This window comes from Miscanthus floridulus, chromosome 4 (assembly GCF_019320115.1).
Source record: "Miscanthus floridulus cultivar M001 chromosome 4, ASM1932011v1, whole genome shotgun sequence".
Classification (NCBI taxonomy): Eukaryota; Viridiplantae; Streptophyta; class Magnoliopsida; order Poales; family Poaceae; genus Miscanthus; species Miscanthus floridulus.
Window position 1 is genome coordinate 117,936,483 of NC_089583.1, and position 50,569 is coordinate 117,987,051.

A 50,569-nucleotide genomic window follows, 5' to 3' on the forward strand; every position below is an offset into this window, starting at 1 on the left:
ATCGCTGGACAACCCCATGGTGAAGAACTTGGGCGGATGAAACCCTTGTCCATCAACTCCTCCAGTTGCTTCTTCATTTCTGCCAGTTCTCTTGGAGCCATGTGGTACGGACGCCTAGAGATAGGAGCAGTACCAGGCTCAAGCTCAATGGAGAATTCTACCTCACGGTCCGGTGGCAATCCAGGAAGATCTTCAGGGAAAACATCTGGAAACTCACATACTACTGGAATGGAGGTAAGATCAGGAACGGCTTCAGCATGGGCAGCAACAGGTAAGACCAGTTCTGAGGGTATGATGAGAGACATCCTATCCTCAGAAAATGGAAGCCGTAACTCTACACTTCTTCTCTTCATATCCAATACTACCCCATACACCCGCAACCAGTTCATTCCAAGAATAACATCAATGCCTTGCCCAGGCATTATCATGAACTGTAGACGGTAAGTGTGGGTGGCTAATACCAAACTTACTGTATCCATGCGGGTATTGATGAACATCTGAGAACCCGCAGTACGGATCTTATAGGCATACGGTATAGCCAATAGTGATAAGTTGTGCCGCTCTACAAACCCCATGCTCATAAAGGAATGCGATGCGCTAGAATCAAACAATACCAAAGCTGGATGGGATTCGATGGTAAACATACCAGCCATAACTGTCTCTTGCTGCACAGCTTGCTGAGCATCCGTGAAGTGCACCTGACCAGATCTGCTGGGCACCTTCCTCTTGTTGAAAGTCCTCTTAATCAGCCTGGAATTTGTAGACGGCTGAGATGGCTGAGCTGTCTGCTGCTGAGGACACTCCCTGGCATAGTGGCTATCCTTGCCACACTTGAAACAAGCACCAGGCTTGTTCCTAAATCCCTGACGAGGTGGGACCTACTATCCCTGAGTCTGCTAGAGCTGTACCTACTGCTGAGGTGCCTTGTACTGGGTAGCAGAAGTCTGTGATGTCTGCTGGGGTGACTAGTACGGAGGCCCGCCGGATGGTTGATAGGGCCTCCGCCTAACAATCTGCACCTTCTGAGTATGGGGATGGCTTGAGGATCCAGCTACCACCTGCTTCCGCTTCCAATCCGCCTAGGATGCCCGCTAAAAACCCTCAAGAGCAATGGCGGCGTTCATCAGAGCCCCAAAGGTCAGATAGTTCCCTAGGTATAGTTTCTCCTGAAGACCAGGAGTGAGACTACGAAAGAAGCGATCCCTCTTCTTGTCATCCGTGTCCACCTGACTACCAGCATACTGAGCCAAGTGGTTAAACTGGGTCATATACTCCATTACCGTCCTGCTCCCCTAACGCAGCTCCATGAACTCAGTCACCTTCTAGTGGATAACACCAGCAGGTATGAAGAACTCGCGGAAGGCGGTGGAGAACTCCTGCCATGTCGCTGGGTGATCCGGTAGCTCCGCGGCCTGGAAAGTCTCCCACTAGGCACCTGTGGACCCCAAAAGCTGCTGGGACGCAAAGTGCATCTTCTGCTCGTTGGCCACTCCGAGCAGCCGAAACTTCTGCTCCAGCTTGCGAAGCTAGTGCTCCGCCTCCAACGGATCATCCGACGGTGTGAACATGGGCGGGTGGGTCTTGAGGAAGTCCTGGTAAGAGGATTGTCCCTTAGGATGACGAGCACCACCCCATTCACACCGTTGCCTCTAGGGCCCTCACGGGCGAGACCCGCGACAGCCTGTGCCATAATCTCCATGGCACGAGCTGTCTCTTGACGAGCAGTAGCTGACTCCTAATGAGCAGCCAACAACTCCACCATGACCTCCATGGCGGACAGCGGCGGAGGAGGTGGCGGCGGCGGGAAAGGATGAGGAACCAAAGGTGGAACCTCCCGAGCTCCTTCATTGTCATGCTCAAAGGCCCGAGCACTATCACCATGGCCCTCGTTGGCGGCTCCCAAACTGGTGCTCCCACGTCTGGACCTTAGATTCATCTATAAGAGAGACGAACCATCCATTAGGACACCTTCCCGATCAAGATCCAGGGATTAAAGAAATGGTAGCACATTTATTAAGGCATTCATTAAGTTAGTCCTACCAATTTACTACTTTCATTATACGTGAAGGGGGATTCCTAGTTCAAGTAAGATGCTATTATATGATGCATGCTTCGACCTATACGTTCACTCAAGCCAGAATATAGCGGCGTTCGTAAAATTTTCGGCACATCGCACACTCACTTTCCGTATACTAAGCGATTTCTTACGTCATGTAAGTCAGTGTACCTACAGAAACTGATTAGATAAAACCAGTGCCGCTATCCTAGATATACCATATAGCTAGGGCTTATACTTAACTTAATCGCATCCTACTTTTCGCAAAACTTTTGTTGGTCCACTTTTAGTTTTGTAAAAGAGTGAGGAACTCGTGACCATTATTGGCTCTGATACCAACTATGGCAGAACCACCTGAAATAGCGTACTTACGAAGGCGCTCATCTTCCATCAGACACTAAGCACCCCGAAAGTAACTACAGCGAGCGGTGTCCGTCGGGCACACCCCAAGGGAGAACCCGAAAGATCCACATTTTTCCCAAGGATCCAATAATCAAAATGAGTTGCAACACAAGTCTATCTCATACATTAGAGTTTTTTGAAAAGTACATTATTACAATACCAAATACAGAGTGCGGAATGATAAACATCGGAATATTAAAAGATAACATCTAGCGATAAGATAACGAGGATTCCGTCTGAGCCCACCAGATGGATCCTCCACACAAGGAACTCCTCAAGCGTCACCTGCAACAGGGGTAAATAAACCCTGAGTACACAATGTACTCGCAAGACTTATCCGATAGTGGGAATACTTTTCCGACTCCAAGGAATATGCTAGGCTTTATGGTTTGCTGGTTCTCTTTTAGCAAAAAGCAAAACTAATAGTGAGTCCTTATTGATACATTATTATCATCAGCCGTATTAAGTTTTCATCTAGTTAATCTATATAAGCACCTGTTCTACTTTCAAACAAGAGTTGAGCAATCGATATTGTTCCTTCTCTTTTTCCACTTCCAGTTCTTACTACGGTGCTAAACCGCAGACAAGCCGTACCGGATAACCCGGCGATTCGCGAATCAATGTGCCCAGCTGGGTGCCCCGAAGACACACGCCCCGCTTGTACCCTAGGCACAAGTAGGACTAACTCACCACTCTCCTGTCCTGGGTGTCCAGGTCCCCGTCCAAACTTGGACTCCAAGCCCCCGCCTCTGAGTCCCAGACTCAGTGTGGTGCAAGGACCTCCACCACCTCCTCTTCCCATCAGTCGGTCCGGAAAGAGCCAGATCCGCGACAAGAGAGCAGCAAGCCTTCCCTACGCCCATACCCAAGTATGTGCTCTGGACAATAATCTGTGACTTGCCTAGAGTCATATACAACGACCGGTCCTTAATCGACACAGACAGGGAAAAAGTGTAACCAGGCTATGCCCTGTTGGCCGCAGGACATAACCCCTCACACCCACCAGTACCAAATCCACATCCCTGTCCGGTCACCATTTTCCTTTCCATTATTTCATCATGATATCATAGTTTAATCACCTATTTGCGAGTAACGACAGGTTACTCACGCTACCGACATCCTGAGCATAGCAGCTACTCGACCTGTACTAGTAGGACTCATGGTGGATATATTTATGCATGTAGCTTCCATAAAAATGCCTGTAACGTAAATGCATATCATATAAATATATTCAGTGATCATTTAAAAATAGGGGTTATGCACCGGGGCTTGCCTTGGGTAGGCGCGGTGTCAGCAAAGTTAGTAACGGGTGGCTCCAGAATGTCCTCCTGCATGAGGATCTCCTCGTACTCTTCGACGACTTTGTCGTACTCCTGCTTGCCAAAGGTCACGATCTCCAGTGGCTCGTCCTCTATATGCATGCAGTGATGATGATGCAATAATTAATATATAGGCAACCGCAACTCTTAAAATAAGAATACATCTACCAAGCTACTAAGCTAACTCTAATGACTAATACGCAAAGTTACCTATTATTCCCACTAAACAGGTATGAAACATTTCATGTATTATCTTAGCAACTAAAGGCATCCTTATTGTTAATATCAATTTACTATATATATAATAAAACAAGGTGCACTAGCTACCATGCATCACAAAAATTCATTCTCTAAATAACCATAATAAGCATTTCAAAATTATAAAGTAACCCTAAAGGTATCACTGAACTATACGAACTAATTACACTAACAGATAGATCATGAATTTAGGAATCTAACAAAATTTATTTCACAATCAATAAATAAATTCAAATGAGCTCTAGAGATGAAGAAAATGATGTTATTGGAGAAGGATAATCATGCTATTGGACTTGTTGACTTGCACATGACTGTGGGTCTAGAAATACTAGATGAGACCGCGGGTCAAGAAAATAATAGAGAAGAAGGATGAAGGAATTCTTGTAGGCTAACTACCTCGGAATTGAATGAAGTGCCTCCTACGGTGATCGATGTGCGGAGGCAATGCAAGATGAGAGACACCAGGGAGCTTAGCAATTGCTTGCCCTGCGTGGAGCGGAGCAGAACTCAGCCTGGGCGTTCGGTTTTAATCGACAGTTCGGTTCGGTTTTTTTTGGTTTTTCGAAATTTTGGTTTCCAGAAAATGACTCCCGATCGGTTTGCTAAAATTTCAAAAACCGACCAAGTTCGGTTCGGTTTTTTAATTCGGTTTTTCGGTTAAAACCGAATAAACCGAATATCAGACAGGACTTAGAACTGACAGCACAACACAGTACAAACTTGCATAGCACAGTATATTATTTGAAGACTCAAGACAGTTACAAACTTAACAATTCAATGCTCAAATAAAATATTACAAATTTACAGTTCATTCTTGATAATAAACCACAATACTCCATCAGTTTTGATAAACAACAGGGAAAAAAACAGGTTTCTCGGTATTTCGGTTTTTCGGTTCAGTATGGCATAGAAACCGAAACCGAACCGAAAAACCGAACTTCACAGAACTGGAAACCGAAACCGAACCGAAAAACTGAACTACCGACTATTCGGTTCGGTTTCGGTTCGGTTCGGTTTGGTGTTCGGTCTTTGGTGAAAAAGTGCCCAGGCTGAAGCAGAACCATATATAGCACTGGTTGTGGGTGGTCATGACAAGCTAGGTTGTCTGGAAGCACGAAACGAGTTGGCAGGGTTGTCCTCTGGCTCCGTGCCGTGTGCGGTGGTGTGGTCTTTGGTCATGAGAGAATTAATTCAAGGATGAACTTTGAGTGGTCTTGGACTTATGAGCACGTCAGGAATGGAGTGGGCTTTGGGCTAAACGTGCTTGGCGGTAGGATGCTGGTTCATTTATGCAGGTCAAGGAATTAATGGAGGAGGAGACCACAGGTCAAGGAAACATTAGAGAATAAGAAGATCAATTGTAAACTAGCTACCTCAGTTGATTATAGCTCGAGGAGAAATCGATAGACGCAGTTCTCTCGGGCAAGAACAGAAGAACTTGATTTGAGAGGAAGAAACAAGTGAGCAGCGGAGCGAGATGGCTCGGTGGCTCGGCGTGTCCCTTTTAAAGACAGGAGACGCAGGAAATGGAGAAGCAAAGGCGCGACAGCGACGCGTCGTAAGATTAGTGGCTAACTAGCTTGCTTAAAGGTAATAAACGACGCGGGAACGACGTGTTTGCTCGGGTGAACAGTGTTTCCACGGGGCTACAGTGTTTTCTTCGGAGCTACAGTGTTTTCCACGCGTGAACATTGCTTCTGCGCGTCTGTATTTCTGTCGTGTTGAAAATCTGCTCTGGTACAGTTCTGACATGTTGAAACTCCTGCTGCTACAGTGCGCGTGAGGAAAGGGGGCGTGCACCGTGTTTGCAGAGTAGTGAGCGAGCGGCATGCTCACCGGTCGAACTTGTGAGTGGGATTAATGAGTAGCATGTGCGATACACTATGGCAGTGGCAGCGCGTCGTGCACTGATAATTTTGTAAGGTTATTAGCAAGCGAAGTAAAGGCAGGATAATTAGAACAACGAGAGATGACAGCGGCGCGTCATGAGATTGATGGAGATATAAATCTTGCCAAGTGGTATGCTAATAATTAGTGAATGATAATAATTTATCATTTGACTTTGTGGCTATGGAGCTCTCACGTGGAGAGAGATGACGTGCTGGAAGGACAACTTGGACAAGGAATAAATTAGAGCTCAATTTGAGAATTAGTGCAATAAAATTTAATTTCTCATTTACCACATGCAATAATACATAAACATGATGCTCATGACATGGTTTAGTATTTTGATTAAGGCGTAACACTGAAGGTGTTACATGAGGGCATCTGGGAGGCTCTGTCTGTCCATAGCATACCTCATGTAGCTGGATGGGCTGCTCCTGAAGCCTGAGTATCTCTCTGACCCTAAAGCTCATCAGCCTGTAGTCTCTGCCTCTGAAAGCAAAATGTATAGATCTGTGCTGCGGGTCAATCCAAAGTGTAGCATAGAACTCACGGACCCAAGATGGAACATAGAAGCCCGTCCATCTGAGTAAGTCTGTCAGCCCTGGCAAGTATGATAGGTAAGGGCGAATATGCTCTCTAGCTGCTGCTACAATAGACTTAATATTGCACACCCTCTGTGATCTGTATATAGCCCCACTGTTAAGATATGCATGATAAAAATCCTCCTATAGTGGTGTGTAGAAGCCCTCTGATGCACGCTCATCCCGCCTCGGCGGAAACCACTCCTCAAATTGAACAAACCTGAGTTGCCGTACCTGCTTAGCCGTGGCGGCCCTCAAATCCAAGTGAGTCACTGGAGTCGGACCCTGTGGTCTAGGTGGTGGACGAGAACCCCTCCGCTGTGTCTCTGCCCTCGATGTCACCTGGGTACGAGTATGACCAGAGCGGCGTAACTGTGGCTAAGGTGTTGGCTCTATCTCCTCGGACCGCACTCCCTCCTGAGTCTCCTCTACTGGCTGTGGCTCCTGCTGTGACTCCCCCTGAGGCTGACTCTCATCAATAGTGACACACCATCCTCCAACCATGGTTGTCCCAGCTAGACTACCATGACGACGCTCAACCTCCTAGACAGCGACCCTCTGAGCTAGTGAAAGTTGATCTGCAATGACTACACCACTCCTATCACCTCCTGCCTCTACACGCTCTATGGTGGCTACAACTACAACTGCTCTCGCTGTATCAGCATCTGGATACTTGCGCTTCTTTATTGCAAGCTTCTTCGTCGCCTTACCTTTTAACTTAGAAGGCAGGTGAGGCGGGGGCCTCAGATCCTCATCACCGAGACCACCATCGGCATTCTTGACATGGGCCATCCGAAATGAACTGCTGCCTCTGACAAAGATCAACAGCCAACTGTCACTTCTGAGGCTTGGCCTCGATTCGTACTCACGAGCTTGGCCCCGAGTTGACTGACAACTGCCAAGATGACCTCAGAGACACCGACTCGCTGCACGTTAGAATAGATCGGATATATGAATAATTACAATATATCTAGATATACGAAACCCTAAGAAGCAAGTAATAGATACGAAATTAGAAACGAGGGCTTGCTACCTGACGAACCGGTGATCCAAAAAGAAGAGGAACGACAATCGGGGAACCACCAGGATACTATGAAGCTAGGGTTCACAATGCATAGTGAATCATCGGCTAGGGTTCAGGCAGGGCTCCGGTGGCGGCGCTGGTGAAGCTGGCGGCGCGGAGGTGCTGGAGCAGGGCACAGGCACGATGGTGCTAGAGCACTGCGTGGGCGAGTGTAACACCCCGGTGTTATGCAAGCATTTAGGCACTGCAAATCATGCATATTATGCATCATCAAGCATCCTAAGCATACATGCCTAATCATGTAAATAATAACTGAAACAATGCTTCGAAACATATGAAACATGCTCGTGAAACATGAATGTGGCATACACTTGTTTAGAGTTATTTTTGCCCTAATTATGCTTGCTAGGCTAATAAAACATGTTTGGCTATAATTGTAAATCATCTAAAATTATTTAGCACAATTTTTGGAGCAAAGTTTGTATTCAAACTTTTGACAAAATATGCTTTTGAAATTTTTATTGAAAATGGTCAAAAATCCTCTCTATTTAGCTTTTACTCCCCAATTCAAAATCTATGCAAAATTTTTAATTGGTCCCTAAAGCAAAGTTGTAGAGAATTAAATTCTAAGCAACTTTTATTTTTGGGCCATTTTCAAAAGAAGTCATTTTCTTGCTCAAAATGGTACTTGAAAACTGATATTTGAAAATTCCTTAAAAATTTGAATTTGGAAAATGTTTATCTCATTTAACGGGCCGCCGCCTCACTTCTGGCCCATCAGCCGAAGCCGGCCCAGCGCTCCTCGCCGCGCCCACGCCTTCGCCTCAGGCCCAGCCCGCTCGCCCGGCCTGCCTCAGCGCCGAGCCGCGCCCGTTCCCAGCGCCGCGCCCGACGCCGCGCACTCACCCGACCACGCCAGGGCGCGCACGCCGCGTGGCCGCCATGCGCCGGCGAAGCTCGCCGCAGTCGCAGCCGGCCTGCCCCGCCCTCCATGGCTCGCCTTCACCTACCGACCGCGCTGCGCTCCTCCTCACTCCTCCATTTCCCTCTTCACTTTGCCAGCCGCAACGCAGCAGTAGCAGCAACAACTTCCGTGCTGCCTCTCTCCCTCGCCACCGCAGCTCTGCCGGTGAAATTGGCCGCCGGTGGTCCACCGTTGCTCGCAATCGCGCACACGTCACTCCGCCTCGCTCTCCGACACCCGGTGCTCGCTGGCAGGGTCACCGTTTGAGCAAGGTAAAGCTACCTTGCGCGTTTTTCGCCGCCGTCGGTCATGGTGCCGCCGCACTTGACCTCGCTGTGGAAAGGGCTTCCCTCGTCCATTCTCTATCCCCTTGAGTAACCTGCTCATGTTCACCATCCTCTTGCAGACCCAGCGCGCGCGCCTGCTTGCCCGGTCATGGCCGGCAACGGCCGTCGGCCCGCTGGCAGCGGCCGCACCGCCATAGCGCCTGGCAACACCGGCGTGGCGTGGCCGTCTCGCCTCGGCCCTTGCTGGGCCAGGTCGGCCTTGGGCCGGAGCCCTGAGCCAGAGCCATCGCCCTTCCCTCCGCTCGGTTACTCAGGCCGAAAGCGGCCGTGGGCCAGTCGTTCTCATGGGCCGGCCCAGTAGTAATAGGAAAAATGTTTTCGGTTTTTCTTTTATTATTTGGGAAGAGAAATACTTTGGAAAATGTTTGTGTACTCATTTTGGCTCCAAATTTGTTGAAACAAATTTTGTTGTGTTCCTTGTCATCAGATCTACATGATAAAAATATTGCATGTCATTTTTGAGATACTTTAATGTAGAGCTTTATTTAATTCTTGATATTGCTGATATCTTGTAAAATGTGTAGTAAAACCTATATGTATCAGAAAAATATGCTTCCAAGTTTGTTACTCTTCTTGTGTAATGTACTTCCTAGGAAAAATATATGCCATGCATGTCCTGTAGAAAAATTGTGAGGTGTAGTTCAAGTGCCTTTAATGGCTGATTTTTGTTATTTTTGCTAGAGAGCAAAATTTGTATAAAACATGCATGTGATAATTTTTGTGCAGTGATTATTTACTGTGTAGAACATAGGAAAAATATTACATCTGTTGTTTGACACTTTTCACAGTACAAAGTATTTTCATGATCATAATTATGCCATAGCTTGCCATTTTTGTGTAGGCTATTCTACTTATCCAAATGCCATAAAAATCTGATGGTAGACTACTTAGGGTAGTACTGTGCTATGGTAATTTTCTAAGATTTTTCTAAGCTATAAAAATAGATGTTGCTATTCAAACCTATCATTAATTAGGGTTTAATCAACTGTTGCTTTGTGTATGGTTAAGAAATTAGTGAAGCTTTGGTGTATCTTTGAAGCATTTAATGAGATGTGTTGACTTAGCATATTAGTAGTAGAAGAGAATGCAGTAGATGACATGTGCTTGTAGTACATGTTCTTGGATGATGTTGACTACCTTGCATTCAAGCATATTCATTGTGTTCATTTCATCCGATGTACCTTTTGCATAAGCACTTACGCATCTGCATCATACAGGATCGCAAACCGAGAGCCCAGTCGTCATACCCGAGGAGCCCGAGGAGCAGCTCAAGGTGCAGCCGCAGGAAGTGACCGAAGCAGGACGAGGAGGATGTTGAGGAACTTCTGGAGTGCCCCGATCACCGCCCGAGCTCCTTCGAGAGAGGCAAGCCCCGGAGCATTTTTCGCCCCAGTTTGCGATTATTAATTAAATGCTTTACTTTAATTGATGTATTACGTTCAGGAGTTATTTGCAACCGTTGCTGCATTATACCTTGTTACCTTTGTTATACTATATCCTTGTTACCCTGGTATACGCAGTCGAGTCAATGCTTAGCTGGCTTAGACTGGTAGAAGTCGGGTGATTTCCTGTCACCTGCGAGCTATATGTGGTTACCTGGATCTGCTTGGATAACTATGTAGTCATGGTATAACTAAGTGTTAATTTGAAGTTGAGACCGGACGGAGACTTATAGAGTTTTGGACTATAGTGCTTTCCGTCTGTGTCGATTAAGGACCGACCGTTGTTGGGCCTCAGGTCATGTTGAACGCATGCCTTACATTTAGCTAGCCGAATAAAGTACCTTTCGACCGTGAAGCTGGGAGATTATTCGGGCCGAGTAGATTGCCCGCAGCGCACTGTACCGGAGCAGGTGTGGTAGGACACGGGGGCGCGATGATAAGACCAAAGGGCAGTCGGTCGGCCCCCTGGGTACATGTGGTTCCTGGCAAACTCGAGATTTTCCTAGATAGTTGACTCGGTGACCGATACCTCACTTTAGCGGGTGAGTGAGGTTTGTGTAAGGAATAAATCACCAGCTGGTTAGGAATCGATTCGAATCGCCATCGCTCCTGGATAGTGAGCACTTGACTTGAGTGACTTCATCGTAGTAATGTTGATGGAACACTTGGACAGTTATAAGGAATATGACATTATGGAAGTTGTTAATGATCATTGGTTATCATTATTTGCTTAATCACATGCTTGCTCTAGTATAGGTGCAAATGTAGTCGACAGGTTAATAATAGTTAACTTGACAATAATGCTTTTGGAAAGGTTCTTGAAATACTAAAAATGCCTCTTTTTGCAAATGAGTCAGCTACCCTACTATAAAGCCCTTCATAATCCTTGGTGTCACTTATTTTCGGTTATGTCGGGTAAGTCTAGCTGAGTACCTTCTCGTACTTAGGGTTTTATTCCCACTTGTTGTAGATGGGCAGATGTATTACGGCTACTGTATCAACTGCCTTTATCCTGCGATGGGTGATGCTTAGGACCATGGGCATGGTCATTCCTTACGTCTCGTCTGATGCTTTTGTTGGAGATGATCATTAGCTGGCACTGTATTTGAACTCCGTGTGAGTGTGTGTGGTTTTGAACAAATGGCTTCCGCTACTTCTATTTGAACTCGTTTTGTAATAACTATGTTTAAACTCTGATGTAACTGTGATGCGAACTTTTATGTAATATGTGATGGTGACCGCTAAACTTATTACGATCTTGGCTAGGTATGTGAGTTGGTTTGAAATCCTTTGTGATTTCATGGACTACCGGGTTATACGGGCTTAAGTTTGCTAAATCGTCTGCTCTGGCGGGTGATTTTCTTACTTAATTTCGTATAATTGGTCGGTTCTGTTACAGCTGAGTATCAGAGCATGGTTTAGCGTGTCACTGTTCACAAGTGTATTTAAAACAAAAAGGCGTTTGAAAAACGTGATTTCCAAACTAAAAAGTGTGCCAGTGGTCATATCCTTTATGCCCAGTTAAGGACTCTAGGTGGCTTAATTAAGTACTGACTTGGGGGTTCTTGCATCATATTTCTCTTTCGTTGCTCATACGGCGTGCTATTGTATGAGTGCCACTTGTTTGAGTGGTAGTGTATGGATCATTTGCCTCTACGCCTCGGTAAGTGTGAGTTGTGAGAGCATGATCAGATACACCGCCGATCTAGGGTGAATGCTTATATGATGCTGGAGTAATTACATGTTCTACGCATGTTTTACAAAGGTATCTCATGTATGGGTATTCCGTCCGTTGAGGCGATGCCGTCAATAGGACGATGGTTCGGGTAGTTACTACCATTGTACACGTATCTGGGGATTTCGTGTAGAGCGTGTAGATAAAAATTTACTGCTTTTATATATTCATTGGGAATTGGGCTGAAATGAATCTTCTGTCAGGTACATAACGTTATCGTGTAGAACGTATTAGATACGTATTTGAGAGATCGTTTGTATGCCACCGAATTCGTCGCTAGAAATTATTTATTTCATAAGTTTGTGAGAACGTACGGACATGTACATACATCATCTTACTTGTGCATTTCATTCATGTCATGCATTCCTCCCCTTATAAATTGATTATCTCATTTTGATAAAAGTTGTATCACCTAAAATATGTTCCCATGGGGTAATAAAAGAAATTTTGCTATAGATGGCCCGCACGAAGCAGACCGCCCATAAGTCCACCGGAGGAAGAGCACCTCGACGTCAGTTGGCCCTGAGGGAGCACCACACCACTGGACACCTTCTTGAGCGAGTTTGGCATGCCTGACCTTGCTTTGGAGAGTGCTCCATGATGTGGGGTACCCAGAGGGTCAAGAGCCGGTGTACTCTTGGAATGAGAGCCAGTTAGCAGAGGATGGACTTGCAGTGGTAGAGATCACAGTTCCTGCTCTTGGTGATGCTCCAGAGTGGGATGGTTGGCACTTGGAGTTTGAGGGTCGCACTCCTGTTGAGGGTGCAGAGGGAGCAGCTTTCCGTGTCATCAGGGATATCATGAGCAGATTTCCCAGTGAGCTTGCAGCAGCTCTAGCTGGCACCTTTCCTAGGGATGATCCTCGTGATGCTATTTGGGTTTAGCCTCAGGGAAGTGCCTTGGTCAGAGGTCCAGCTGAGGGACAGGCTAGCGACAACCATGCTATGAGTGCTATGTTCGCCGCCATCAGAGCGTATGAGGGTCTTGAGAGTACCTACTGGACTTTGACTGGCTTATGTAGTCATGATAAGCTCAAGGTAAGAAAGCAGAAGAAGAAGCAGGCACGTGCTATAGCTAGTTTGCAGGAGCAGTTGGCTGATATGAGCTTACAGCGGGACCAGGCGGTAGAGAGAGGTGATAGAGCTATGCAGCGGGTGCATACGTTGACTCAGGCCAACAACAATGTAGACCGCATGATTGGACAGTTGGTTCAGGAAAGGAATGAAGCCTGGGACGAGAGGGACCTTCTGCTGCAGAGGGTCAACAGAGCTAGAGGAGTACAACGTCAACCTACACGAGGAGTTTCACGCACTCTACAATGGGGTTGGACCCATATGCTCCTCCAGACGCCGCTGGCATGGACATCGACGACGACGACGAGGACGAGCCTGTAGTTTCACCTAGGGGCGATGGTGACGTCTCCGACCCCGACGATGGCCCCGAGGAGTAGGCTAGTTGCCTTGCAGCTAGTGTTTAGGTCCTGTCGCGATGACCTTTCTTTTGTCGACATGTAACCTAATGTATCTTGCTTCGAACTTATGAGACTTGGCATGTGATTGGAACTTGGCTATTAATGCGATATCTGAACGCATAAAAGTCCAAGTGTATGTATGCTGACAATTTGGTTGTATGGACGCGATGTTTGCATTTGAAGTAATTTAATTAGTGATGTTGTTTTAATTGGGATGCGATTATTGTGCCTCTGTTTTATTGTATGAATTTATTCTCTCCAGTAAATTCAGTATGACATAATTTTTCCTTCACTCACAATTATTATAGCTTCACTTCAATCATTACTTGTTGATGAAATATGCAGATGACAAATACTCGCTGTACCACTTATGAGGCCGCTGAGACCGGTGCTAATGGTGCTGGGACCGGTGGTGGTGGTGGAAACCACGTCAACAACAATGAGCCTCCCCATGAACTAGCATTTGCCACCTCCTCCCCCGCTCACCCTAGAGGTGTTCTTCGCACAGTTGCTCGGGAGTCAGCGCAACATGGAACAATCCCAGAAGAACATGGAGGATTTTCTGCGTACCATCGCCAACAATGTTCAGCACGGTAACAATCAGGGTGGTGGCATTGGGGTGAATCAGTATAGCAGCTTCAAAGATTTTATGGACACCAGGCCACCGATATTCAAGGAAGCAACAGAACCACTCGATGCTGAAGAATGGATCAACACTATGGAAGATAAATTCCGTGTGTTGAGGATGACTGAGGTATTAAAAACTGAGTATGTTGCACATCAGTTGCAAGGACCAGCGGGAATGTGGTGGAAGCACCATCGCACAACCTTCCCTCCAAATGCTCAGATTACGTGGAGAGAGTTCGCTGAGGCCTTCCGTGGAGTTTATATTCCACCCGGGCTGACCGAGATGAAGTTGGGAGAGTTCTTGGCGTTGAATCAGGGCACCAAAACTAGTGACGCAATATTTGCATGCTTTCAACAACTTGTGCCGTTATGCTCCCGACATGGTTGACACCGATGCTAAGAGAATCGCCAGTTTCAAGAGAGGACTCAATCCAAAGATGATGAAGCATGTGGGTACCAACACCCGTGCCAGATTCAATGACTTTATCAGTGATTGTCTGAAGCAGGAAAAGAACAACAACGCCAGCACCGCAGCCAAGACTCTCAAGAGAGCCCTAGAAGGTGGTCCATCCCAAGCAAGAGCACCTGTGGGAGGTCATCCTCCCTATCATCCATCTTACACCTAGCGCTAGGTTCAGGCCACCACAGTAGAGAGGTCAGAATTTCTAGGGGACCCCAGAAGCCTTACAAGATGGCAGTACAGTCTAACAAGGCAGCCGCAACTACGGTACAGGGTAGTTCCAAGGGAGCTGTGGGATCTGCTGGTACAGTAAGGGGACCCTGCTACAATTGTGATCAATCCGACCACTTCTCAAGGTTCTGTCCTTATCCACCCAAGAAGAAGCAGACCTATCCTGCTCGGGTGCATAGTACGACTGTGGATGAGATTCCTGAGGGAGAGCCCGTAACCGCTGGTAAGTTTCCTATCAACCAACACCCTGCAGTTGTTCTATTTTATTCTGGATCATCACATTCTTTTATGAGTCAAGCATTTGCACGGAAACATGAACAACTATGCACAGAACTGGGTTATGGTTATCGTATAAGTTCAGCAGGGGCTGATGTTTTGACCAATCGGATGGTTCGAGGGGCAACCCTTGAATTAGGTAGCAGAAAGTTTCGAGTGAACTTGATAGTTATGCCTGGACTAGTACTAGATGTCATTATAGGGATGAATTGGATGAAGGATTGGGGAGCAGTTATAGATACAGGAAGTCGGGTACTTACCCTTAAGGATCCCCTGGGTGAGGGTACTTTCCAAGTACCATTGCCTCGGAGAACAGACCTTATAAGTGTGACATGTGCTACTAAAGTTATTCCTATTCATCAGATTCCGGTAGTGTGTGAGTTTCCAGATGTATTCCAGATGAGCTACCTGGTCTTCCGCTCAGATAGGGATATTGAGTTTGGAATTGAGTTAATCCCAGGAACAGCTCCGATTTCAAGGAGACCCTATCGGATGCCTCCGGATGAATTAGTTGAGCTGAAGAAGCAACTAGAAGAGTTATCGAAAAAGGGGTTTATCCGGCCAAGCAAGTCTGAATGGGGATGTCCCGCCTTGTTTGTGAAGAAGAAGAAAGAGGGCACGTTGAGAATGTGCGTAGATTACAGGCCACTTAATGATGTAACCATCAAGAATAAGTATCCCTTGCCTCATATTGATGTTCTATTTGACCAGTTAGCCAAGGCTAAGGTGTTCTCCAAGATAGATTTGAGATCCGGTTATCATCAGATCAAGATTAGGCCACAAGATATACCGAAAACCGCATTTTCCACCAGATATGGGTTGTATGAGTATCTTGTCATGTCCTTTGGCTTGACAAATGCTCCTGCATACTTTATGTTTTTGATGAATACAGTTTTTATGCCAGAATTGGATAAGTTTGTGGTTGTGTTCATTGATGACATTCTGGTGTACTCCGAGAATGAGAAGGATCATGAAGAGCATCTAAGAATTGTCTTGACCAGACTTAGAGATCATAAGCTGTATGCTAAGTTTAGCAAGTGCGAATTCTGGTTGAAGAAAGTTCCTTTCCTTGGTCACATTCTATTCGGAAAATGGAGTTTCAGTCGACCCAAGTAAGGTGCAAGAGGTTATGGATTGGAAGGCACCGACCACAGTTCCTGAGATTAGAAGTTTCTTAGGATTAGCTGGTTACTATCGCCGTTTCATACTAGACTTCTCGAAGATTGCCAAGCCAATGACAAGTCTGCTACTAGAAAGATCACAAGTTCGTGTGGACAGAGGAGTGTGAAGCAGCTTTCCACACCTTGCGGAAACTATTGACCACTGCTCCTGTTCTAGCACAACCGGACATTGAGAAACCATTTGATGTGTTTTGCGATGCATCGAAAACTAGATTGGGCTGTGTTCTTATGCAAGAAGGAAGAGTCATTGCTTATGCCTCACGTCAATTGAGAAAGCACGAGGGCAACTATCCGACACATGATCTTGAACTTGCTGCAGTTGTGCATGCCCTAAAAATTTGGAGACATTATCTACTTGGTAATGTGTGCAATATTTTCACAGATCACAAGAGTCTTAAGTACATCTTTACCCAACCAGAGCTGAACATGAGACAGCGAAGGTGGTTAGAATTGATCAAAGATTACAACTTGAATGTGTAGTATCATCCTGGAAAGGCCAATGTAGTGGCAGATGCTTTGAGTAGAAAGTCACATTGCTTGAATGTGCAGCCATTACTTGAAGATGGGTTCGATCTGATGCATCCTGCTGTGGTACATAGTATTCAGATTAGTTGCTCTTTAGAGAGTAAGATAATAGAAGGCCAGAAAATAGATAAGGGAATATTCCACATCAAAGAGAAAATAAAAGAAAAGCCGTCTAAGCACTTTAAAGTGGATGAACAGGGCATGTTGTGGTTTGATGACCGTCTTGTGGTTCCCAAGGATCGAGAGCTTAGGAATAAACTCATGGATGAAGCTCACCTTTCTAAGCTATCTATCCATCCGAGAAGTAGTAAGATGTATCAAGAACTAAGACCTCGTTATTGGTGGACCAAGATGAAGAAAGAAGTTACTAGCATATGTTGCCAGATGTGACACGTGTTGTAGAGTGAAAGCTATTCATATGAAACCTGCCGGTTTGTTGCAACCTTTGTCCGTACCTAGTTGGAAGTGGGATGATATAAGTATGGATTTTATCTCGGGATTGCCCACTACTCAAAAGGGACATGATTCGATTTGGGTGATTGTGGATCGTCTTACCAAGACCGCTCATTTCTTACCTGTCCAGACAAATTATCGACCACCTCAATATGCCGAGAAGTATATTGCAGAAATTAGTGAGGTTGCATGGCATACCAAAGACTATAGTATCTGATAGAGGGCCACAGTTCACTGCTCACTTTTGGGAACATTTGCACAAAGGCTTAGGAACTAGTTTGATTCGTAGTACCGCTTATCATCCTCAGACAGATGGTCAGACTGAACGAGTGAATGTTGTTCTAGAGGATATGTTAAGAGCCTGTGTGTTGTCTTCTAGGGGTTCATGGGAGTCATGGTTACCATTAGCTGAGTTTGCATTACAATAATAGTTATCAAGAAAGCATCAAGATGGCTCCATTCGAAGCTTTGTATGGCAGAAAATGTAGAACACCACTGAATTGGGTCGAGCCAGGAGAAAGAAGGTATTATGGCATTGACTTTGTAGAAGAGGCCGAGAAGAAAGTTCATATTATTCAACAAAATATGAAGGCGACCCAATCACAGTCAGAAAAGTTATGCAGACAGAAGAAGGAGACCCCTTGTGTTTGAAGTTGGTGACTATGTTTATCTGAAGGTCACGCCAATGAAGAAGAAACTAGTTTGGAGTCCGAAGAAAGCTTGCCGCTAGATTCAGTAGGACCATACAAGATCTTGGAAAGAAGAGGTCCAGTAGCTTATAAGTTAGAGTTACCTGAGACAATGAGTACCAGTCTTCCCTAGTTTTCCATGTATCACATCTCAAGAAGTGTTTGTGTGTTCCGGAGGAAAGAATAGAACCTCGAGGCATCAAACTCAAATCAGATTTGGTGTATCGTGAGCAACCGGTCCGTGTTTTAGACACTAAAGAACAGTGCTACTCAGAATAGTGTGGTGAAAACATACAAGATACAGTGGAATCATCATGATGAGGGAGATGCAACTTGGGAAACGGGAAGAATATCTACAAAAAGCTTATGAAGATTTTTATAACAAATGGTTCGTAACCCAAATCTCGGGACGAGATTTTTATAAGGGGGGAGGGCTGTAACACCCTGGTGTTATGCAAGCATTTAGGCACTGCAAATCATGCATATTATGCATCATCAAGCATCCTAAGCATACATGCCTAATCATGTAAATAATAACTGAAACAATGCTTCGAAACATATGAAACATGCTCGTGAAACATGAATGTGGCATACACTTGTTTAGAGTTATTTTTGCCCTAATTATGCTTGCTAGGCTAATAAAACATGTTTGGCTATAATTGTAAATCATCTAAAATTATTTAGCACAATTTTTGGAGCAAAGTTTGTATTCAAACTTTTGACAAAATATGCTTTTGAAATTTTTATTGAAATGGTCAAAAATCCTCTCTATTTAGCTTTTACTCCCCAATTCAAAATCTATGCAAAATTTGTAATTGGTCCCTAAAGCAAAGTTGTAGAGAATTAAATTCTAAGCAACTTTTATTTTTGGGCCATTTTCAAAAGAAGTCATTTTCTTGCTCCAAATGGTACTTGAAAACTGATATTTGAAAATTCCTTAAAAAATTGAATTTGGAAAAAAAGTTTATCTCATTGAACGGGCCGTCGCCTCACTTCTGGCCCATCAGCCAAAGTTGGCCCAGCGCTCCTCGCCGTGCCTACGCCTTCGCCTCGGCCCAGCCCGCTCGCTCGGCCTGCCTCAGCGCCGAGCCGCGCCCATTCCCACGCGTCGCGCCCGACGCCGCGCACTCACCCGACCACGCCAGGGCGTGCACGCCGCGTGGCCGCCATGCGCCGACAAAGCTCGCCGCATGTCGCAGCCGGCCTGCCCCACCCTCCACGTGCTTGCCTTCACCCGCCAACCGTGATGCGCTCCTCCTCCCTCCTCCATTTCCCTCTTCACTCCGCTAGCCGCAGCGCAGCAGCAGCAACAACTTCCGCGCTGCCTCTCTCCCTCGCCACCGCAGCTCCGCCGGCAAAATTGGCCGCCGGTGGTCCACCATTGCTCGCAATCGCGCACACGACACTCGGCCTCACTCTCCGACACCCGGTGCTCACGGTAGGGTCACCGTTTGAGCAAGGTAAAGCTACCTTGCGCGTTTTCGCCGCCGTCGGTCATGGCGCTGCCACACTTGACCTCGCCGTGGAAAGGGCTTCCCCGTCCCTTCTCTATCCCCTTGAGTAACCTGCTCGTGTTCGCCATCCTCTTGCGGACCCAGCGCATGCGCCTGCTTGCCCGGTCATGGCCGGCAACGCCCATCGGCCCGCTGGCAGCGGCCGCACCGCCATGGCGCCTGCAACGCCAGCGTGGCGTGGCCGTCTCGCCTCGGCCCTTGCTGGGCCAGGTCGGCCTTGGGCCGGAGCCCCAAGCCGGACCATCGCCCTTCCCTCCACTCGGTTACTCAGGCCAAAAGCGGCCGTGTGCCAGTCGTTCTCATGGGCCGGCCCAGTAGAAATAGGAAAAAAATGTTTTCGGTTTTTCTTTTATTATTTGGGAAGAGAAATACTTTGGAAAATGTTTGTGTACTCATTTTGGCTCCAAATTTGTTGAAACAAATTTTGTTGTGTTCCTTGTCATCAGATCTACATGATAAAAATATTGCATGTCATTTTTGAGATACTTTAATGTAGAGCTTTATTTAATTCTTGATATTGCTAATATCTTGTAAAATGTGTAGTAAAACCTATATGTATCAGAAAAATATGCTTCCAAGTTTGTTACTCTTCTTGTGTAATGTACTTCCTAGGAAAAATATATGCCATGCATGTCCTGTAGAAAAATTGTGAGGTGTAGTTCAAGTGCCTTTAATGGCTGATTTTTGTTATTTTTGCTAGAGAGCAAAATTTGTATAAAACATGCATGTGATAATTTTTGTGCAGGGATTATTTACTTATGTAGAACATAGGAAAAATATTACATCTATTGTTTGACACTTTTCACAGTACAAAGTATTTTCATGATCATAATTATGCCATAGCTTGCCATTTTTGGTGTAGGCTATTCTACTTATCCAAATGCCATAAAAATCTGATGGTAGACTACTTAGGGTAGTACTATGCTATGGTAATTTTATAAGATTTTTCTAAGCTAATAAAAATAGATTTTGCTATTCAAACCTATCATTAATTAGGGTTTAATCAACTGTTGCTTTGTGTATGGTTAAGAAATTAGTGAAGCTTTGGTGTATCTTTGAAGCATTTAATGAGATGAGCTGACTTAGCATATTAGTAGTAGAAGAGAATGCAGTAGATGACATGTGCTTGTAGTACATGTTCTTGGATGATGTTGACTACCTTGCATTCAAGCATATTCATTGTGTTCATTTCATCCGATGTACCTTTTGCATAAGCACTTACGCATCTGCATCATACAGGATCGCAAACCAAGAGCCCAGTCATCATACCCGAGGAGCCCGAGGAGCAGCTCAAGGTGCAGCCACAGGAAGTGACCGAAGCAGACGAGGAGGATGTTGAGGAACTTCCGGAGTGCCCCGATCACCGCCTGAGCTCCTTCGTGAGAGGCAAGCCCCGGAGCATTTTTCTCCCCAGTTTGCGATTATTAATTAAATGCTTTACTTTAATTGATGTATTACGTTCAGGAGTTATTTGCAACCGTTGCTGCATTATACCTTGTTACCTTTGTTATACTATATCCTTGTTACCCTGGTATCCGCAGTCGAGTCAATGCTTAGCTGGCTTAGACTGGTAGAAGTCGGGTGATTTCCTGTCACCTGCGAGCTATAGGTGGTTACCTGGATCTACTTGGATAACTATGTAGTCATGGTATAACTAAGTGTTAATTTGAAGTTGAGACCGGATGGAGACTTATAGAGTTTTGGACTGTAGTGCTTTCCATCTGTGTCGATTAAGGACCGACCGTTGTTGGGCCTCAGGTCATGTTGAACGCATGCCTTACATTTAGCTAGCCGAATAAAGTACCTTTCGACCGCGAAGCTGGGTGATTATTCGGGCCGAGTAGATTGCCCATAGCGCACTGTACTGGAGCAGGTGTGGTAGGACACGGGGGCGCGATGATAAGACCAAAGGGCAGTCGGTCGGCCCCTGGGTACATGTGGTTCCTGGCAAACTCGAGATTTTCCTGGATAGTTGACTCGGTGACCGATACCTCACTTTAGCGGGTGAGTGAGGTTTGTGTAAGGAATAAACCACCAGCTGGTTAGGAATCGATTCGAATCTCCATCGCTCCTGGATAGTGAGCACTTGACTTGAGTGACTTCATCGTAGTAATGTTAATGGAACACTTGGACAGTTATAAGGAATATGACATTATGGAAGTTGTTAATGATCGTTGGTTATCATTATTTGCTTAATCACATGCTTGCTCTAGTATAGGTGCAAATGTAGTCGACAGGTTAATAATAGTTAGCTTGACAATAATGCTTTTGGAAAGGTTCTTGAAATACTAAAAATGCCTCTTTTTGCAAATGAGTCAGCTACCCTACTATAAAGCCCTTCATAATCCTTGGTGTCACTTATTTTTGGTTATGTCGAGTAAGTCTAGCTGAGTACCTTCTCGTACTCAGGGTTTTATTCCCACTTATTGTAGATGGGCAGATGTATTACGGCTACTGTATCAACTGCCTTTATCCTATGATGGGTGATGTTTAGGACTATGGGCATGGTCATTCCTTACATCTCGTCTGATGCTTTTGTTGGAGATGATCATTAGTCGGCACTGTATTTAACTCCATGTGAGTGTGTGTGGTTTTGAACAAATGGCTTCCGCTACTTCTATTTGAACTCACTTTATAATAACTATGTTTAAACTCTGATGCAACTGTGATGCGAACTTTTATGTAATATGTGATGGTGACCGCTAAACTTATTACGATCTTGGCTGGTATGTGAGTTGGTTTGAAATCCTTCATGATTTCATGGACTACCGGGTTATACGGGCTTAAGTTTGCTAAATCATCTACTCTGGCGGGTGATTTTCTTACTTAATTTCGTATAATTGGTCGGTTCTGTTACAGCGAGCAGCGGCGCGGGCATAGCGTGAGCTGGGCGTGATGGCTCAGGGTGCGGCGGTGTGGCGGCATGAAGGCATGGGCACGGTCGTTGGGCATGAGCGTGGGGTGAGTGGCGGCGCATGGGCGCGGGAGCAGGGCGGTACGGCGAGTGGTGGAGTGCAATGGCTCGGAACTCGGCGATGTCAGCACGGCGAGTGGATGGATTAGGTCACGGTGTGATGGATTTGGTTATAAGAGGTCCCCCGATGAGACAGAAAAGGAAACGGAGAAAAAGTCCTAAACCCGCACGATTTCAACTGACCAGACGCTCTGGTGGCAACGACCGGATGCTACCACCTAGAGTTCGGTCGATTCTAGAGAGGTCCAAAACCCCTGGAATCATGACCGGACGCATCCGATCACCACTGACCGAATGCAGCCAGAGTCTGATCCAACCTGTCTCCTTCTTCACTCGACCAGATGTAGGAACACCTTCTGACCGGATGTTGGATAGTAGAGTCCGGTCACTCCATCACAGCAAGTTTCACCTCTGGTGAACTGACCGGACACTAGACTTCAGAGTCCGATGCAGCGTCCAATCACTCTTTTCTAGTAAATCTTCAAAGTTCCTTCATGCTGCCTGTTCCCAATCAAGTCCCAACTTCATTAAGATACAAATAAACACCAATTGGGACTGATGTGAGTGACCTCTCTCAAACCCTCAAAATTTTCAAAATATTTTGCCTTAGGCTATAATTCTTTTTAAGAAAATAGGCAATAAAAGGGTAATTGAAGAGAAACGACAAGACGACATTCATGCATATGCAATGCAATACTTGAAAGTAAATCTAGTTGCTTGTCAAGTTTGATCCAAGGTTAAGGTTCTTCACTCGCTTTTCGGCGGTTATCTTAACCATGTTAGACAAGCCTATATGCATTACCAAAGATTAAAAATGTTGTATATTACAATGCAATGCAAGGGACAACACAAGCTCATTTTCTAGTGAAGTTGCTAAAATCAATAACATTGAGCTCATTCCGCAATCGACAAAAAGTCACCTTATCTAGCGGTTTAGTGAACATATCCACCAATTGATCCTCGGTCCTTACACCTTCTAATGAAATATCATTCTTAGCAACATTATCTCTAAGAAAGTGATGGTGGATATCTATGTGTTTGGTGCAAGAGTGTTGAACCGGATTATTTGCAAGTTTTACCGCACTTTCATTGTCGCACAAAAGAGGTACTTTTTCTAGAACTACATCATAGTCTAGCAAAGTTTGTTTCATGTAAAGTATTTGTGCACAACAAGCACCCACGGCAATGTATTCTACTTCGGTGGTGGACAAGGCCACACGATTTTGTTTCTTGGAGGACCAAGACACAAGTGATCTACCAAGCAAATGGCACCCTCCGGATATGCTTTTTCTATCAACTTTGCAACTGGCATAATCCAAATCGGAATAGCCAACTAATTCAAATAAAGCTCCTTTGAGATATCAAAGGCCAATGCTTGGTGTATGCTTAAGATACCTAAGGATTCTTTTAACGGCAATCAAATGAGTTTCCTTAGGATTAGCTTGAAATCTAGCACACATACACACACTAAACATGATATCGGGCCTAGATGCGGTTAAATATAATAAGCTACCAATCATAGAGCGGTAGAGATTTTGATCAACCATGTTACCTCCCTCATCTAGGTCGAGATGTTCATTAGTTGATATTGGTGTCTTGATTGGCTTACATTCATCCATCTTGAATCTCTTGAGAAGATGATTTGTATATTTCTCTTGGGAGATGAAAATCCCTTCTCTCATTTGCTTGACTTGAAAATCAAGAAAGAATGTAAGCTCTCCAATCATTGACATATCAAACTCTTTTGACATCAATTCACCAAACTCTTTGCAAGAATCTTCATTTGATGATCCAAAGATGATATCATCAACATACACTTGACAAATAAAGATATGTCCATCAAGCTTCTTGGTGAATAGTGTGGTGTCGACCTTCCCAATGGTAAAGCCCTTCTCAATGAGGAAATCCCAAAGACGCTCATACCAAGCTCTTGGGGCTTGCTTAAGCCCATATAATGCCTCGGACAACCTATAAACATAATTAGGATATCTAGGGTCTTCAAACCCGAGAGGTTTATCAACATAGACTAGTTTATTAAAAAAGCCATTTAAAAATGCACTTTTCACATCCATTTGATATAGTTTCATTTCATGATGTGATGGATATGCAAGGAGGATACGAATGGCTTCTAGTCTTGCAACTGGTGCAAAGGTCTCTCCAAAATCCAAACCTTCAACTTTAGAGAACCCCTTTACAACTAGTCTTGCCTTGTTCCTCACAACAACGCCTTGATCATCTTGCTTGTTGCGGAACACCCACTTTGTTCCAATGACTCTTGCACCTTGTGATCACTCTTTAAGAGTCCAAATTTCATTGCAGGTGAAGTTGTTCAACTCTTCATGCATGGCATTTATCCAATCCAGATCTTGAAGAGCTTCTTCTACCTTAGTAGGCTCAAAACAAGAGACAAAAGAGTGGTGTTCAATAAACGAAGCAAGATTTTAAGAGCGGGTCATTACTCCCTTTGATGGACTCCCTATGATGAGATCTTGTGGATGAGCTTGTAGTAGAGGTGAATTTCATCTATCAACCACTTGAGGGGGAGGTTGTGGAGCATCCACATCATGTGCTTGTGTCACCATTTGCTCATGGGAGATATGAGTGCCTTTATTTTCTACTCTCCCATCTTTATCACCATCTTGTGGCACACTTGATGAAGAAGGAGGATTGATCACTTATACATCATCTTCATCATCATTAGGCTTGATGTCTCCAACCGGAATGTTCTTCATAGTCTCCCTCAATGGTTCATCACCTACATCATTAAGATTCTCATGTGCTCCTTGGGAGCCATTAGATTCATCAAATTCCACATCATATATTTCTTCAACCAAGCCAGTGGCATGATTAAATACTCTATATGCTTTAGACTTTGATGAGTAACCAACAAGAAAACCAATATCACAACATCTTTGAAACTTCCCTAGGTGTTGTCGCTTCTTGTAGATGTAGCATTTTGCAGCCAAACACTCTAAAGAAGGAGACGCCCTGCTTCTTCCCATTGAGTAACTCATAAGGTGTCTTGCCAAGAAACTTTTGAAGGAATAGGCGATTGGATGCATAGCAAGCGGTGTTGATAGCTTCCGCCAGAGCTCTAGGAGTGTTGTACTCATCAAGCATTGTTCTTGCAAGAGTGATCAATGTCCGGTTGTTTCTCTCAACTACACTATTTTGTTGAGGAGTATATGTTGCGGATAGGCCTGGATATCGATCTAGCTCGGCTCGTTACAGCTCGGCTCATTATAGCTCGGCTCGTTAACATACTAGCTCGACTCGGCTCGTTATATAAATGAGCTAGAAGAGCAGCTCAGCTCGGCTCACTAAAAAACTCTAGCTAGCTCGTTTGGCTCGTGAGCCAAATCATCCAAACACATTACAGGGAGATTATAAAAGTAAGTGAGCAACAAACGTAAAGTTCTTATAAATTTAACAAAGGAGAATATAATCCATCCATCGATTGATCCACAATTCATCAAAGTTTAAAGGCATCCCACCACGACCACGACCATGACCATGAGTCCATGATAGTCATACTCATATAGTTTAGACATCCCAAGAATGAAGCAAAATAAATGAGCAGCAGCTTGAGTGGTAGACTGATCAGGTTTGTAGTGTAGGTAATATATATATATATATATATATATATATATATATATATATATACACACACACACACACACACACACACACACACACACACACACACACACCAAAAGCAAGTCAGAAGCAGTGTGGCGCACAACCAACATGTCCCTAGTCCACTCCCTAGTTCTCTTCCCCCTTTATATCTTCTTACCTGTGAAAGGATCAAGATGCCCAAGAGGGGGGGGGGGGTGAATTGGGCTAATTCTAAATTCTCTTGCAATAATCAAATCCTACGGATAGCCCAATTAACCCCTTGTGCCTAGAAAAGTGTTTCTATCAAACTAACGCACAACGGACTTGCAACCTATGTTCCAAACTTACTCTAGCATGCAATTCTATGGATGTAAAAACAAGTATTGAATTGCTCAAAGTAAATACTCAAAGTAAATGCTCAAAGTAAATAGAGAGAGAAAGGAACGCGGCGATGTTTTGCCGAGGTATCAGAGAGTCGCCACTCCCCACTAGTCCTCGTTGGAGCACCTACGCAAGGGTGTAGCTCCCCCTTGATCCGCACAAGGATCAAGTGCTCTCTACGGGTTGATTCTTCGACACTCCGTCACGGCGAATCACCCAAAGCCGCTCACAACTTGAGTTGGGTCACCCACAAGCTCCGCCGGGTGATCACCAAGCTCTCAATCACCACCAAGCCATCTAGGTGATGGCGATCACCAAGAGTAACAAGCACGAACTCTCACTTGACCACGCGAAGCCTAATGAGAAGATGGATGCACACTTTGCTACTCTTGATTCACTAATGAGGCTACTCTCTTGGATTCTTAAATCTCAATCACCTCACTAGGACCTTGCTCTTCTTGGCACTCACAAATGTGTTTCTCAGCTGTTGGAATGAGCAAAAGTAACTCCACACACGAGTGGAGCTTCTATTTATAAGGCAGCCTGAAAAACAAACCGTTATGAGCTTCTGCGGGGTGACCGGACGCTCCAGTCGTGTTGACTGGACGCTCCGGTCAGTTCTACCTGTGAACCAGTGGAAATGTGTTGACCGGACGCTGGCAGGGTCTGGTCACCATTGACCGGATGCGTCCGGTCGCATGAAACCCTCACTGGATGCTTACTGGACTCGACCAGACACTGAACCCTCAGGGTCCGGTCAGTACTGATCGGACGCGTCCGGTCACAGATTCCCTTCACTAGAACCTTACTGGAGTCGACCGGACGCTGCCTCTCAACATCCGGTCACTTGACCTCTCTAGCGTCCGGTCGCACTGAACATAGTCTGCTGATCAAATGAACTGATCGGACCCTGCGGCTAGCGTCCGGTCACACCGGAGCCAGCGTCCGATCAGCATTTGACCCTCCATTCACTTCCAACTCTCGATCATATGTGAATGAAGTTTGCTCCAAAAGATCTTAGGCATTCATAGGAGCTACCTAGAGCTAGTTTTAACAAGTGTGCACCACACCTAACTCACTAGACTCAACTAGGTCAAGCTACCCGTTCATACCCCCCCCTTTATAGTACGGCCAAAGGAAAAACAAAGTCCTAAACTACTCTAAGTGTCACTCCAACTTCAATCGACACTTAGAACTAGTCATCCTTAACCTTGTCGTCCATCCTTTGAAAACCAAAACGATTTCCATCATAGGGGCATGACAACCTCGATTGCCCAATCGATCTCCATTACCATGACATAACTTAATTGCCTCTGCAAAACACACGATAGTCATAGTAATCTTGTATTGACATTAATCACCGAAATCCAACTAGGGGCCTAGATGCTTTCAATCTCCCCCTTTTTGGTGATTGATGACAATACCACCTCGAGTATGTAAAAGAGTGAGGTTTTTGACGGGCTTGGTTCATATAAGCTTTTGTCAATAAGAACAAAAGAGTTAGGCAAGCTTATATGACCTAAGCCAACACAATGTACTCAAAGGATATGAATTAAGCAAGAGTACAAATAACAAAACTCATTTGCTTCGAAGTATAAACGCGAAAGCAAGGGCAAATGAGCATAACACAAGTGATATGACATATAAATAATGCAAAGTAAAGGACACACATGTCATATATCACAATCACGTAGATAGCACTATCACATAGATAGATATAAAAGTAAAGGACACACATGTCATATATCATAATCACGTAGATAGCACTATCACATAGATAGATATAAAAGTATGCATGAAAGTAAACACATGAATGCATAAGTAATAGTGTATCACACAAATCAGACTCCAAATGTATATAATAAGCTAATACTATAAAACTAGCTCCCCCTAAATCTCGCTCCCCCTGAGTCTACATACTCGAACCCTCTCCCCCTTTGGCGTCAAACACCAAAACCTAAGGGTCGGTCGGCGGGGCTGCAGTGGATGAGCCAGGCACTGAAGTACGTGGAGCAAGATGAAACTGGGCGCCATCATCATCTGACCCTGAGCTCTGAACTGACTGACCCTCTGTGGTAGGAAGTGTCGCTGAAGTGGTCTAGGTCTGAGCTGGGGCAGGTGCTGCCTGTGATGCTGCAAGGACGTCTATCGTAGGATCTAACGAGGTGACAGATGAGGGGAGCCTCTGAGTAGTCATGATAGCTGGAGCTATTGTAGAGGGACTGGCGGTATGCATATGAGGTGGTGTAGGCATGCCGGTCAACTCACTGAAGGATGCTCCAAGACTCCTAGAGACTGACGTGTCAGGTACAAAAAGCAAGGATGACTGCTCTGGTGTGAAGCCCGTCTAAAAAGGCGTGAACTGCGGGGCTACCACTGGTGAGGACAACCACTGAGACACCTAAACTGTAGGTGAAGCAAATGGAGCTGGAGGCTGTCCCTGACTCTGAAGCCCACTGGGCTGTACTGCTGGAGTCGTCGAAGTGGTGGCAGGCAGAGCAAGCTAGGGCGAAAGCTGTGGCTGTGGGGCCCCAAGTGCTGTGACGACATGCTGCATAAACCCCATGAGCTGCTGCTGCATAAGTAACTGCTGGTGTTGAAGGAGCTGCTGCTGCCGCTGGAACTCGTCCTGATGAGCCTGAAACTATGCAAAGTTGGCAGCTATCTCCTGAGCCTGTCGTGCCTGCTCCCGCTGTATCCGCTCAAGAATGGCAATCAATGCGGGGTCTGTCTGCGGTGCGGGTGGTACTGAGCTGGAGCTGCCGGCCTCTGCATCATGTATGCGTGGAGGCATCTGAGGTATCGGCTGATAGTCATCATCTGAGCTATCACTGGACTCGGTCATCCCCTTCTGTGCCTCAAGCTGCTCCTCCTCAGTAGCGGCTATGCCTCTAATGATCTCGTCCTGCTAAGTTGCTGACTCGGGAACATCTGGACAACGACTGGGCTGAGCGAGTGCCTATGGAGTGCTGTGCCTGATCCTCTGTGTCATGTTATATGCTAGAAACTCTGTGGTGGCACCTCTGTACTCTGCAACCATCTCAGGGGTCCAAACCTGCACTGACTGAAGCATTAGGAAAGTGATCCAATGTGCATACGGAAGCTGTTTGCGACCCTTGAAGCCCTCAGCAATAGTATCCTCCATCTCTGATAGAAGGAGGTCCCAAATGTCGAACACGGTCTGTTGCATCAGGGCGTTGAGGAGCCAGAGCTATAAGCAAGTTAGACCCTCCCTGTATCCCAACCTGGGAAGCAGTGTCCTCCTGATAATGGCCTCTAGTACTCGCGCTGTAGGAGTCAGGTCACTAGGGTTCCTGCTTGACCCCTCACCAAAGGGCTCCTTGAAACAATGTCACACCAGATCTGTAGGGGGCACCATCCCTCCATGAAGACGCCTGGGAGGCTCCTACTGTCCATAGCATACCTCATGCAATTTGACAGGCTGGTCCTGTAGCCTCAGTATCTCCCGGGCCCTGAAACTCATCACCCTATAATCTCTACCATTGAATGCAAAGTGAATGAAGTTGTGATGCGGATCAACGTAGAGTGAAGCATAAAACTGCCGGACCCAAGATGGTACATATACTCCTGTCCGGCCAATCAGATCTATGAGCCCTAGCAAATATGACAAGTAGGGGTGGATGTGCTCTCCGGCTGCTGCCACAATAGACTCTAAACTGCAGACTCTCTAAGATCTGAACATTGCCCCACTATTTAGATATGCGTTGTAAAAGTCCTCCTAGAGCGGTGTGTAGAACCCCTCAGCTGCTCTCTCATCCCTCCTTAGAGGGAACCACACGTCGAACTCAACAAACCTCAGCTAGTGAACCTATCTGGCTATGGTGGCCCTCAAGTCGAGGTGTACCACTAGAGGCGGACCCTGTGGTCTGGGCGGAGGGCATGAACCCCTGCGCTGTGTGGCTGGCCTCGCTGAAACTGTAGCACTAGTATGACCAGAGCGACAAAGCTAGGGTGCCGGCTCGGTCTCCTCGGCCTGCTGGCCCTCTTGAGTCTCCTGAGCTGGCTGAGGCTCTGCTGGTGGGGGCTGCTGCTGTGGCTCCTGCTGGGGCTCCCCCTGACATTGAGGCTCCTCAATAGCTAGATGACGACCTGCCATCATGACAGTCCCAGGTGGACTACCATGAAGTCGCTCAATCTCCCTCAGTCTGCCCTGCGCATCTGGTGCCAGCTGATCTGCTATGACGACTCCACTATGGGCACCGCCTCTCTCGGCATGCTCTGCGGCCTCAGCGACTGTAGCTGCTCTCGCTGTCTCTGCGTTGGGGTACTTGCGCTTCTTGGATGTCACCTACTTTGTTGCCTTACCTTTCGATCCTGCAGGCTGGCGAGGCAGTGGCCTCTGATCGTCATCACCCGGACCACCACCAATGTTCTTGGTGCGAGCCATCTGATCTGACAAGAAGATGAACTGCCGTTGACAAAGATCAACTGTCAAACTGACACTCCCGAGGCTTGGCCTCGATCCATACTCGCAAGCTTGGCTCCAAGTTGACTGCCAACTGCCACAAGAACTACAACGGCACCGACTCGCTGCATAATGGAATAGATGGATATACGAATAAATACAATATATCTAATAGATATGAAAAAAACTAGGAAGCAAGCAATGTAGGTGTGAAATTGAGATGACGGGCAAGCTACCTGACGAACCAGCGATCCGAGAGAAAGAGGGACGTGTCACGCGGGGAAAACCTCGGAACCGGCGGGATCTAGGGTTAGGGTAGATCGAAAGCCCTAAATGATTTGAAATCAGTGCATTGCAATTTGATCTAGGTCACAAGCAAATCAAGATTGGAACAAAGGTCTAGCCTTACCAATCGGGGAGGTAGGGCTAGGGCTTGAGTGGCGCTTGTTGGAGTAGCACGATGACTGGAGGCGCCAGACTCACGGACTTGACTCCGGCGATGCTGGTGGCTTGGGCGCGTGACTGTGGTGGCGTGGAGCAGGGGCAAGCGTAGGCAGGGGAGGCACGGTGGCGTGCGAGGCGGGCGCAAGGTGCTCGGCTATGGCGGCGCGGTGAGCTTGGGCGCAGGAGCGGCGGTGCTAGCTAGGGCTCGGCTTGGTCATAGCGAGATGCAGGGCAAAAGAGTACGGTGGTTGCGGTTAAATAGGTTCCCCAACTTGACAAGAAAGGAAACGGAAAAGAGTCCTGAAGCCACGTGGGATCCACTGACCGGACGCTCCAGTGGTAGCGACCGGATGCTACCACTCAGCGTCCGATCGATTCTAGAGAGGTCCAATTCCTCTGGAATCGCGACCAGACGCGTCCGGTGGTCCATGACCGGACGGAGGCAGGGTCCGGTCAGTACAGCCTGTTTGTCCTTCAATCGACCGGATGCTGGATCCCTTCCTGACCGGACGCACAAACGCAGCGTCCGATCACTCCTTCAGTAGCAGTTCACCTCGTGTGAACTGACCGGACGCTGGACAGCAGCGTCCGGTGCAGCGTCCGGTGCACCTTTTCTAGCAAATCTTCAAAGTTCCTTCGTGCTGCCTATTCCCAATCAAGTCCCAACTTGAATAAGATCCAAATAAACGTCAATTGGGACTGATGTGAGTGACCTCTCTCAAGCCCTCATATTTTTCAAAATATCTTGCCTTAGGCTATAATTCTTTTTAAGAAAATAGGCAATAAGAGGGCAAATGGAACAAAACGACAAAACAACATTCATGCATATGCAATACTTGTAAGTAAATCTAGTTGCTTGTCAAGTTTGATCCAAGGTTAAGCTTCTTCACATGCTTTTCGGCGGTTATCTTAACCATGTTAGACAAGCCCTATATGCATTGCCAAAGATTAAACATGTTGTACATTACAATGAATGCAAGGGACAACACAAGCTCAATTTTTAGTGAAGTTGCTAAAGTCAAGTACATTGAGCTCATTCCGCAATCTACAAAATGTAGCCTCATCTAGCAGTTTAGTGAAGATATCCGCTAATTGATCTTCGAATCTTATACCTTCTAGTGATATATCATTTTTAGCAACATGATCTCTTAGAAAGTGATGGCGGATATCTATATGCTTGGTGCGAGAGTGTTGAACCGGATTATTAGCAAGTTTTACCGCACTTTCATTATCGTACAAAAGAGGTACTTTTTCTAGAACTACACCATAGTCTAGCAAAGTTTGTTTCATGTATAAAATTTGTGCACAATAAGCACCCATGGCAATGTATTCTGCTTAGACGGTGGACAAAGCCACACTATTTTGTTTCTTGGAGGACCAAGACACAAGTGATCTACCAAGCAAATGGCACCCTCCGGATGTGCTCTTTCTATCAACTTTGCATCCAGCGTAATCCGAATCGGAATAGCCAATTAATTCAAATAAAGCTCCTTTGGGATACCAAAGGCCAATGCTTGGTGTGTGCTTAAGATACCTAAGGATTCTTTTTACGGCAATTAAATATGTTTCCTTAGGACTAGCTTGAAATCTAGCACACATACACACACTAAACATGATGTCGGGCCTAGATGCGGTTAAATATAACAAGCTACCAATCATTGAACAGTAGAGAGTTTAATCAATCGGGTTACCTCCCTCATCTAGGTCAAGATGTCCATTGGTAGGCATTGGTGTCTTGATTGGCTTACATTCATCCATCTTGAATCTTTTGAGAAGATCTTTTGTGTATTTCTCTTGAGAGATGAAGATGCCTTCTTTCATTTGCTTGACTTGAAAACCAAGAAAGAATGTAAGCTCACCAATCATTGACATCTCGAACTCCTTCGACATCAATTCACCAAATTCTTTGCATGAGTCTTCATTTGATGATCCAAAGATGATATCACTATAACATATACTTGACAAATGAAGATATGCCCATCAAGCTTCTTGGTGAATAGTGTGGTGTTGACCTTCCCAATGGTGAAGCCCTTCTAAATGAGGAAGTCCCGAAGGCGCTCATACCAAGCTCTTGGGGCTTGCTTAAGCCCATATAGTGCCTTGGACAACCTATAAACATGATTAGGATATCTAGGGTCTTCAAACCCAGGAGGTTGATCAACATAGACTAGTTCATTAATAAAGTCATTTAAAAATGCACTTTTTACATCCATTTGATATAGTTTCATTTCATGATGTGATGCATATGCAAGAAGGATACGGATGGCTTCTAATCTTACAACTGGTGCAAAGGTCTCTTCAAAATCCAAACCTTCAACTTGAGAGAACCCCTTTGCAACTAGTCTTGCCTTGTTCCTCACAACAACACCTTGATCATCTTACTTGTTGCGGAACACCCACTTTGTTCCAATGACTCTTGTACCTTTTGGTCGCTCTTCAAGAGTCCAAACTTTATTGCGAGTGAAGTTGTTCAACTCTTCATGCATGGCATTGATCCAATCCGGATCTTTAAGAGCTTCTTCTACCTTGGTAGGCTCATAGCAAGAGACAAAAGAGTGATGAGCAATAAATGAAGTAAGTTTTTAAGATCGAGTCATTACACCCTTTGATGGACTCCCTATGATGAGATCTTGTGGACGATCTTGTAGGAGAGGTGTATTTCTTCTATTGACCACTTGAGGAGGAGGTTATGGAGCATCAACATCTTGTGCTTGTACCACCATTTGCTCATGGGAGATATGAGTATCTTCATTTTCTACTCTCCCATCTTTTTCACCATCTTGTGGCACACTTCATGAAGAGGGCTGGTTAATGACTTGTACATCATCTTCATCATCTTTTGGCTTGATGTCTTTCATCGGAATATTCTTCATAGCCTCCCTTAATGGTTCATCACCTACATCATCAAGATTCTCATGTGCTCCTTGGGAGCCGTTAGATTCATCAAATTCCACATCTTATGTTTCTTCAACCAAGCTGGTGGCATGATTGAATACTCTATATGCTTTGGACTTCAATGAGTAACCAACAAGAAAACCTATATCACAACATCTTTAGAACTTCCCTAGGTGTTGCCGCTTCTTGTAGATGTAGCATTTGCAACCAAACACCCTAAAGAATGAGACGTCCGGCTTCTTCCCATTGAGCAACTCATAAGGTGTCTTGCCAAGGAACTTTTGAAGGAATAGGCGGTTGGATGCATAACAAGCGGTGTTGATTACTTCCGCCCATAGAGCTTCGGGGGTGTTGTACTCATCTAGCATTGTCCTTGCAAGAGTGATCAAAGTCTGGTTCTTCCTCTCAACTACACCATTTTGTTGAGGAGTATAAGTTGTAGAGACTTCATGTTTGATTCCAACTTCATCACAATAGGCTTCAATGTTTGTGTTGTCAAATTCTTTGCCATTGTCACTTCTAATCTTCTTGAGCTTCACTTCAAATTTATTTTGAGCTCTCTTGGCAAACTTCTTGAAGCAAGATGCAACTTTGGATTTGTCATGAAGGAAGAACACCCATGTATACCTTAAATAGTCATCCACAATCACAAGACAATAGAGATTTCCTTCCAAACTCTTGTATGTTGTTGGTCCAAATAAATCCATGTGTAGGAGTTCTAGCACTCTTGTGGTTGACATGAAAGCTTTGGTTGGATGAGTGTTTGCAACTTGCTTGCTGGCTTGACATGCACTACAAAGCTTGTCCTTCTCAAACTTCACATCCTTCAACCCTCTCACCAAATCATTCTTTATAAGCTTCTTGAGTGAGCTCATCCCAACATGAGCAAGTCTTCTATACCATAGCCACCCAAGTGTTATTTTGGTGAATAGGCAAGTCTTCAAATTTGCATCTTTGGAGGTGAAGTCAACTAGATATAAGTTGTTGTATCTAAATCCATTGAATATCACTTGATTGTCATCTACCTTGGATACAACAACCTCCTTCTCGGTGAACAAGCATTGGAAGCCAAGATAACACAATTGCCCAACGGATAGCAAGTTGAAGCTCAATGAAGCAACATAGAGCACATTGGAGATGGAATGATCATTTAATATTGCCACTTTGCCCAATCCTTTAACCTTGCCCTTTGAATTATCTCCAAATGTTATTTTCTCTTGTCCATCTACCTCTTCATCAAGTGAGGTGAACATACGAGGATCACTGGTCATATGTTGAGTGCAACTACTATCAATAACCCAATGACTTCCACTGGTCTTGTAGTTCACCTACACACAAGAGATTTAAGCTTTAGGAATCCAAACTTGTTGAGGGCCCTTCACCTTCTCAACAAGTGATTTAGCCACCCAAATCTTCTTAGGCCTACTCTTGTTGGGGGGTCCTAAGAACATGACTTTCATCTTTCCACTAGAATCTTTTCTAAGCATGTAGTGAGCAATAAAAGCAAAGGGTCTAGTATGCTTGGGCAAGGGTTGTGGAGGTGGAGTTTGACACTCATGAGCAAAGTGGCCTTCTTGTCCACACACAAAACATCTCTTTGGCTTTGGCTTTGGCTTTGATTGTTGTTGTTGAACTTGAGCCTTCTTCTTCTCTATACTTGCCACATATCCAATGCCACTTCTATCCATCTTCATGATGGTGTTCATGAGTAGCTCACTTTGGAGATGCTTGCCTCTAGCAAACTTGCTCAACCCAATCTTGAGATGTTCTTTCTCCATCTTGAGCTTCTTGTTCTCTTCCTTGAGCTTCTTATTCTCTTCTTTGAGCTTTTCATTCTCAAGGATCAACTCTTCATCATGATCAAGAATTTCTAGCCCAATGGTGTTGTGGCTTTTCATCTCTTCAAGATCTTTCATGAGTTTTTCATTTGCATTCTTGAGCTTGACATATTCATCATAGTCATTGCACTCAACCACTTTCTTGCCTTTGCCACTAGTTCCTTGCTCAATGCTCACATCAATTAAATCATCACATGATGTAGCTATATCAATCTTAACAACATGGTTAGTAGCATCATGTTGAGAATAGTGTATTCATCTTTTAGCTTGTTGTGGCTAGTGATGAGCTCATTGTGCATCCACTCAAGTTTATCATGTTTATCTTTAAGCTCTTTCTTAGAAGATTTGAGCTCCTTGAGTTTGGATGATATAGCATCATTAGTTTCTCTAAGCTCATCATTGGCCTTTTCCAATGTGTCATATTTTGCTAAAAGTGAATCATTTTTAGCATCAAGCTTTTCATTTGTAGCTCTACTCTTTCTAATGATCTTAGTATATTTTCTTAGTATTTTTACAAGATCATCATATATAGGTGAATCATCATCATCGCTATCGCTATCATCATCACTAGCTTGCTCATTATCACTACTATCATCATTCTTAGTTACCTTGCGTTCACCCTTGGCCATAAGGCATAGGTGTGTAGAGGATGATGGCGATGGTGGCGGTGAAGATGCACGATCAATAGCAATGGCGGCCACCTTCTCATTGTCACTATCATCATCGGATGATCCACTTGATGAATCAATATCCGTGAGCCAATCACCAACAATGTAGGCCTTTCCACCCTTCTTCTTCTTGTAGAAGTCCCTCCTTTTGCCATCTCTCTTCTTGTATGGCTTATTTTTTTTCTTCTCATCTTCATCTTCATTGCTTGAGTCATCTTTCTTGCCCTTGTTCTTGAACTTGTCTTTCTTGGGCTTTGTGCATTGATGAGCTAGATGGCCAAGTTCGCCACAATTGTAGCAATCCATCTCGGAGATTGGCTTTCTTCTTGAGCTAGTGAAGAACTTCTTCTTCTTGTCGTCAAACTAGATGCCACTCTTGTTTAGCTTCTTTAGCATCTTGGTGGTCTTCCTCACCATGAGAGCAAGACTTTCTTCATCATCTTCATCACTTGAGCTCTCATACTCAAGTCTTGCTTTGCCCTTATCTTGGCTAGCTTTGAATGCTAAATCCTTCTCTTTCTTCTTTGTAGAGGATGAGCCATCTTGTGGCGTAATGTGCATGTACATCTCATGAGCATTGATCTTTCCCAAGATTTGTGTTGGTGTAGCGGCAGAAAGATCACCTTGATATAGCACGGTCACAACGTGCCCATATTTGTCAATGGGGAGGACACTCAAGATTTTTCTCACAACGTCGGATAGTGACATTTGAGTAAGTCCAAGCCCATTGACTTCCTCTACAAGAACATTTAAACGAGAGTACATCTCATTAGCACTTTCTTTGGGAAACATCTCAAATGAATTTAGCTTTTTGATTACTAGATGATAGCGTTCCTCATGCTCACTCTTGGTTCCCTCATGGAGCACACAAACATCCGACCATAGTGCATGGACGTCTTTGTGGTTCCTTACACGGTTGAACACATCTTTGCAAAGGCCTCTAAAGATGGTGTTTCGAGCCTTTGCATTCCATTTTTCATAGTTAACCTCATCGCCTTGTAGGTTAGTAGCATCCCGAGGTTTTGGGAAGCCTTGAGATGCGGCTCTAAGAATACCAATGTCTAGAGCTTCTAAGTACGCCTCCATGCGGATTTTCCAATATGGAAAGTCATCTCCCTCAAAGATAGGAAGAGATCCATCCCCATGAGACATCTTGCTCAAAGCGATTAAGCTTAAAACATGAGCACGAGGCTCCGATACCAATTGAAAGGATCAAGATGCCCAAGAGGGGGGGGTGAATTGGGCTAATTCTAAATTCTCTTGCAATAATCAAATCCTACGGATAGCCTAATTAACCCATTGTGCCTAGAAAAGTGTTTCTATCAAACTAACGCACAACGAACTTGCAACCTATGTTCCAAACTTACTCTAGCATGCAATTCTATGGATGTAAAAACAAGTATTGAATTGCTCAAAGTAAATACTCAAAGTAAATGCTCAAAGTAAATAGAGAGAGAAAGGAACGCGGCGATGTTTTGCCGAGGTATTGGAGAGTCACCACTCCCCACTAGTCCTTGTTGGAGCATCCGCACAAGGGTGTAGCTCCCCCTTGATCCGCGCAAGGATCAAGTGCTCTCTACGGGTTGATTCTTCGACACTCCATCGCGGCGAATCACCCAAAGCCGCTCACAACTTGAGTTAGGTCACCCACAAGCTCCGCCGGTGATCACCAAGCTCTCAATCACCACCAAGCCATCTAGGTGATGGCGATCACCAAGAATAACAAGCACGAACTCTCACTTGACCACGCGAAGCCTAATGAGAAGATGGATGCACACTTTGCTACTCTTGATTCACTAATGAGGCTACTCTCTTGGATTCTCAAATATCAATCACCTCACTAGGACCTTGCTCTTCTTGGCACTCACAAACGTGTTTCTCAGCTGTTGGAATGAGCAAAAGTAACTCCACACACGAGTGGAGCTTCTATTTATAAGGCAGACTGAAAAACGAACCGTTATGAGCTTCTGCGGGGTGACCGGACGCTCCGGTCGTGTTGACCGGATGCTCCGATCAGTTCTACCCGTGAACCAGTGGAAATGTGTTGACCGGACACTAGCAGGGTCCGGTCACCACTGACCGAACGCGTTCGGTCGCATGAAACCCTCACTAGATGCTTACTGGACTCGACCGGACGCTGAACCCTCAGGGTCCGGTCAGTACTGACCGGACACGTCCGGTCATAGATTCCCTTCATAGGAACCTTACTGGAGTCGACCGAACGCTGCCTCTCAGCGTCCGGTCACTTGACCTCTCCAGCGTCCGGTCGCACCGAACGCAGTCTGCTGATCAAATGAACTGACCGGACCCTGCGGCCAGCGTCCGGTCACACCGGAGCCAACGTCCGGTCAGCATTTGACCCTCCATTCACTTCCAACTCTCGATCATATATGAATGAAGTTTGCTCCAAAAGATCTTAGGCATTCATAGGAGCTACCTAGAGCTAGTTTTAACAAGTGTGCACCACACCTAACTCACTAGACTCAACTAGGTCAAGCTACCCGTTCATACCCCCCTTTATAGTACGGCCAAAGGAAAAACAAAGTCCTAAACTACTCTAAGTGTCACTCCAACTTTAATCGACACTTAGAACTAGTCATCCTTAACCTTGTCGTCCATCCTTTGAAAACCGAAACGATTTCCATCGTAGGGGCATGACAACCTCGATTGCCCAATCGATCTCCATTACCATGACATAACTTAATTGCCTCTGCAAAACACACATTAGTCATAGTAATCTTGTATTGACATTAATCACCGAAATCCAACTAGGGACCTAGATGCTTTCAATCTGTATGTGAACAACACATCAAGTGAGAACAAATATATAAATATGATTTCCACCACACTACTAGATATTCTAAAATAGACTTACTAGTTGCTTTCCACCACACTGCTGGGAAGCTCCACACTCTCAATGTCACCATCATCACCATCTTCTCCCTGTAAAAACAGTAAAAGAATTAAGCATTACATATTTACATACACAAACTTTGGAGAAAATGGAGTTGAAAAATAGACTAAAGAGACATACCAGAATAATAGGAGGACTTTTAGAACCTCGTATCCAACTAGATGCACAAACTAGTGCTTGAACTATCGTTGGCTTCAAAGAACTCCTATAGTCATCAAGAATTCTGCCTCCACAACTGAAAGTGGACTCTGATGATACGCTGCTAGCTGGGATAGCTAAGAACTTCTTTGCCATACTAGACACAACAGGAAATCTAAGAGCATTCACCTTCCAATAGTGAAGTAAGTTAAAATTCTTATCATGTAAAGGATGGTTTGCTTCATCTAGGTAGATAAGTAACTCAGATTTTGAAGTTTCTGAAGCACTTGACTCTAGAAAGGACTGAAAATCACTTGAAACAAGACAAGCCACTGAGCTGGTTGTTTCCTTTGATGATGAGGCTGATTGAGTGGTTGATGAGCTGCTACTGCCACCCATTTTTCGGCGTTGCTCCAACTCATGCTTCTTGTACAGCTCTTCTAACTCTTTTTTTATATCAGCAACCTCTTGTTCACACCTTGAGGAGTAATAAAGCTGACTAAAATAGAACTCAATATATCTCATTTTGAACCTAGGGTCAAGGATTGTAGCAATAACCATTACATTGTTCTTCTCTTTCCAATATTTATCAAATTTGGCTAACATTGCAGCACCTATTTTCTTCAAATAAGGGTCCTCAAATTTTTTTGCCTTTAACAATGCAAGTTTGACTTTCAAAATATAAGGGTAGAAGACATTAGCAGTAGGGTAAACTGATCCTGAAAATGCAGTGGTTGCTCCAGCCATCTCTCCTAGAATTAGCCTAATCTTCTCATACATGTTCCATTCAGATTTTGTAGGTTTCCATGCAAAGTTCTGGTCTACTTGAGCATAATAACCAAATGCAGACCTATACTCAATGCAAGTGTCAAGCATTTTATATGTTGAGTTCCACCTTGTTTTAACTTTATTTAAGTATCACATATATGTTCTATAGCATTTTTGTTTAATAAAAATTGGTTTTAAACTCTAAGTGATATAACATAACTATCGAATCAACTTTCGTTTTACATTTTAGTCGATCATTTTGAGTTACGGAAATTGATCTACATACTTTATTACATGTATTAACACATAAACATAATGCTCATAACATATTTTAATAGATGATTTACGGTGTAACACCACAGAATCAGTGCAACACAATCTGCGCAGTGCGCACCCACGCACCAAGGTCGCTGCCCCAGCGCTCCGCAAAGTCAAAACCATTTTAAACGGGCTCATCTCGCCGAAAGGGAACCGGCGCTGCCTTTGCGAGGAGCCAGAGCTCGAGACACGGGCCCGCGTCCCAGCAGTTGACCTGTGCTGAAGGTTGGGTTGGCGGATGCGGGCAACTGCCACTCATCCCGCCGCAAAGTCAACGCAAAAAGCCATAAAGAAACGGCAGGCGAGGGTGACAAGGCAGAACTGTGAGTGTGAGGCACGGGTAGGCGACCACACGAAAATGCTTCAAAAATCGGTGACACCAGCCGCTGAGGCGCAGCACGATCCGTGTTCTTTTCGCCGCGCCAAGCGATTGGACAGCCTGAAGCCACTCCGATCTCCGGGCACTTCGCGTGGATACGTTTCCTGATCTGATCTGACTGACAGTGTACATCGGCCTGTGCTTGTAGTGCGGTGCCTGTCGTTTTCGCGAGAGGGAAAAAAGCGCAGTGGTTTCTGCTGCTCTCCGTGATGTTCAGAGTTTGTATCATGGCCTGACTTGTTCATCCGAAGAGAATTTTCCTAATTTAGGATCCATTTAGAACAAAGGGATTTCATAAGAATCATATAAGAATTTATCAGAATTAACTTATTTTATTTACAGGAGAAACACAATATTCATGAAAGAATTTGCGAATGAGTCTTTACCTGAGTTCGTTAGGTGGCTCTAGCAGCTCTCATGTAAATTCTCTCGTCTATTCCACGTCAAATCACAGGTCCAGAACCCATCTCAGAGACTCAGACCATGATTGTTTTCACATGAACTATGGTATCGTTGTGTACGATGAGATATAGGTTCAGAGATTTTATCGATCTATGTGAGAAAGTCTTATTCTTATAACAATGTTCGAAGATTGTCTCGCCTCGGCATGTCTAGTTTTTTTCACCATATTTCAAAGAAGACTTAGTTGAGACGAACATTGTTAGCACCATAGTTTAATCTCTGATTTATTGAATGGAAAGACAAGCTAATGTCTTTCTTTAGAATGCGAGACCTTTTTCTTTTTGCATTTTTTCTATAAAAAAAAGTAAACTGATTTATGTGAAATTTCTATGTTACAAAGAGCCTCCAAACTTTGATAGTTATGGACATATTTTTGTGAAATAGCTCAGTTATTATGAGCCTGTTAGGAATGCTATACGTGGATGGACTCTGTTTCGGAATTTACGCATGTTAAGCTGCGTTCACGTTTTTTTTAAAACACTTGTCCTCACACACCATTTTCTGCCAAAAACTTTTGTCAAGGACCTACTTCCTCAGTCTCAGAAAGAATATAAATCTCAATTTTTGAGATAAGATTAATGTAGATATCAAATTACACGTTTACCCCTACTTCATTATTCTAGAAACTAAAAAAATAATGGTTACGTTCCGGAATATTCTTCTTATGGATGAATAGAATATGATAGTTTTTAGACATGTAGTGGTATTTTTAATAGGTGGGTGTCAGGGTACCATAAAAAGGGGTCCCCTAAGCAAAAACCGAAAAAATCGCTTAGACCCTGTCAAAATCAAAGCCAAGAGACAACTACTGGCTAACCCCCACCTTGTCCGAGGCTACCGATTCTCCGCCTCGCACGTAAGGCCTCGGACGGGGAACCGATTCTCCGTCTCGCTCGGAGGCCTCGCACGTAAGGCTTCGGACGGGGAACCGATTCTCCGTCTCGCTCGAGGCCTCGCACGAAAGGCCTCGGACGGGGTACCAATTCTCCGTCTCGCTCGAGGCCTCACACGTAAGGCATCGGACGAGTTGCCGATTCGCCGCCTCGCTCGAGGCCGGCTCGGCAACAACCCCAGTCGCCTCCGCCTCGACCGACTTCCCTGACAGAACGTCACAGTCCAACTAATGCGACCAACCACTCCCGCGACAGTCAGCCGGACGACGGCTCGACACAACAGAACGACTGACGAAATGGGAGTCGCATCAACACCATGCCGTCCGGGACGGGATTGGGCGGGGGTTACCGGCCGCTGTGCTCGGTACTGTGCCCACGACTGACGTCCGCACTGCACTGTGGTACCTAACCCTTGCTCCAAGAACAACGCGGCGTGGGGAGTCAAGTCCAGGTCACTGTAGCCTCGGAATCAGTGTACAGGACCAACTGCTCCCTCCGAGCCTCAGCAATCCACTTCAGGGTCTCGGCAGCCTCAGGATTCGCGCCTGCCGAGCCCCCCACGATGGCTCGGCCTCGGCACCAACTAGGTCTCGGCTCTTTACGCTGCCGACACACAGCGACCGTCACGTCGTCCGCCATGCCCTGCGTCAAGCTATCACTAGAGCTCCCACGTCGCACAGGATCGGGCGTGACCGGCGCGTCGCTCCAGTGCATCAAGGACAAAAGACCGCTGCATCGACCATGCCGCCACAGTGACAAGCTACAGAGATCGGAAACGCCACATCCGCTCATAGGACGCCGCATAGCGAACACATGTATCACCCCTGTCCCCCCTTCAACTATAAAAGGGAGAGACCGGGGCCAGTTTCTAGACACGCACAAACAGGCGGGGGAAAAACACAGACAAACACTTACGAGACACATAGAGGCAGACAGACGAGCACGCGAGCTCACGGGTTCACGAACTCACGCATAGACGCTCAGACGAAACACACGATCAACAGTCTCAAGCAACCCACACCGCTCCACAGCAGAGACCTAAGGACCAGCTCGCTCTCTCGCCCTGCTTGTAAACCCCTACTATAACATAGGGCTTGTAAACATCGTGCAAGAATACAAGATCGATCCTCCTAGACTAGACATAGGGCATCCATCGCCTGAACCAGTATAAACCTTGTGTCTCTTTGCATCACCATCCAGGACTAGGGGCACGCTAGTATATTTTCACTAGTTGGTTGAGGGCCCGCTTGGTCCAAAACACCGACAGTTGGCGCACCAGGTAGGGGTGCAACTACGTGTCAGCTTTGTCATCCCAACAAGTTCCGGATGGCAGACCCCGTACGACCACTGCGTCTCGGCACGATAATCTGGTTTGGGAGCCTAGAGTTCATGTCTCTAGGACATGAGTACGATATGGTACTCCTCTCACCCAGAGTCCTACCGACCGTTGACGACATCACGCCCCAGCAGCCTAGGCGTAGGCGGCGCCTAGGCCACCGCTCTCATCGCGCTCGCTAGGCACGGCACGAGCGGGACCACCCTGACCCCACGCAAGATCAGGGCGACACGCCGCGCTCCACTGGTAACCTATGCCCAGCTGTTGGCACAAGGTCCCTGGTTGAGGACTTGTCTAGCCTGAGCCTGGACAAGGGAAAGGCGCCGGTGGCGTGCAGCGACGCTCCGTCATCAAGCTTTGCCCCGCCACCTCCTGAGGGGTCGACTTCGGCGGAGCGAAGCCCGGCGATGGCACCATCCCTGTACCCCTTTGGGTTGAGAAATGCCACCGCCACCTATGCTTCCACTCACGTGGAGCCCTTAGGATGCCACCAACGCTTCGCCCTTGACCTCGACGCCATGACCTCGACCCACACCCACGCTGACTCCTCGGAGGAGGATGAGGCGTGGGCCGGAGCGGACTTCTCTGGGCTTCGCGACCCTGAAGCCATATGTCGCTTCCTGGCCGCGAGCAACTACTACTTTGGCTACTCTGACTCTGATGATGAAGGTACTTATGACCCCTCTCGTGAGTGCTTCCACATCGAGCTTGGGATGCCGAGCACGGGCGATGAGGACGAAGGGGCAGGTTCTCGCCCCCTGTCCCCCGAGGGGGCGGGCGGCACCGCACCTCCACACGTCGAGCCCTGGGTAGCGTGGAACGAGGACCTTGCCCCCGAGGAATTTCGACGTCTGGACCTGGAGCAGCTCCGTGAGCTTTAGGCCAAGGTCGAACCAGACCGACTCCTTCTGCAGTAGCTCCGAGACACTCTCGAGCAGGAGCAGCGGGGTCACGGTGATGACGGAGCAGCCCAGCGGAGGGCTCGCGACGTCAACTGCCGCATCAACAACGATGAAGGGGATGATCAACCCCCTATTTTCCATCGCGCTAGCCAGAACGTCACAGCAACGGCGATGCTACTATGGACGATGCCCGAGCCCTCTACCTCGGAGGGGCGACGGGCCCGCGGCGAGCTCCAGGACCTCCTTGAGACTATCGCAGTGCAGCAGGCCGAAAGTTCCACCTCTCGACGGCGCGGAGGCGCCTCGAAACTTCCCACGGCGCCGCCTCGGTAGGATAGGGAGGCCTCGGTTCGTCCTGAGCTCGCTCGGGCACCGACGGTCAATAGGGTCCCCTCGGTGCACGACCGCCTCGGCGATCGACGCGAGGCGCAAGGCGACCATGATGTGGTCAGCAGGCGACGGTGCCACGACAATGAGGGGCCCGCCCGAGGCTACCATCCGCATCGAGGTGGCCGCTATGACAATGGGGAGGACCGTAGTCCTTCTCCTGAGCTGCCTGGCCCTCGAGTCTTTAGCAGAGCTATCCGCGCTGCTCATTTCTCGGCCCGGTTTTGGCAACCAGCCAACCTCACGAAGTACAGTGGCGAGACCAATCCCAAACTTTGGCTGGCCGATTACCGCCTGGCTTGTTAGCTAGGCGGTGCGGATGATGACCTGCTCATCATCTACAACCTTCTATTGTTCCTGTTAGACTCGGCACGAGCCTGGCTCAAACACCTTCCTCCTTCCTAGATCCACAACTGGTGCAACTTGGTAAGGGTCTTCATCGGGAATTTTCAGGGCACATACGTGCGCCCTAGGAACTCCTGGAACCTCAAGAGTTGTCGCTAGGGGCCGGACGAGTCTCTCCGAGACTTCATCCGATGCTTCTCCAAGCATTGCACCGAGTTGCCAAGCGTTGGTGACTCGAAAATTGTCTAGGCTTTCCTCTCTGGCACGACCTACCAAGACCTGGTCTGGGAATTAGGCCGGAACATGCCGACCTCGGCTGCCGTGCTCCTTGACATCGCCACCAACTTTGCCTCGGACGAAGAGGCCATTGGGGCCATCTTCCCCGACAATGAAGCCAAGGGGAAGCGGAGGGACGAGGCCCCCGAGGCCTCGGCTCCCCACCTCCCCAAGAAGAAGAAAAAGGGTCGCTAGGGGAAGCAACAAGTCCTCGAGGCTGGCCTAGTCGCGACCGCTGAGCGCAAGAATCCTCGAGGCCCTAGAGGCCCCGGGCTCTTCGACGATATGCTTAAGAAACCTTGCCCTTACCACCAGGGCCCAGTAAATCACACCCTCGAAGAGTGCACCATGCTCCGGCATTACTACGCCAAGCTCGGGCTCCCTGGCAACGATGCCAAGATGAGGGACGCCGGCGATAGGGACAATGACAAGGACGACGGGTTCCCCGAGGTGCACAACGCCTTCATGATCTTCGGTGGGCCTTCAGCGTGCCTCACGGTGCGCCAGTGAAAGAGGGAATGCCGGGAGGTCTTCTCGGTTAAGGTGGCCACTCCCCAGTACCTCAACTGGTCTCGGGAGGCGATCACCTTTGATCAAGATGACCACCCCGATTATGTTCCGAACCCCGAGCAGTACCCACTCATTGTCGACCCCATCATCGGTAACACCCTGCTTACCAAGGTGTTGATGGACGGAGGCAGCGGCCTCAACATCCTCTACACCAACACCCTAGAGCTCCTAGAGCTCGACCGGTCGCAGCTCTGGGGTGATGCCATGCCTTTCCATGGCATCGTGCCAGGGAAACGCACGCGACCCCTCGGGCGCATCGACTTGCCCATCTGCTTCGGTACTCCCTCCAACTACCACAAGGAGGTCCTCACCTTCGAGGTGGTTGGGTTCAAGGGAACCTACCATGCCATCCTAGGGTGGCTGTGCTACGCCAAGTTCATGGCGGTCCCCAACTACACCTACCTCAAGCTCAAGATGCCAGGCCCCAACGGCGTCATCACTATCGAGTCCACGTACGAGCATGCTTACGACTGTGACGTCGAATGCATCGAGTACGTCGAGGCTCTCGTGGAGGCCGAGACCCTCATCGTCAACCTCGACTGACTTGGCAGCGAGGTGCCTGATTCCAAGCGTCGTGCCGGGACTTTCAAGCCCGCGGAGGCCATCAAGCTTGTCCTGGTCGACCCCATCGGCCTCGATGACCGGGCGCTGAGGATTAGTGCCACCCTCGACATCAAATAGGAAGCCGTGCTCATCGACTTCCTTCGCGCGAATGTCGATGTATTTGCGTGGAGTCCCTCGGACATGCCAGGCATACCGAGGGAGGTCGCCGAGCACGCCTTGGACATCCAGGCCGGCTCTAGACCGGTGAGGCAGCGCCTGCACTAATTTGATGAGAAAAAGCGTAGGGCCATCGGCGAGGAGGTGCAGAAACTTTTGGTGGCCGGATTCATCAAGGAAGTATCCCATCCGGAGTGGTTAGCTAATCCTGTGTTAGTTAAGAAGAAAAATGGGAAGTGGAGAATGTGTGTAGACTACACCGGTCTGAATAAAGCATGTCCAAAAGTCCCTTTCCCATTACCTCGAATTGATCAAATCATTGACTCCACTGCGGGATGTGAAACACTGTCCTTCCTTGATGTGTATTCCGGTTACCATCAAATCAAGATGAAAGAATTCGACCAACTCGCAACTTCTTTCATCACACCATTCAGCATGTACTGCTATGTGACTATGCCGTTCGGCCTCAGAAATACAGGGGCCACATACCAGCGGTGCATGACCTAGGTCTTTGGCGAGCACATCAGGCGGACCGTCGAGGCCGATGTGGACGACATCATGGTCAAGTCTAGGAAGGCCAGTGATCTCATCGGCGACTTGGAAATAGCCTTCAGATGCCTTAGAAAGAAGGGCATCAAGCTCAACCCCGAGAAGTGTGTCTTCGGGGTCCCCTGAGGCATGCTCTTGGGATTCATAGTCTCGGAACACGGCATCGAGGCCAACCCAGAGAAGGTCTCGGCCGTGACCAACATGGGACCAATCTGAGACCTCAAGGGAGTACAGAGGGTTATGGGATGCCTTGCAGCCCTGAGCTGCTTCATCTCGTGCCTTGGCCAAAAAGGCTTGCCTCTATACCGCCTCTTGAGAAAATCCGAATGCTTTTCTTGGACCCCTGAGGCCGAGGAAGCCCTCGCCAAGCTCAAGGCATTGCTCACCAATCCTCCCGTCCTGGTACCGCCGGCCAAGGATGAGGCCCTCTTACTCTACATCGCCGCAATGACCCAGGTGGTCAGCGTGGCCGTGGTGGTTGAGAGGTAGGAAGAAGGGCATGCCCTACCCATCCAACGACCTATTTACTTCATCAGCGAAGTGCTCTCCGAGACTAAGACACGCTACCCCCACATCTAGAAACTGATCTACGCCGTAGTCTTGGCTCGACGTAAGCTGCGTCACTACTTCGAGTCCCACCAGGTGACCGTGGTGTCGTCCTTCCCCCTGGGGGAGATAATCCATAACCAGAAGGCCTCGGGTAGGATAGCCAAGTGGGCCGTCGAACTCATGGGGGAAGCCTCGTCTTTCGCGTCTCGGAAAGCAATTAAATCCCAGGTCTTGGCTGATTTTGTGGCTGAGTGGATCGACACCCAACTGCCACCTACTCAAGTCTAGGCGGAATGCTGGACCATATACTTTGACGGGTCCCTGATAAAGACCGGGGCAGGCGCGGGTCTGCTCTTCATCTCACCCCTTGGAGTGCATATGCGCTACATGATTCAGCTCCACTTCACCGCCTCCAACAACGCAGCCGAATACGAGGCCCTCGTCAATGGCTTGATGATCGCCATCAAACTTGGAGTACGGCATCTTGACGTACGGGGCGATTCGCAGCTTGTCGTTGACCAAGTGATGAAGGAGTCAAACTGCCATGACCCCAAAATGGAGGCGTACTGCAAGCTGGTACGTCGCCTTGAAGACAAGTTCGACGGTCTCGAACTCAACCACATCGTGCGGAAATTTAACGAAGCCATGGTCGAACAGGCAAAGATGGCATCGGCATGGGCCCCGGTCCCCCCAAACGTCTTCGCTAGAGACCTCCATAAGCCTTCCATCGACTACACCTCAGTGATGGAAGAGGGCCCATTGGTCGAGCCCACCATAGGGCCTGAGGCCCCATCTATCACCGAGACCCCTTCGGCCGAGCCCGAGGTCATGGAAGTCAACACGGAGCCTCCCGAGGCCAACCAGGGCACGGACTGGCGAGTCCCATTCCTTGATTGCCTCATTCGAGGAGAGCTTCCTGCAGACAGGACTAAAGCCCGACAGCTCGCGTGATGAGCCAAAACGTACGTCCTCAGCAACGGCGAGTTGTACAGGTGAAGCCCATCTGGCGTCCTCCAACGATGCATCACCATCGAGGCAGGCCAAGCCCTACTTTGGGACTTGCACACGGGAGCCTACGGGCACCACGCAGCGCCTCGGATGCTCATCGAAAACGCCTTCCGCCAAGGATTCTACTGGCCAACGGCAGTTGCTGACGCCACCAAGCTCGTACGCTCCTACTAGGGATGCCAGTACTACGCACGACAGACACATCTCCCGGCCTAAGCCCTACAAACCATCCCCATTACATGGCCATTCGCCGTATGGGGGCTCGACATGGTTGGGCCTCTGCAGAAGGCCCTCGGGGGCTACACCCATTTGCTGGTAGCAATCGATAAGTTCTCCAAGTGGATCGAGGCTCGTCTGATCAATCAAATCAAGTCCAAGCAAGCGGTGCTGTTCTTCACTGATATCATCCACAGGTTCGGGGTTCTGAACACCATCATCACCGATAATGGGACGCAGTTCACCGGCCACAAGTTCCTGACATTCTGCGATGACCACCACATCCGTGTGGCCTGGCCGGCCATAGGACACCCTAGGACGAAGGGCCAAGTAGAGCGTGCTAACAGCATGATCCTACAAGGCCTCAAGCCGAGAATATACAACCGGTTGAAGAAATTTGGCAAGAAATGGCTTGCCGAACTCCCGTCGGTCATCTAGAGCCCGAGGAACACCCCGAGCCGAGCCACGGGGTTCACACCGTTCTTCCTAGTCTATGGAGCTAAGGCCATCCTCCCCACTAACCTGGAGTATGGCTCCCCGAGACTACATGCCTACAACGAGCAAAGCAACCGCACTGCCCGTGAAGACGCCCTCAACCAACTAGAGGAAGCCCGAGACGTTGCGCTACTACATTCGGCCAAGTACCAGCAAGCCCTACGATGCTATCAAGCCTGGCACATTTGAAGCCGAGACCTGAAGGTGGACGACCTGGTGCTGAGATTGAGGCAGAGCAACAAGGGCCGCCACAAGCTAACCCCGCCATGGGAAGGACCATACATCGTCGCCCAAGTGCTAAAGCCCAGGACCTACAAGCTAGCCAATGAGAAGGTGAAAGGTCCTAGTATGGCTAGAGGGGGGGGGGTGAATAGCCTATTTAAAAATCTACAAATCAACTAGAGCAATTTGATTAGTATGACAAATAGCATAATGCAAACTTGCTCTAGCTCTACAAGGGTTGTAAGCTACCTATCCAACAATTCTAGTTACAATGATTACTTAGGCACACAAACTTGCTACTCTCAAGAGCTCAACTAGATGAATGTAAACAACAAAGCAAGCTTTCAATTCTAATTACTCTAAAGAGCTTGTATTAACTAGTTTGCAAGAATGTAATCAAGTAAGTAGGGTGATTATACCGCCGAGTAGGGGATGA

At 46.8% G+C, this 50,569-nt stretch overlaps 1 protein-coding gene across 1 annotated transcript; it reads right to left on the bottom strand.

The window, feature by feature from the left end:
* Window positions 1–39,560: 39,560 nt before the first annotated feature.
* LOC136549190 (zinc finger BED domain-containing protein RICESLEEPER 2-like) lies at window positions 39,561–44,937 on the bottom strand. The gene is made up of 3 exons (XM_066540457.1): window positions 44,684–44,937; window positions 39,721–40,588; window positions 39,561–39,629 (listed from the first exon to the last, which is right to left on the bottom strand). The coding sequence occupies exons 1-3, from the start codon at window positions 44,935–44,937 to the stop codon at window positions 39,561–39,563; spliced, it is 1,191 nt and encodes a 396-aa protein (XP_066396554.1).
* Window positions 44,938–50,569: the final 5,632 nt, after the last annotated feature.

Bases quoted from the DNA above. Each gene is read 5' to 3' on its own strand.
- LOC136549190 (XM_066540457.1), bottom strand. From the start codon at position 44,937: ATGGAAAATAGGGGGTTGATCATCCCCTTCATCGTTGTTGATGCGGCA. The intron at 40,589-44,683 runs GTGCGGTGCCGC...CATTGAGTATAG, and splicing joins CCAGGGCTCGACGTGTGGAG to GTCTGCATTTGGTTATTATG. The intron at 39,630-39,720 runs GTATGTCTCTTT...CTGTTTTTACAG, and splicing joins AAAGTCCTCCTATTATTCTG to GGAGAAGATGGTGATGATGG.